General features: G+C 38.8%; 1 protein-coding gene across 3 annotated transcripts; it reads left to right on the top strand.

Moving 5' to 3' along the window:
- The first annotated feature begins 4,029 nt into the window (after nucleotides 1-4,029).
- INTS7 (Integrator complex subunit 7) lies at nucleotides 4,030-44,376 on the top strand. Of its 3 annotated transcripts, XM_065232257.1 has the most exons (14): nucleotides 4,030-4,221; nucleotides 4,282-4,411; nucleotides 6,722-6,868; nucleotides 6,935-7,072; nucleotides 7,131-7,703; nucleotides 7,760-7,968; nucleotides 20,041-20,377; nucleotides 20,459-20,714; nucleotides 20,773-21,071; nucleotides 22,583-22,959; nucleotides 23,024-23,130; nucleotides 23,199-23,398; nucleotides 43,788-43,866; nucleotides 44,008-44,376. In XM_065232257.1, exons 1-13 carry the CDS (start codon nucleotides 4,131-4,133, stop codon nucleotides 43,861-43,863), a joined length of 2,940 nt encoding a protein of 979 aa, XP_065088329.1. In that variant the 5' UTR covers nucleotides 4,030-4,130; the 3' UTR covers nucleotides 43,864-43,866; nucleotides 44,008-44,376. The 3 variants fall into 3 exon arrangements, with proteins under 3 accessions (XP_065088329.1, XP_065088328.1, XP_065088330.1); XM_065232256.1 differs by lacking the exon at nucleotides 44,008-44,376 and having other exon boundaries at nucleotides 43,788-43,911; XM_065232258.1 differs by lacking the exons at nucleotides 4,030-4,221; nucleotides 4,282-4,411; nucleotides 6,722-6,868; nucleotides 44,008-44,376 and having other exon boundaries at nucleotides 6,998-7,072; nucleotides 7,145-7,703; nucleotides 43,788-43,909.
- The last annotated feature ends 27,713 nt before the right edge of the window (nucleotides 44,377-72,089 follow it).

Genomic DNA, 72,089 nt, shown 5'->3' on the forward strand with positions numbered 1-72,089 from the left:
ATTTTCCAGGGAAAAATTCCCAAATTTTAGAAAAGTAAAGATTGGATTCACTCAGTCTATTGGTACTACCATAAGGTAACTCGAAGACCACTGGGTCCCGAAGAAAATCATTATTATTTTTGGCTCACTCAGTACCAGAACAACGGTCCCAAGCAGTCCCAAGCTATTTCACTCACCCCTGAGCTCACCCCTGCATGTTCTGCATGAATCCACACACCCCTGATGTTATCTGTCAAACTTTCATAGCGAATCAAAACAAACATAGTGTAGTAATAGAATTTCAACTAGAATAGGGTACGTTAATCGTTTGCTTGGGACCAATAGGCTACTAAAGTGGTGAGCCAATTTAAAATCGTTAGTTTCGTATTGATTGTTGGTACTACTCCGAGACTGAATAAAATTTTCGTCAATTTCCTCATTTTCTGGCAGATTTTTTAGGTTTTCCACAGGAAACCATGAGACAAATTTACTCATCGCTGAGTTCCTGCACTTTTGGCGATTATGAGTGAACTGAACTCAAATTTGGGTCGTTTTCATTCGCCGTGTACGCATAAGGAAAAGATCCAGTGTCGCTACTTGATAGCAAACTACTCATAATGGGAGGAGCCTTTGTAGCTTTTATACCACTTTGTTGCACATCATTCTGCTTTAACCTGAAAAGATATAAAAGAGCGCTGCTGTATGACCTTAGCTAATTTTCGCTTCGGACGACGTGGTGAACAGCAAGGTGGTGGCAAGTCCACTCCTTCACACCTAACAAGCAACAAGTCGTCTGGCTCGCCGTGGGGGTGTCAAAAGTATCTCCGGCCTGATCTACGAGGTGTGCTGAAGGTGTTCCTGGAAAATGAGGTCCGTGATGCTGTCACCTACACTTAACACGCCAAGCGTAAGTGGCCATGGATGTCCTCTTCAATAAAACGGCCCTTTTCAGGGCCATCAAGCTTATAGTACGTTCAGACTACAGAGTTATAACATGTTATAGCGCTATCTTGATGGTGGTTTCTGTGTTGTAATTATTTGACAACCGTTATAACATGTTATAACTCTCCAGTCTGGACAGCGTTTTACATCAGTAAATAGTTGGAATAGAATTTATCTGTGCATGTTTGTCCATATTCAGAACCACAAGCCCTTAACCTCGCCCTTAACGACCACACAAAATGCTGTCCAGAGTTGTAATCTTGTAACCAAACTTGGAAGCAGGGGTGCAAGTGATTTTAATCAACTTTCTCTTTGAAAAAAAAATACTACAAATTTGGTACACCTACAATTTAAAAACGGAAAGAGTTGAGATAATAGATAATTGATCAATTAAAAGAACTAAATGCTCTTCACATTTATTCCGTCCACTAGCGGTCCTACGTCAAGCTTCCGTTCGTGCCCCTAGGCACAGACCCTTCTACTTTTTGTCATTGTTTGCAAAAGCTGTTACGCCCTTATTCCAGCTCTATCCACGCTAACTTGAAAGTACCCATTAATGGTTGAAAAAGACCCATTTTGAAGAAAAGTGGCTTAACTCAGTAAATTTTTTACCCATTAATGAGTATCTGTTACCCATTAATGAGTAATTGTTAATCATTAATGGGTAACAGATACTCATTAATGGGTAAAATTGTTTAATCATTAATGAGTTAAGCCACTTTTCTTCAAAATGGGCCTTTTTTTACTCATTAATGAGTACTTTCAAGTTAGCGTGTCTAGAACTATAGATACTACACGCTAACTTGAAAGTACCCATTAAATGAGTATCTTCTACTCACTTTTTGAATTCAGTCTGAACTGTGTACTTTTTCCTCATTTTTGAAAATATCTTCGGAAAATTAAAATGGTTAAAAATATTCATTAATAATTCAATGCAAAACGTGACGCCATGTTTGAGCTGCATCGAAGTCTCGATCGAAGTAAACAGTGCTAATTTCGGATAACTAAAGTATGGAACAAATCTTTTCGGTGTGGTATTGTGAAAATAGATGATCCAAGATACTTCAAAAGGATTCGAAAAACTGGAAGGTAAGGATTTTTTCCCGTTCCACGAAAGACTTCATGCAGCTTATTTTATTTACCGATTGAACGCTCACATCTTATAATTTATTACCCCCAGAAACCTGTCCTGGATAATGCCCCTTTACCAGCTGTCGCATCAATGAACGTAAAGCAGGTGTAGGAGGTGGATACGGCTGAGGAGTTGAAAATTCCTTTATGGGAGCATGTTGACAAAAGAAGACCTCATGCAAACTTGAATCAGCTGCCTCGAAGTTGGGATGTGATTTGGCTATGATCGGTTTTTATTTAATTGCTGAATAAACAAAACTTAGTGTTTTAGGATTTTATTTGAAAAACTCCAATCAATGATTTTAAAATGAACTTAGAAATATCTTTGATGACAAGGAGCCCCATGAAACAAAATTTTCGATAAAATGGGTTCTTTTTACTCATGTACAGAAAAAATGAAGGGGTAAAAATACCCATTTTTGAAGTATTCGGCGAATACTCATTAATGAGTAAAGTCAGTTTTATGCGCTGTGTAGACTAAGCAGTTATAACATGTTATAACGGTTGTCAAATAATTGCAACACAGAAACCACCATCAAGATAGCGCTGTACGCTGAACGTACTATTACTCATTTCATGAGTTAAGCCACTTTTCCTCAAAATGGGTAAAATTTTACTCATTAATGGGTACTTTCAAGTTAGCGTGTATACACGGTAACCGCAAAATACTCAATAATGACTACAAAGTAAGCATTTTCAAGGGAAACTCGGACTGCCCATTAAATGAGTAAAATTTTACCCATTTAAAGTAATTACAACTACAAAAACAAGTAGTGAGTATTCATTTTTGAATAACAAATACTCATAAATGGGTAATATTTTTACTCATTTAATGGCTAGTCCCAGTCTCCCTCAAAAATTCTTACTTAAGTAGTCATTATTGGGTATTTTGCGAGATTCGTGTAGCATGGTTCACTGCTTAAAAGTGGTTAAGAAATATTCATTAATGCAAAGACGCGTTTTTCCGTGAAGATGAAGACAATATAAATTAGGTTCTGCAGCGTGACGTCACAAATGAACTCAGTGTTAAACGGCTGAACCTTTTTGACAGTTCAGTGGTACTGTTTACAAGCACATAGTCGTTTTTTCGAGAAATTTTTTTGCTAAAGTTTCTGAATTTTAACTTGAAAATTGTCGAGGAACAGCGCGTTGCAAGGATGTTGCTCGTGAACATTGCAGAAATGCTGTTTACATCTCACTGCAGTCTAAAAAATTATCGAGAAAATCCACCCAAGAAAAAATCGACTAAGTCCACGTAAACAGTACCACTGAACTGTCATCAGATTGAGGTTAACCCCGACGGTGCAAAACCTAATTCAGTGTCAACATTTCAAAAGGGCGTAATTGCTTTTGTAAACAATGACTTTAGTCGTCAATTTCTCGCGAATGATATCTTACCTCTCCAAAATTACAATGCTAGCTGGTAGAGGAAACATTCATCTACCTGGTGGTGTTATTATTTTTCATGAGTGAGCTTTTATTTACGAGAAATCTATGGCTAAAGCCATTGTTTACAAATGCAATTACGCCCCTTTGAAATGTTGGCACTGAATTGACCAATGCACCGAATGAACTCACGAAAAAATTTGACTTTTGAGCGGTGCCGTGTTTACTAAAAATGAACACATGATGTAATGCTCGCGTATCTTTAGAAAAGGTTCTATCAACTTTTATAAAAAAAACTTGTTAGGCCCTTTTCTCACGAGCTGAAGAACACCCACAAAAACCAAACCACTATCGGAAAGGGGAGAATTCACCCTATCCGATGGTGTTGTTGGTTTGCATGGGCGTACTTCGGTTCGCGTGAAAAATGTCTAACAAGTTTTGTGTACATAATTTGATAGGACATTTTTAAATGTTACGCGAGTATTATTCATGTGTTCATTTTTAGTACACAGGGCACCGCTCAAACGTCAAATTTATTCATGAAGGTCATTCCGTGCATTGGTCAATATTTATGTATTTATCAAGTGCCAAGCGTGCCGAGTAGTCGTTCAGTTCAAGTGAAATTATTGTTAATTTTAACGATTTTCACCAGTTTTTGTGAAATATAGTTGGAAATATTCAATTCAGTCATTATGATGGGCATGCGTACCAATATATTCAACGAAAACTTTCTGAATGAAACTGACCAGGATGCAAACTCGGTGTTGATAGAGCTGGACAAAGGTAAGCAGGACGTTATCCCGAAAAATTACCTAGATACCTATCTATTGAAATGTTTTTCAGGTCTGAGATCTACAAAAACAGGAGAACAATGCGAGGCGATCATAAGATTCCCGAAGCTGTTTGAAAAGTATCCGTTTCCAATTCTGATCAATTCCTCCTTCCTCAAACTGGCGGAATTTTTTCGTATTGGGTAAGTTTCTAGGCGAACATAATAGCAATCAAAAGAAGGCAGAATTTCATTCGAGATAGTGACTTTTGGGAAGCGACATTAGGAGAATGTAGCCCCTAACCATTTTTTAGAGATGTTAGACCCATCTTCCCCTGAGTAGACTGTTTAATTGGTAAGGAAAGTGGAGCAAGATGGTCACATTAACGAAACTCTTATAAAATTCCACAATTTTGACCAGAAAATAATTCTTTCTATAACCCTACAGAAGCTTCATAATCCTACATGCACATCATCGTTTCGACAAACTTTAAAAAAAAATTAATTCATCAGGCACAATTTTCTACCATAGAAACAGTTTTATGGGTCCAAAAGAGCACCAGATCATAGGCATAAATAGCTTTTTTTTTGTCTAAAATTAGATAACTACACAGCACGAAAAAAAAATTAATATCGTGTGTAATATATTGAAATATGTAAACTTAATTCAAGCTATTGTATGAAATATTGATGCTATAGCAAAAAGCAGATGCAATATTACATCCGTGGATGTAAAAGCGATTTCTGTCTACATGCACGTGTGCATGATTTACACAAAGTAAATCAAATTAGGTGGTAATTTATCAATTCGTTTCTATGTGCTATTTTAACGTTTTTCATTAGGAAAATCGCAGCGGCAAATGCTTAGACGACAAAATCTATTTTTTTTTTATAGATTTTTTACGGAATAAATCCTGGATGGAATAGTCATTTTGTAGGCATGCGTTGAAAAGCGTAAGTTGATCGATATTCTTTTAACAAATTTCCTCCTATTCCGTAGAAAATTGTAGGTATGCACTGATATTGGTTTTGCACAGATAAAAAATATGTTACATAAAACGAAAACGTAACGAAACGTTGCATAAACGAAAATAATGTTGCATAACACGAAAGGATTTTGTATCCGCCAGACTATAAACATAGTGATTATAAGCAGCGCTTGCTTCCTCTTCACTGTTCTTCTCGGCGTCCGGGGACGTCACATCGACCATCACCACCTCTTCTTCCAGGACCTCAAACGCTTCCTCGTTTGGCGAAGCACCTCCAGTCACTACCTCAGCGTACACGCAGAAAAAATGGATTTTTGTTTCAGGGCTTATTGTAATTTGTTATTGATTCAAACATATTGTATCACTATTTCAACAAAACATATTTTTGAATCAACAAAATGGTTTTTGAAGTCAACAAACAGAATATTGACTCTACAACCGGTTGGTGATTCAAACATATGTTTCTGTACGTAATGGCCTCTTCTTGTTCCGCTCGTTGTTGTACTGGCTGCTTCCGATCCTTCCGCTTGGGGCAGGTATTCATCCGATGCCCCTCCGTCTTACAAAGGAAACACACAATTATGCTCCCTTGAAGAATATGTTCCCCTTTCGATTGAGGAAATGGGGATATCCTTTTTTACATCCATATATATACCCCGCACACCTATACGCATATCGAGGTGCAAGACGGCTGGAAATTTCTCCCGAACTACACGCTTTACATCACCGTATTTCCCTAGCTCCAATGCTAGATCGCTATTCGCTTCTGGAGGGAGGTTGTACACTCTTACGTATAGAACGGTGCCCCAGCAGGCGACATGCGTACCTTGACTAACTATCCATCGGAATAGTGAAAAATTAATTGTCCACATGAACTCGTTCATGATATTTCCTCCGTTATGCGATATGTAGCGATTATCTGAGTGGGATCCGCGTCGATTTACCTAAATTCGCAATTTCTTCCATAGATGGTTTCGCACATGTGTGGTAAATCTAATCGTCTGATTTATTTCCACCGACATCTACACTAGTTGTTTGCTTGACGGGACAACGGCAAAAGCGAACGAACTTCCAAACAATGAGCAAGCACCGCAACAATGAGTTGCTATCGAAAAACAGACTATCGCCTGACTCGTACCGAAAAAAACACCGCTGCTTGTGTCGACAGCTAAGAGCGAACTGGTCGTAGTATTGTTGTTTATGGAATGAATTTTAGGCATTTTTACCATTGTTACCATTATAAATTGATGGTGCTCATCTTGCCCCATTTAATATTGGATGTTTGTGTCTTCATAATATAATTTATTAACAGGAAATTTGAACATGGTATCTACACAAAACATTGAACAAGGCATTGTGCTATTGTATAGGTAAGCAATGTTCGAATCACTTTCCCTATGGTCCCAAGACCGTCACCGATCGTCGCCTACACTGGGGTTTTCAATTAAGTTTTTCATTCACGTAGACGGAACACTTGTAGATAAACAATTATCTTTAATGATAAACATATTAATTGTTGTTTCAGTTCCAACTTGTCCCGACTATGGGTGCTACGAGTGTGCCAACAAAGCGAAAAACACTTGGAAAAAATTTTGAACGTCGATGAATTTGTTAAGCGCATTTTCATGGTTATTCATTCCAACGACCCCGTGGCCCGAGCTCTCACATTGAGGTATGTTTGCTCAATATCGTTATTACGAACTGGAGTGTAAACTATCTTAACATGAATGTCTTTTAGAACCTTAGGTGCTGTGGCATGCGTCATTCCTGAGAAGCAGCAGGTTCATCACGCGATTCGTAACGCTTTAGACAGCCATGATACAGTGGAAGTTGAAGCAGCAATTTATGCAAGCGTCCAATTCGCTGCACAATCGAAGTGAGTGTCTTCTTATTATTATCTTTTAAACAAGCTTATTTTCTGATTTTGGTATAAGATCCTTCGCTATAGGGATGTGCTCGAAGGTGGCATCTATGATTGAATCCTTGCAAACACCTGTTAGTATGAAAATATTACTCATCCCGGTGCTGCGCCATATGTATCATGATGCCAATACTGCTGCTCTAGTGCGAACACTATGTCTCAATTTACTACCAAAATATCCTTCGGAACAGTTTGTTATAGCTATCATACAATCCTTATCACATCTCTCATACGTTACATCCGTGGACATACCGGATCAAGTGGATTTGCTGCTTGTGTATTTGAAGGATCCCCGAAAAAAGGTTCAACTAGCTGTGTTACAATCATTAAACAAGCTGGCTGGAAAAGGTGCTTATTTGTGGCCCAAAAGTGCAATCAATAAACTCCTCACGTTAACTATGCAATGCAGCTACACTAACATGGCATTAGATGTGGTGATTACACTTACCGGTTGCCCTACAACGTGCCATACCATGCTAAATGAGGAGAGGAATCAGATATTGGATATGTGTAAAAGTTGTCTGTTGCTGGAACACAATGTCGGAGGAAAAGCCCTAACTATTCTTACTAAATTGGTTTCCTATTGGTAAGTTATCGATATTGCTAGCCATGACCAAGTTCTTCAGCTTCCTGTACTTCCAGTTGTACCGAAAACATCGCTCCACCGACGTGTTTTGTAGAGCACCTGAACATGAACCTAGAATATTTAATCCACTCTGCATTGCATAATAAAGCACCGTTGAAGGATTTTCGAATTTACCTGAGATGCGGTATTCAGCTGTCCCGAGTGAATCAGGTTTTCGGAGAGAATTTTGCTGAAACAGTAGCGGAACTGTTGGTAGAAGACTCAGGTAAGATTGTTGCTGGAAATAATTTACCAACATAAGGTATGGTTGAAGACGAGGTTCGGTAGCTCTGTGGTTGTAACCGTTTCTGCTTACTGAGCAAATGTCTGGAGTTCAATCCTAGGTCCGTCCCTTTCCTCACATTTGTCACTATGCCTTATTCTACACAATACATTTAAAAACGAAAAATAAAAATCTACTTTAACCGATCGCATCCACTTACCACAGTGAATCTTAATCTAAAAATAATCCATACACGGCGAATGAGAACAACCCAAATTTGAGTTTAGTTCACTCATAATCGCCAAAAGTGCAGGAACTCAGAACTCCTGTGGAAAACCTAAAAAATCTGCCGGAAAATGAGGAAATTGACGAAAATTTAATTCAGTCTCGGAGTAGTACCAATAGACTGAGTGAATCCAATCTTTTTTTTCTCAAATTTGGGAATTTTTCCCTGGAAAATCCTGGAAAAACCTGGGAAAACATGAGGCAAATTAACTCATCGCTGAGTTCCTGCACTTTTGGCGATTATGAGTGAACTAAACTCAAATTTGAGTCGTTCTCATTCGCCGTGTACCTCGCTAACACACGGCTAACACAGAAGGCCGAATCACAAAAGGTCGAAGCACAAAAGGCCGAAACACAAAAGGTCGAAAATATTCTAAGGTATCACAAAAGGCCGAAAACCAAGAAGTCCGAAAACCAGAAAGGCCGAAAACCAGAAAGGCCGAAAACCAAAAAGTCCGAAAATTTATCAAAAACTGAATTTGTTGAAAGCCGCATCCAAACAATCTGTTAGCCTTTCTGCTCGCACAACTGACTCGGTTAGTTAAATGGTTTGCATTCACAAAAAAAAAATAAGCCAAGATGAAATTATATATAGAGGTGTTCTCACTTGCTGACTTTTTGGGAAAAACCAGTAAGTGGTAAGCTGCGGATAAGAGAAGGGTAAGGAAATTAGAGATGCGATAGAGGTGAACGGTTTATTTACGCATCAACAACATTCTGATTGGGTAGCGAGTTCCGCAGGCAGTTTAATGTGTGAACTTGAACGTTCAGCAAAACGGACCAAGAGCAATATCGCTGCTAATGACTATTTTCGATTTGAGATTACTTCCCATATTGAATTTCATCTTGAACGTCGAATTATCGTCATTGAATACTATCACTTTCTCTCTCATTCAGCATCGGAAGTATTTCTGCTCTTACAACTGAGTCACCTCGTTGAATGGTCCGCATTCACAAAAACGAAGCCATCTTGTCATTAAATCGCCGTTAAACACTCAAACAAACACAAAAATAAAGCTACACAAATTTTAAGTTTTTTTTTTTTCATTACGGAAATCGAATGGCGAATGCAGAATAATAATTATTGTAACTGTACTTTAATAATGAAATTTAATTTATTAAAAACAAATTAACAAATGCCCGAGTCGGGAATGCGACAAAATGGACCACTTTGTCGCTTTCCCGAGCTTTTTCGGTCTTTTGTGTTTTCGGTCTTTCGTGATTCGGCCTTTTGTGTTTTGGCCTTTCGTAGTACATAAAATACAACAACTATCCTTCCCGTGACAGTCGAGGACATGCAGAGTACAGAGCCTGAATTTATAAAGAGACGAACGACATGTCAAAATTGGAACAATGGATTATCTGTCAAAGTCATAAGAAAAGTTATTTAATATGGACCAACAGGTCTGTGTCATAAAAAGGGAGGAAAAATAAGAAAAGGAAAGTTATTCCAATCGAGCAGAAAACCTGTCAAATGGATAAGATGTCGCCTCTTTACCAAATTCAGTCTCTTTAATGCAGAGGTGTATACTTCGGTCTCTACACGGAGAACCAAAACTATCCAACGGTTTCGCCACGAGCTGTCTTCGGGCGCGGACGCATTTGCATTTTGGTCCGCAAGTAATTTGTATATAGGGTTAACTACCCCATTTCCGGCCTATTAAGCACAACCCGCACTTAGTCTTTCTTAATCTAGCGCAGTTTAGCACCAACCGGAATGTTATTATTACTGATAGCTTTCAAATTTATTTACCTTTCCGTACATACTGTAAGATTTGATAAAGAGAAACCAATCGTTGAGATATTGTCAAACGTCTAACATTGTTTCTTGACGCCAAACTCGGCCTACGGATTCTAAACTCGGCCTAACGCATTGAAACTCCATTGAAACGCCAATTAATTCACTTCGGCCTATCGGATGAAGAGAAAAATTGATTCGGTCGGAGTGCTTCTTTTGTTTTTGGGAATTATGGGTGCAAACCTTCATATCACGCGTTTTCATTGACTTCGTTCGGTAGCTTATTAACTAAAGTATCGTACCAAAATCATAATTGACTTGTTAACTCTAAAATCATGGTTTTATTTGAAGTTTTCTGCTCGATAGGCCCAAAATGGGCGATTAGGCCGAAGTAGTTCTTTACCCTATATAAATATTTTTTTTACACTTCGACAACGACGCGTGTGGGTCTCGCTGGCCATTTGTCCCTTATAGTATCTCGTCGAATATTTACAACATAAGCAGTTATGCCGTGCGGTGTAATATCATGCAGCATCAACGACGACCGCTTTCATGGTGCCAATGTGTGCTGACTGCCAGCACATTTTACTGAAGGAAGCCGACGTGAGGAAGCTGCTTCATCAACAGGAGCAACTTGTGGAAGCAATCCACTCTCAAACGGACGCGAATCACCGCATTGCTGCTGACCTAAAAAAAACTCTGCTTAGTATCAGAATTATTCGACAGCATTGAGCACCTGCTCAATGACGTAAAAGAAACGTTGGCAGTAATAAATAAAAATAATAATAACATGTGCAGCGCGGTCGGCCAGCATATGAAAACGTGTGATTCACAAGCGCACGCGACAATAACCGGCATCAACGAATCAAATTCGTTGATGTCACAAAAAATTACAAAATTACTTGACGAACGGCTATCAAGCTTATCAAATGACATGGCACTTTCAATAAAAGGGGCCGAATCATCACCTCATCATCATCATCCAGAGCCAAAACTTCTGGAAATTCTTGAGGAAGTGAAATTTGTATCTGGGGCTGTTTCTAGTCTTCAGATAAATGCTGCAGAACCTCATCAGAAGACCTTGGAGGAAGAATTAGCTGAAAGTCCTCCAGTACACAAAAATACAATATCTCCAAAAACTGACCATTCATCTCCTGGATGGCGGTTTTTAGGCAACAACTGGCACTGGAAGCAGGACTGGTCTAAATTTGACGCAAAACAACACACTTGCAGGTTGCAGGAAAAAGCTGCAGAAAACGACGAAAACAACAACAAATCCACACCAGCAGTACCAAAAACATCATCCAAGGAAATGAATACAGCCGCTACAACAACACCACCTCCGACAACAACACATCAACAATAACAACAACACCAATAACAACACCAATAACAACAACAAAAGCAACAACGACAACAACAACAACAACAACAACAACAACAACAACAACAACAACAACAACAACAACAACAACAACAACAACAACATCAGCAACAACGGAAATGGAAATATCACATGGACATCATTACCCCTGGACAAAGAATTATTAGCCGCAGCACGCATACAATTTTCTGGACCACCAAGTAAAGACAGTACACCGAAATTTATAAATTTTCAAAAAGGGGAAACTACCGCATAGAAAAACCTGACCCACCACTCCTAGACCCTATGCGCCCGCCTGTCGTAAGGCTTACGGAACAATCTGCAGCCGGCGACAGACGCTTTTTGAAGGCACGCCTGCGGTACCCTAAAATCATGGATACTGTGCGAACCTATCTGGCTTTCCTGCATAACCAACCGCCTTCAGTATGTGTCCGCGGAATAACGAAAACAAGTTCAACTTTAATGCTAGCAGCTGAAGGATTACCAACGGACACACAACTTTTGCGCGAAATTTTCCTGGACGTCCACGAAGAATCCCACACATTGACGCCCTGGCAGACCTGGAATCACACCGTGCGTTCTTACCTAGTGAACGCACACAACGACTGCAGCACACACGGGAAGCCGCATATAAATTCTACAGCACCCAAAATTTTCATCGACATTGACGCACACTTCGGAAGAAACCTTTTCATCAAACGACAACACTCTTCGGACACTTTCTGAAGAAAATGGAAATGTAAGTGTAAATAATAATAATAATGAAAATATTTTATCAACCGACGTACTTCCAACAATTTCTTCACATAAACAGAATGCGACTGAAATTTTGATTTACTGTCAAAATTTCAATCGCATGAAAAGCCCAGCTAAAATGAAGGAAATCTATCAAAATTTATTATGCTCATCCTTCTCGGTCATTCTGGCAACTGAAACAAGCTGGGAAGAAAGCGTGAAAAGTGAAGAAATCTTTGGAAATGCCTTTAATGTATTCAGAGACGACAAATTTTCATGCAACTCAGAAGAAGTCAAGCGGTGGAGTCCTTATAGCTCTTTCGATCAATTTTAACTCAGAACTCATCATTACACCAAAATTTACAGAATTTGAGCATATTTGGGTGAAATCACACATAGCCGGTGAAACGCACGTGTCCGCCTCAGTGTATTTTCCACCAGACCATGCTCATAAAAGCACTTATGAAGCCTTCTTCCAAAGTGCTGAACAAATTCTATCTGAGCTTCCTCCTGAGGTTTAAGTTCACATCTATGGAGACTTTAATCAACCCATGCTGACTTCATTCTGGACTCTGAAAATGAATGTATCTTACTCGCAGTCGTTGGGGATAATGAAACATTGCAGTTCATTTTTGACAAAAATGCTAATTTAGGACTGAACCAAATTAACCACATCAAAAGCCAACAAAATTGCTATTTGATCTTTTTACTAACGAATATTTATGAAGATTTCTGTGTGACCGAATCATAAAAGCCACTGTGGAAAAATGAAGCGTTTCATACAGCAATTGAATATTCTTTATTTGTGCATGAAAACCAAAGACCCAACGACTGCGAATACGAAAAAGTATTTGAATACAAATGAGCAGAATACGAAAAAATAAAATTTAAATTAAACAGTGTCAATTGGCAATTGATTTTAAGGAATGTAGGAAATGCCGAAATTGGTATAGACGTGTTCTACAAAATTTTAACAGAAATAATTTCGGAAGAAACTCCTTTGAAGAAAAAAAGACGAAACAGAAACACACAAAATCCAGTCTGGTATAACAGACAAATAAAAAACTTGAAAAATCGAAAGCAAAAAGCACATAAAATTTATAAAAATCACAATAGTAGTAATAATTTATTAATTTATTTGGATATATGCGATCAACTGAATTTCCCTAATAAAAATGTAATGGTTAATTTGCTTAACGACGTGTTCTGGGTATCATCCAAACCATTTGTGGAATAGTTCAATCATTTGGGTTATCGTTCGTTTATGGTAATTTTTTATTAGGGTTAGCTATCAGTATTGCATTTGAAGAATATAATGCAAAAACAGAACATGAAATAAAGTCCTGTCCAACGAACTTTTTTAATTACGTAAAAACCAAATTAAAATCTGACAATTTTCCTTCAATAATGCAACTCGACGAAAATGTCGGTGATAGCTCGGAAAAAAAAACTGCAATCTATTTGCAAAAAATTTTCAAGAAATCGATACGACATTTTCTGAAGAAGATCGCGACCGCGATTATTTTGCATTTTTTCCAGAATTGTCAAGGGACATTGGCCTCAATCAACTTCAAGTGCAGGATATTTTGCAGGCTTTAAAAAAATTAGATGCCTCAAAAGGTCCTGAACCTGACGGAATTCCTCCAGTATTTATTAAATGTCTAGCAATGGAACTCACTACTCCATTGTTCTGGATTTTTAATATGTCCCTGGAATCTGGAACCTTTCCAAAAACTTGGAAAAGCTCATTCCTATTGCCTATCTTTAAATCTGGCCGAAAATCTGACGTACGTAATTATCGTGGCATTGCCATCATCTCTTGCATTCCTAAACTTTTCGAGGCAATTGTCAACGAAAAATTATTTCTCCAAATCAAAAATAGAATTACTGACATGCAACACGGCTTTTTCAAGGGTCGCTCGACCTCGACAAATTTACTTGAATTTATAGACTATTCATTGAATGCAATGGATAATGGAAACCACGTAGAAGCTCTCTATACAGACTTTAGCAAGGCATTTGACCGCATAGACATACCAATGCTACTTTTTAAATTGCAAAAAATTGGAATTGAGTCAGGGCTCCTAAAATGGCTTGAATCATATTTAACTAACCGCCAGCAAATAATTAAATTCAACGGAAAGAAATCGAGTCCAATTCAAGTCACTTCAAGCGTCCCCCAAGGCTCTCATTTGGGACCTCTCCTTTTTATTCTATACGTAAACGACGTTTCTTTCATTCTCAAAAAACTTAAATTGCTTATTTATGCCGACGACATGAAGCTCTTTTTGGAAATAAGAAATGAAGAAGACATCAATATATTCCGGAATGAAATACACATATTCTACATATGGTGCAAAAAAAGTCTACTACAATTGAATGTAAAAAAATGTAACTTAATATCATTTAGCAGGAAAAGAACAACTTCAAATATTTCAATTACACTAGGAAATCAAAATGTAGAAAAATGTGAAAGAGTTAGGGATTTAGGAATTATCTTAGACTCTAAACTAACTTTTATAGACCATTACAACACAATTATTCACAGGGCAAATAACATGCTAGGCTTTATCAAGCGCTTTTGCTATAACTTTCAGGACCCATACACAATTAAAACACTATATATCGCCTATGTGAGGTCAATACTGGAATATTGCAGCATTGTATGGTCTCCTTTTTCAATCACGCACGAAGAAAGATTAGAATCCGTACAAAAACAATTTCTATTATACGCTCTTCGTAAATTAGGTTGGACATCATTTCCTCTTCCATCATATGAAGCACGCTGCATGCTTATAAACATACAAACATTAAAAGAGCGTCGTGAATATGCAATGGTTTCATTTGTAAACGATATCGTTTCGCAACGCATTGACTCCACAGAACTTTTATCAAAATTAAATTTCCATGCACCTACTCGGCAACTCCGAAATCGAAATTTATTTGCCATAAAACATCATCGCACGAATTATGCAAAATATGGGCCATTAAACCGCATGATGGCCTCTTACAATCAATACTGCGAAACCATTGACTTTACAATGTCTCGGCATAAACTAAAACAATATTTTTACTCCATAAGGCATTATAACTCATAGAAAATAGGAAAGCTGACACTGCTTAATTTTTATTAAAGAAAAAATTATACTTTTAACCTTATGTCCAAAGTTGACGAACTAAATAAATAAATTTAAGAAAACAAAACTGTATTCTAATATGTACTAGTTTACGTTGGTTGACGAAATAAATAAATAAATAAAATAAATAAAAAATACTTCTGAGTTGCTGTCTCTCACTTGCTCTTTTGTTGTTGTCAAAAACTAAAAGAGCACAACAACCCAAAATTGAGTTCTATTCACCCAACTCGACAGTTCCGTGCGCCATGTTGATGATGATGGTCCCACCTCTTACCCCTACAAAGGTTTGAGCTGGACGATTTATCTTTAAGATAATTGAATATGACATTTTAACCAGGTTGGCAAACAAAATCGAACTGGTTTCAGTTACAGATATAGATTCCCTCTAAAGTTTACAGTTGCTTCACAGCGATATAAATGTGGAAAAGCTCAGGCGTCCACCTCTTAGTTCGCCTTTTTGTCCACCTAAAATATTCATAAGTATTACAAGCAATCAAGAGTTAATGAACAATCAACAAAGCATCCTATTACACTAGTAACCCCGCAATCTGATGCTATCATAATTTTCAGCAATGTCAGGAATGCTCACGAACCCCTAACATTTGCCAGAAAACTTACTACTAACTCAAGGTATCTTTCAAATAAGCTTCAAAATTGCATTTTTTTTTTATCAAATGTTAAATTCAGTCCTCTATATCCGTAATACGCGTGCGAGGCTCAAACCTTTGTAGACTACTTTTTTTTTTAATTAATCTACTATAAAATCAAATATTAAAAATCCATCATCACCCTCGTGTCGAACAGAAATAGTTTTTGCAGTGCTACAATAATTATTAAAAAGTCGTTATGACAGCTATCCATATAAAATAATCCGTTAGAGATAACTTCGTCAAGATACATAATTTGTCAATTCATAAAAAATCACTGGATAACTGTTCAAAAGACAGTTTTAACGTGTGAAATGCAGTGTCTTTTAAATTCTGTAAGTGTTGCTAAACGTTTGATATGTCTAGGCATCGAATTGAAAACATTTATTCCTTTATAATATAATGAATTTTGTGAAGCACAAGTCAAGAAATGTGGTGTTCTTATTTCAACCGCGTTTCTAGTATTATATCTATGAAAGTCACTTCCTCTTTCAATTCGATCACACAAATATCGAGGCAGCAAACCGTTAACTACTTTAAAAATGAACACCATAGTCAAATATACAATTCTTTGCTTCACTGACAACCATTGTAAGGCGTCTAACATCAAAGTTGAGGAAGTGAATCTATTACATCTCAAAATCAAACGCATTATTTTATTCTGCAAGCGCTGTAATCTCGATATTTGTGTTGCATTGGCCAGAAATAAAATGGAAGGGCAAAAGTCAAGATGAGGAGAGATGATTGATTTGTATAGCTGTATTTTACTGGCAATAGTTAAATCGTTTTTCAGTCGACATAGAATTCCATACTTCTTGGCAATTTTCTTGATGACATTGTCAATGTGAGAGTTGAACTTAAGTGTGTCATCAATAATCACGCCAAGATATTTAATCTCCCGAACGCGATCAATAGTCTCATCATCAATTACAACAGAGACGTTCTCATTTACTCGATTCCGCGAAATTACCATAAATTTAGTTTTACTTGTATTCAATTTTAACTGCTTATACTTCAACCATCTACTTAGAGAACGCAAATCTTCATTCAAGTGTAAAACGGCATCATCTAAATCCTTAGCTGCAATGAATAACACAGTATCATCTGCAAAAAGATTAATGTCGCAAAATCGTAAAACACGTCGCAAGTCATTAATATACATAATAAATAACAGGGGCCCTAATACACTTCCCTGGGGCACTCCAAGGTTATTCCCCACGGGACTGGAAACAGAATCATTAAAAACATTCCGTTGAGTTTTGTCAGACAAATAGCTTTCAAACCATTTATATGCAGTACTCGTAATTCCAAAGCGCTTGATTGATCTTAACAATAAGGGTCTAGAAATTGTTTCAAAAGCGCGTTTAAGATCCAAAAAAAACAGCAACAATCGTATCTTTACACTCCAAGTTATTTTTCCACTTCGCTAATACCAAATTCAACGCGGTTTCACAAGAATGACCTTCCCGATATCCCGATTGTTCTGGTATCAACAAACTATTACTATTTAAATACTCCAACAGCTGACCTTTAACAACAAGTTCTAAAATTTTCTCTAATGTGTGCAACATGTTGATGGGACGAAACTCTTCGGCTTTAATCGTTCCAGCAACTTTTTGAATAGGGACCACTAAGGATTCCTTCCAAATTTGTGGCACATGTCCAGTTTGTAATGATTCATTAATAAGGTCCAGCAAGATGTGGCCAATGACATGAAAGCAATCTTGAATAACTCTAGCATTAACATTATCTACTCCAGCCGATTTTCCTAATGAAAAACAAATAACTCTAAGTTCATCTAATGTGATTGGGTGAAAAACTTCAAATCTACAACTACTATTAACTGGCTGTTTTATTTCGTCAGGTTCATCGACCAATTCAATGGATTGATTAATCAATGAAACGCTATCTACGAAATAATCATTAAACTTAGCTGCAATTACTTGTTCTGACTGTTCTAATGTGCCATTAAAAGTTATGGACCGCGGTTTGCAATTACTAGGTTTTAATAAAGATTTCAAAATTTTCCATAACTCTTTGCTGTTGTTTTGATGCTGATCAATCTTCCTTTGAACATATTCACAACGAGTTTTCTTTATCGATTGTGAATACTTATTACGCGCGATTGTGTACCTAGTCCAATGATTGTCATTATTAGATCTACAAAACTTTTTGTACAATTTGTCCCTTTTCCGTTTAAGACGCAAAAGATCCAAATTGTACCAGCTGTTCGAGTTTTTCAAAGAAACAAACTTTTGCTCAACTAGTTGATTGGTCAGGATGATGAGTTCTCGACGTCCGTTATTACTACACGGAAATAAAAAAGTACCTAATTTTGAGTTCTTTTCACTAAGGATGGCAGTTCCGTGCGCCAACTCAATTTTGAGTTGTTGTCATTCACTCGCATGTATACAGGATTACTTACTTTTAAGTTGTTTTCGCTCAACGTCAAGTTCAAACTATTCAAAATTGAGTTTTACATAACTTACTAATTAGGTTCTGCAGCGTGACGTCACGAATGAACTCAGTGTTAATCGGCTGAACCTTTTTGACAGTTCAGTGGTACTGTTTACAAGCACTTAGTCGTTTTTTCGAAAAAAAAAAATTCTAAAATTTCCGAATTTTAACTTGAAAATTGTCGAGGAACAGCGCATTGCAAGGATGTTGCTCGTGAACATTGCAGAAATGTGGTTTACATCTCACTGCAGCCTGAAAAATTATCGAGAAAATCCACCCAAGAAAAAATCGGCTAAGTCCACGTAAACAGTACCACTGAACTGTCATCAGATTGAGGTTAACCCCGACGGTGCAAAACCTAATGGCAGGCATAAATCATTTTTATACTAAGTCTGTATTCTCTCCCTTTATACCGACCTTTGCGTCGGCACGGAGAGTTGCGATTTAGCGTAACTTTTATACTATTTAGCTTCCAATATTTTTTGAGTGTATATGTAGTCACCTTGATCCTCCGTAAAATTCTGCACGGTGAATGAGAACGACGCAAATTTGAGTAACTAAACTCATAAATCGCATAAACGCAGGAACTTAGCGACGAGCGATGAGTAAATTTGCCTCATGTTCATTCATGGATTGGTTGGCATAGAAAGCTCTCAATTAGAAACTGTTGAAATGCGTCAAAAGTGGACACGATTACTTTTATTGACAATAATCGTATTGTCAATACATTCTATATTGACGTCAATATATCGAGATTGACAATATTTCTGAATTCACATCATTAATATTATTGTCAATAATTCCCCTTCGCGTCAATATATTGATGCGTGTGGGGTTTGAGCACCAAGTTGAGGGCAGACACAAGCTCGTATAAGAGCGTCAAAAGCCAGCAAGGAGAGACATATTGTAAGCGGCTTTGGGATCGATGTCGGTTTGATAACATCCAACAAATCTGCTTGCTAGCAGCGATCATCTGTATTTGAGAGGCGAGAAATCCGACACTGGGTAAACATTTTGTAGGCTGCGTAAGAATCACATTCTAATTTGTCATCCTTTTTGTATATTGGGTATTCTATTACTCCATCTTTCCACTCCTCGGGTAGCTCAGATCCTGACTATCAGTCGGTGCAGACAAGGAGCCATCACGTTCGGGCTCATTTTCCTTGTTATTATTTAGTACTGTCTTGGTTCTCCGCCATTCAAGTGTTCATCGTAATGCTGCTTCCATTTTTCGATCACCTCACGTTCATCCGTTAAGATACCTCCATCCTTATCCCGACACATTCCGGCTCGCGGCAGGGTGCGTTGAGTTTCTTGTAGAACTTAAGCGTCCCTTAAGAACGATGCAGCTGCTCTATTTATTCGCACTCTAACTTTTCCAGGCGGTGCTTCTTTTCACTGAAAAGTTGTTGTCGTCATTTCTGTTTTTATTGCTCCACATTCTGACGGATCTTTAGCTGCGTCCGCGCTGCATTCTTCTCGGCTAAAATTGTACAACCAAACGTTTCGTCGTTTTCTCCACGAACTCATTTGCAACTTTTTGACATATGGCCTTATTTTCTACCACCAAACTCATTTTGACTACCCTCCCCTTCTCCTACCCCTATTTATAAAACTGGCTACGTTTTTGGTGGGTTGCCAGAATTTTATTGATTCCAACACATTTTGTTTTGTTTTTCTTATCTTCCCTAGCTCACTCGGCTCCGCATATTAAGCTTATTTGTGAAGCATTGGGTGCAATTTGCTCTAGTTTTACTACGAATTACGAAGCTAATCAGACCCAAAACGCACACGAATCGAAGCATCCTTTTCAAGCAATATTGCTACCTATTTTGAAAAAGTTGGAATCGTACACTGAGCTTCCGACACTTGACCGTAGCGAAACAACTGTCGTCGAATTGCTAGCATCGATTTGTCTTCAAGCGGTACTTGGATCGTTTATGCCTCACAGATTAATGAAAGCATTCAACAATTTGTTGGCAATATGCAACTATTGGACACAGTACCGGATTGCTCGTTCTGCGTCAAGGTATGGCATCGACGCCTCGATGTTCAGGGTTTTAGCACTTGCGATTTATATTTATTTATTTATTTATTTTTTTATTTACAGATACGGACAACACTTCCTCGCCGCTATAATCTATCAGAAATTATCCAAGCATGTGTCACACGAAAAACTTCATTTTTATCTAATCGCAATGAGCCAAATTTCCAAGGCCGAATGTGTTTTGAATTATGGCTTGACGTATGAGCAATTGATGCAAACTTTCCCCGATTCTGTTCAATTCGATGCTCCTCAACTTTCGTTGTTAGACCGTTTGGACAGGGCAATTAATTTATACTGCATGGCTTTGTCAACACTCAAGGTGATTAGATTGCTCGAAACTGCTGATCAGATACTTATTAATCATTTTATTCGCACAGGCTACTTCCTCTCCTCAGCATCCGATGACATTCCAGTCGGAAGTCGTTAATCTACGGTGTCAGTTTCTGCAAATGTTACACAGTATTGTGGTGTCAAGGAACACTTTATGCATTACCCCACCATCGGCTATATCTAACACTTTGGCGCAGAATCTACGGGATCCCCTACAAAAATTTGGACATGTGACGAACCATTTGCGAAAGGATATCAAGATTCTTAAGTCGTGCGAAGAAGCCTACGCTAAGCTATATAAAAGTTCCTTTGACGCCGATCCGTGTACTCTGGAATATTTGAATACGTAAGTTAAAGATCAGCTTAAATTTTTAATAAAGGGTGATACGGTCAAAATTTGGTCAAGGGAAAACGCGTGTAAATCGGTGAAATCGTTTATTTAAAAAATCAAATTAAATTTCTTTTGCAAGTTCAATTAGTATAAAATTCAGGAAAAATATTCAGTTAGGCTTCCGCTTTTCCAAATCCGAATTGCCGGGCCTTACGCTTGACCCCTGCCATCAGATTTTGTACAGCCACCTTGTCCACCTTCTTCGCCGCAGAAAGCCAGTTTGCCTTGAACTGCTGCTCGCCCTTAGCAGTTTTTTTGGTCTTCTTTAGGTTCCGCTTGACAATAGCCCAGTATTTCTCAATTGGGCGGAGCTCTGGCATGTTGGGAGGGTTCTTGTCCTTGGGAACCACCTGCACGTTGTTGGCGGCGTACCACTCCATGGCCTTTTTACCGTAATGGCAAGATGCCAAATCCGGCCAAAACAGTACGGAACAACCGTGTTTCTTCAGGAAAGGCAGCAGACGTTTATTCAAACACTCTTTCACGTAAATTTCTTGGTTGACAGTCCCGGAAGCTATGAAAATGCTGCTTTTCAAGCCACAGGTACAGATGGCTTGCCAAACCAGATATTTCTTTGCGAACTTTGACAGTTTCATGTGCTTGAAAACATCTGCTACCTTTCCCCTTCCTTTTACCGTATAAAACTCCTGTCCCGGAAGCTGCTTGTAGTCGGCTTTGACGTAGGTTTCGTCGTCCATTACCACGCAGTCAAACTTCGTCAGCATCGTCGTGTACAGCCTCCGGGATCGCGCTTTGGCCGTCGTATTTTGTTTATCATCGCGATTTGGAGTCACTACCTTCTTGTAAGTCGATAGTCCGGCTCGTTTTTTGGCTCGATGCACGGTTGTAGACGATACACCCAGCTTATTTGCGGCATCTCGGAGAGAGAGGTTAGGGTTTCGCTTGAAACTACCGGCAACTCTCTTTGTCGTCTCAGCGGCTTCCGGTTTTCGATTTCCCCCCGATCCAGACTTCCTGGCTGTCGACAAACGTTCCCCAAACACTTTAATTACATTTGTAACGGTTGATTTGGCAACTTTTAGCGATTTTGCCAACTTTGCGTGCGAGTAGCTCGGATTTTCGCGATGCGCGAGCAAAATTTTGATACGCTGCTCTTCTTGCTTGGACGGCATTTTGACAACTGAAGAGTGAATTCCAAAATCAAAATAGGAGCAACATTCTACACACACACACCTTCAAAATGAGGGGTGTTCAGGTTTTTTAAATGCAAAATTGAAAGAAATACGTCAAGTTGATATTGACCAAATTTTGAGCGTATCACCCTTTACCCTGACTATATCATACTTTGCGCGGTTCCTAATAATTTCTCATATGTGTTTTGGCGCGATTCTCCAACAAGCTTGTTATTTATTTTATTACTCTACTGTCCGTCCGACACGGTATTGATACTTTCAGTGGGAATATTTTTTGTTATTATCAATCGTAACATGAATATCTCTTTTCAGCGTTCAGTATTTATGCTCCATTCTACAATCATCTATCGAAATTATATCCTTCACAACCCCTACCGAAACATTCAAGCATGCTCCAAACTGCACCTACCCGGAAACGAAGTATTTGCTCTACATTTGTCAAACAGTTTCCAAGCAGCTGCAAACACTGCCAAACGAAATTGGTTCCACGAAATCAATCACGAACAAGCACATGGACGTTTTGCTCAAGCAGGTTGAAATTGTGGTTAAATCGTCATTATGCGTGCCAAGATTCTTTTTCCAAGTTCTGCAAAACACTTCTGTGAAACTTGCATTGACGCCTCAGCCTCGAATTTCTGGGGAGCCCATATTTGTTCAACCCAACAGCAATTTAGTTGTCAAAGTGGAAGGTAATAATAATTCATAATGTGTTAACATAATTATCGTGAAAACTGCTTTCTTATTTTTATCCAGGTGTAATTCAACACTACGGGAAGAAACCATCACTGTTTCGGTCGATTGAATCCATCCAATTGACATTGTCATCACAGCTTATGACCGCTAGATTGAACGACATAAAGGTACCCCTAATGCTGACATCACAAAATATCTCCGACTAATAACTGTTCTCTCCATCTTACTGCTACAGGTCAGTTCAGATAACGTAGTTTTGACCCAAGTAGTGAAGCCGCATCGCGATTTTCTTAGCGGAAATTTTCTGCTATCGCTTCAAAACACCATCCAACCCTATCCAGGCTCATCTGTATCGGTCGGTGGTCAATGGCAAGTTACGCTAGAGGCTTGTGTCATCGATCAAAATGGTATTATTTGGGCTACAGGACCTAAGAGGTAAGAAGATCGTATATTGACAAACTTTTCTATAAAATAACCCCGAAAACCATTCCTTAGAATGCACTATTCCCCAGAAAATAATTTCCTAGAATGCATTCCCCAGAAAATTTGATGAAATTATTAATTAATTACATATTTTTCGGTTCTATTACATTTGCCTGAATGTCACTCATACCCGAAAGACATTCGCCCGAATTTTACAAACGCCCAAATGTCATATAACATAAGGTCGCCATTCACCGCTCACTGTATACGTTTTATTATTAAACTGTGCAACAACAATTTCTAGCACTGAGAAAATTGACCATATTTGACTTTCTTGTTGTCCCCTGAGTAAAAATCTAGAACATACTTATACCCTAACACGTCTTAATTTTTTGGTACCTCCCTCTTTATTAATATGGTATGTTCTCCCGATGATGGTCGCATGCTGCCTAACTTGAGCTTGTTACGATATTGCTGTCCAAAAGTTTTTTTGCAGGAAGCGATTAGAGGAACATTTTTCTATAATATTTGAAAACGATATCTCGCCGTCTTACCCCTCTTTGGGTGATTTTTCAAATTGGGCACCCCCTTCAAACATCTGAAATTCGTATAAACTCACAGTATAACCAAACCATTACACATACATACTATTATTCCTATTTTTTTTTTTTTTTTTCTTATAAAGTTCTCACTCGAAGCTCTAAAGTTTGTAACCAACGGGTTCCAATCGGTACGTGATGAGCTCAAAAATAATAATAAACCCTGATTTTTTTTGTTGTCTCCATCATTTTTTTTTTCAAATAGGGTAGAGCACTACTTCTATAGATCAGAAAAGATCAATAATATCAATGATTTCACCGTGCACAAATCAATAATAGGTTTGTTTCGATGCGTTAGTTCCTTAGCTACAACATAAATCCTGTTAGAGCGCATTGTATGAATATTTACGCTCATTGTTCTCAAAACAAAAGAAGCGCTCCTACCGAATCCCCTTTTTCTACGGGACCCGCACAGAAGGCCGAAGCACAAAAGGCCGAAACACAAAAGGCCGAAAATATTATGAGGTACCACAAAAGGTCGAAAACCAAAAAGGCCGAAAACCAAAAAAGCCGAAAACCAAAAAGGCCGAAAATTTATCACGAACCGAATTTGTTAAAAACCGCATCCAAACAATCTGTTAGCCTTTCTGCTACAGAGGTGTTCTCACTTGCTGACTTTTTTGGAAAAACCAGTAAGTGGTAAGCTGCGGGTAAGAGAACGGTAAGAAAATGAGAGATGCGATAGAGGTAAACGGTTTATTTACGCAACATTCTGATTGGGTAGCGAGTTGCGCAAGCAGTTGAATGTGTGTAACTAGAACGTTCAGCAAAACGGACCAAGAGAACTATCGCTGCTAATGACGATTTTCGATTTGAGAATTCCTCCCATATTGAATTTCATCTTGAACGAAGCCATAAAACTAAAGCTACCCAAATTTTAAGTTTTTTTTTCATTACGGAAATCGAATGGCCATTAAGTAGCTTCTATTACATTTTATTTTGAAGATGCAGAATAATAAAATAATTATTGTAACTTTACTTTAATAATGTAATTTAATTTATTAAAAACAAATTAACAAAAGTCCGAATCGGGAAAACGACAAAGTGGTCCGCCTTTGTGTCCACTTTGTCGGTTTCCCGAGCTTCTTCGGCCTTTTGTGATTCGGTCTTCTGTGATTCGGCCTTTTATGTATTTCGGCCTTTTGTTATTGGACCTTCTGTGATTCGGCCTTTTGTGATTCGGCCTATCGTAGTTTATCCGTAGGACGAAGAAAATCTAATGTGTTTTTTTTTAAAGCTTTATTAAAGAGATTTTTAGCCTTAGGCTAGTTCATCTCTAAGAAAATCTAATGGCGTTTCAATGCGTTTGGACGGAACTGAAACTCGTAGAACGAATTTAGAATCAAGAAGCAGTATCAGATTTTAAACAATATCTCAACAATTTGTAACACTCTTTATCAAATCCAACAGTACGTATGGAAAAGTGAATAAATTTACAAGTCATTTTTGACAGAAATATTCCATTTTTTGTTTAAGCTCGTTCAGAAAAGAGAGGTAAAGCGCGGGTTGGCTTAGTAGGACGGAAATTAGATCAAAAACCCTACATGGATACCCATGGTCGTTTACCTAACATAGTGGACAGAGTGGAAACGTGAGAGCGTAATTGGAACATTTACCCTATACGATATACAATTTAAAATTAGCTTGGAAAATAACTTCAAAGTGAAGCATTTAGTCACTTGAAGGTGTCACCTGGGACGAACAAAGATATAATTAATATATGCTAAAGCCAGAAGTACTTGAAACACGTTAAATTTTAGTTTAAAAGCATGGGTTATGATTGTGTAGGTAGATTAGAGATTTCAGTTATTTATTAGATAAGACTAAATAATCATCAAATGAACTTCAATTAGAGAATTCAGAAAGTTAATTAATATAAGAGATAGGACGAGGGGGGTCCGCTTAGGGAGGCAACTAGCCTTTAGAGTTGTATAATAAATCATTCTATTTAGTATATTTGTTAATTACAGGCAATGTCAATAGCACTCATATCTTCAATCAGGCGCTTACGAATAAGTGAAGTTTTACGAAAGGTGTGTTAAAAAAATATAAAACGTGTTGAGTTTTGGTGGAATTGTTTACGTACAGCTATGTAAAAGAGATTGAGCAAGAGTAATTTTCAGCCCTATGAATCGTCAGCCAGCTTAACCACACAAGCCTGGAGCTCACCGAGGTGCGCAGAGAAGGGAGAGTACGCTGGAAGTCAGTGCGAGTCTGAAGGGCCAGACAATGACCAGGCTGAGATTCGACCAAAAAACTATCCTTCTTCAGAGGTCAATACAAAGTTGCAGAACATAAAACACTTGAAACATAAACTGATTTTCACAATATTACAAGCTTGTAAACAAACAAGATGCATAAAAATCAATGTAGGTAACCACATCCGCTTTAAGTAACTGTATATAAAACTGTAAATAGGCATGTAATTATCGATTAATCACTTCACTGGATGCGTTCAACCTAAGGGCCTCTTAGCCTAGTCAGTAAAGGCACGGTATTACCAAGCCGGAGGCGGCGGGTTCGATTCCCGGTCCAGTCGAGGGAATCTTTCGGTTTGGAAATTTTCTCGATTTCCCTGGGCATAAAGTATCATTGTGCTTGCCACACAATATGCAAATTCATGCATTGGTATTGGCATCGAAAGCTCTCAATTAATAACTGTGGAAGTGCATTTAGAACACTAAGTTGAGAGCACGCAATAAGCTAATATGCGCTAAGCAATAAGCTTGAAATGCGGAAAAGAAGAAGAAGGAGAAGGATGCGTTCAACATTAAAATTACTTTTCATAACAAGCACTGTGAATTTATTGAGTAAGTAGTTATCCTTCGGTTTGTTTTGATTCGGTTGAACCGGTTGATAATTTAGCACCAATTACTCACTTTTCTGCAAAATTCATCTTCGCTTAGACTGTCCCAACAGCCAATCTGATTGGATTAACTATTTTCTTCGCATTAAGCCATCAGTAACACTGCAAATTTCATAAAATTTTTGGAATTTTTCTTTCACTGCAGCACAAAACACATTTTTCTCATTTTTTTTCTGGTCAGTTCATCGCTCAGCATCTGACAGTAAGAAACAGGGTGGCCAGATCATTTTTTTCATTATCGATAGCTTCTCAAAACTAAGTACACTCAAAAATATTACAAAACGAATATATTTAATATTATACATTTTATGATTTTTATAATTAAATAATTAAATTAAATTTTATACATTTTATGATTTGTCAAAATTTATACATTGGTTCGATTAAAATTTTCGTCAAAATTATACTAAGTCCGAATAACGGAGTGGAATTCGATCAGTGTTTACTAAAATGACAGGAAAAAGAACATCTGGATTCCCTTCGGAGCTTCTTGCTGGTGAATTGATTTCGCTTTGCTTTGTCCCGGCGGATTTCTACTGCGCCTGTGATCTGCTGGGCAACATCGAAATTGTAAGTATTTTTTAAAATGATATTCATAAAAAATAAACTAATTAAAAAAGCTTCCTGAGACAATTTTGATTTTTATTTGAAAACAATAATATTTACCATAAATAAAATAAAGAAGCGAAAAATACATTCTCTCGAATAAACCGTATCTAATCTATGTATTGAAAGTATATTTCGATTTTATACTATGGCACCATTTTTATTCTAAGTTTGCATTCTCTCCCTTTATACCTACCTTTGCGTCGGTACGGAGAGTTGCGATTTAGCGTAACTTTTATACTATTTAGATTTCAATATTTTTTTAGTGTAGGCCGTCTTAAGAAGGCTTCCCGAAACTTAAAACCTTTGTGAACGGGGAAAGGATGAAAACAAATCACGCGCAACTTTGAACTTTCGCACCGAGCCATCAGTCCTTCAACCTCACACATTGGTTAGTCTAATCTAGAATCTCTGTATAATGAGTCACGCCAAGAGTGAAGCTAAGTCTACCTATTAAACTGTCAAACCAGCTACCTATCGTGCAAAGTAAAACAAACATTACGATGCTATGAAAGGTTCACGAAAGGTATTGCAATAAAATATAAAATATAATCGACGAAATGATCATAAACACGCAGTGAGCATTCAATTGTCATGGAATACGTTTGATAATGATTAGTAATGAAAATTTCTACTATTTTTTTTAAAGATAATTTGACAAAATCACTGATATAATGGTTTACTACAGCCGCTATTTTTTTTCTCGCTAGACGTTATTTGAAGTTGATGTAGAAGTCCTCTGTTGCCAAGTGAAAAGAAAGGGAATCTTTCGAAAACCGTGATGCGCGTTCAACTGTTTTTCTCTTGGCGTGACTCATTATACACCGACTCTAGTCTAATCATAACAAGTAAGTGTGAGTAGGACGAACGGAATACGAAACCAATAAAGGGATGTATGTATGTAAGGTAGCCACCATCCCTTCGAAGATCTTGTCTTGTATGCAGCTCCACTTAATAGCAAGATCAATTTGAGCTACCGATCTGAATTCACAATATCGCTGTATGAAGGGCCAAAAACGGTGGGGTGGACCCGTAAGCAGAGGCACTTACGCGAAATCCACGGGAATTTAAGAATCTCCTTCCAACGATACGATCCAACAAATCGAATAACGCAATTCGCAATACTTAATAAGCTTCCTACAGGATGGTTTGTTAAGAAGGGCGCGTCAATCTCCATGAAACTGTTGGAGTAGAATTCACACCATCACAATCGAATCGGTAGGATAAAGAAAATGATAGTGTTTATTCCCTCCTAGACTCCGGTTGTCATACCACTTCAATCGTCCAGTTCCAGGTCAAATGATACCCTGATGCTCCCTTCCAACCCAGTATTTATTTATATATATATATATAGTAAACATATGTAATGGAGAAATGAAATATATCAGAACATTAAAATACGTAATAATGAAAATACATTTATATGGATAAAAAAAACTGGTATTCCGCAATGAAAATAATAATTATTTTACATACAATATGATGCAGCTCTATGTCTCCTCAGCTCCCAATAAGGAAGATGTAACCCTGAAATTTCCAGGTTATATTATGCAAATAAATATTTTTAGCTAGAATGATACATGATATGTTTGTGTTGTGTTATGTTGTGGGAGAGCTTGGGATTAAACCCATGATATTCTGCTCATTAAGCAAAACCGACCCCTCTAAGGTTATCGAGCATCTCAAAACCAAAACACTCCACGGCAAAACATGATTAAGCCCTCATCTGGTAATAAACAACAGAAATACGCGATAATTCATATAGTTTCAGCATATGATGCAATATCACAACTGTTGATAAAAGGAACGGATCCCATCTTATCTGAAATGTGTGTAACCGGGTTAATACTTATTTAAATGTAATGTAATATTGAAAATGCGTTATAATGCCATGTAACAAGATACAATAAACACAAGATTTTTACAAAACAGATAATGAACGATTCAGATTTCTTCTCAAGCTGGCACTATGCTTCCCTGGAGCCGCTCATAATAGCTAACATTAAGAATTAAGTATAATAAAATGTAATTTACAATAATATTAAATGATGTAAAGTTAATAATGAAAGATATGTAGTACTATAAACACTATACATATACGATAACCAATAGCTAGCTTAGCTTAGATTGACTGCACATATCAATGGTTGCTACTCCGTGATTGATCAGAATCAGTGAAATTGTACAATGAATCAACTGAATGGGGCTGGGAGTGACCGTCCATTCTCATTGTACAAGTTTCAGTGACTCTATATGTTGTAGATCAATAACGGCGCCGGCCACGTCCTTGCAATCAGGTGGGAGTAGGGAAGGAATATTAGAGTGACCTTTGTTGTTTGTGGGCCGTGTTTACCTCTGCACTCCAACAAAAGACACAGAAAAGGAGATTTTGTTAGTAAGTTGGGTTCGTTGGATCAGGATTCACCTTGATAAGTGATGCGACCATGGTTTTAAATGAATCAGTGCATTATACTTGGATTTGCCCGAAGCCAAAACAAAATGGTGTATCCTTGGGCCTTATTTCGGGTGTCACTACACGGTGATAAGCAAGTGATACTCAGAATAAGAGCCGTGATTGCCGTACAAATCAAATGGGAATCACTTCACCGTGACGACAAGTGACAACTTTTCACCGTGATGTGACACCCTTAATAAGCCCCATTATAATATAAATCTGAAGACGTTCCATCATCGAAATGCTGAAAATAAACTTAGAGCATAGCATGAGCAAAATTGATCGCCCGCGACTGCCAACACCAAAGAGCTGAAAACCAATTCAAACAAATCAAATCAACAGACAAAACTAGGGTGAAAGCTGTAAGAGTGAATCATTACAGTATAAATCTAATGATGTTCCGTCATCAAAGAGCTGGAAGAAAACTCAAATAATTTAAATCAATAGATCCAGTCTGAATGAAGGCTGCAAAAAGAGAATAATTATACAGCAATGACCCCATTTTGTCAGCTAGCAAAGTATGTGTATCTTAAACATTCATCTTGAAGGAGGAAGGTATGAAATTACAATTATGTGGAATTATTGAAAAATAACAGTCTGATGCGCGGAGAGGTTGACAGGATCGGGTCATAACTGTAATGTGAATATTAGAAAGATTTATCATCATCAAACTATTCTTGAATTGACCTGGAAGAATGCTTGTGAATAATTGTTATACAGATAAATTAAATTGATAAACTAAATGGTTCAAACAACAACTCCAACCTGTAAAAAAGCTGAAAATAGGGAATCTTTACAATGTGGATCCCCCAAGGTCTTCTACTCAGTAAGCAAAAGCGGCAGCCACCAGACTAGTCGAGCTGCTCAATTTAAATATTGAAACTTTATTTTGTGAAGTTCTTAAGAATACCGATTGAAACACAATGTAAACAAATAAAAGTTAAGAGTCTCATCCGAATCAAATGATTCCAAACGATACGCATTCATAGAAATTCAGTTTAAATAGACAAAAGTAGAAAAAAGGAACAATCTCACCAATTCAGTCCAACTGAATCCCTTGCAAGCAGCTATGTCACGCTTGGTGTAGTAGCTCCGATCATAGACCCGCCCTACGGGGATCAATCCTCTGGTCGAATGTAGTCGATTGTTCCATGACGCGAACACGAAGCGACCGCTTACAAAATCATACATCGCGTAAACAAACTGAAATCAAAAACTATCACTCGCGACGCAACAAATTTCTGTACCGGGAGCACAAGCGAAGAAAAAAACAACCAACGCAGATTGCGACATCTCTTCTGATGCCTGCAAACATGATGCATCACGTTTTCTTTTTCGATTCCAAAACTTCTCGGAAAGCGAGAAAACCACCAATCACACACGTATAACCGTCCGGGAGGCAGAGTGCCAGCGCTAATCTGGCAAAATCAGCGAACGCACGCACAAAACAGAAACAAACTTATACACAACCGTATCCGAAGAGGTTCGAAGCTGAACTGATTTTCTTTTATTTTTCATCATCCCTTTTGTCAATAGTTTAAAAGGGATGATGAAACCAATAAAGGGATAAACAGAAAATAGCATCTCCGCTATGAGACAGACAGAGAAAGTCGATTAAACGTAAAAAAAACTCATGCGTTTGGATTGAAGTTGCAAAACGTACCGCGTTTGATCAAATTGACTGACTACATGGAAACCAAAATATAGGTATTGAAAATTTTTCAAGATTACTTAAAATCTGTGATTCTCGGTAAAAAAAAGTGAAAAATTGGTAGTTTTGAACCTTTCGTCTGTGAATCGGTAGGCATCCCGAAAATTGGTAGGACTACCGATAAATCGGTAGGTATGGCCACCCTGGTAAGAAACTTAAAATTCAACTTATCGTTGGGTACGTTTGTAGCATAGAGGTAACTCTAAGACCAGAAGGTCCCGAAAAAACGTGCTCAATTTTTTGGCTCAGCTCTGGTACGCTCTTCGGTCCCAGGCTAATCGATACACCCCTCGAAACATAGAAAAATCCACGAACTCCTCATTTTATCTGTCAAACTTTCATAGCGAATCAAAACAAACATAGTGTAGTACTAGAATTTCGACTAGAATGGGCTACATTAATCGTTTGCTTGGGCCCAATAGGCTAGTCAAGTAGTGAGCCAATTTAAAATTGTTATTTGTAGTGCGCGTTCACCATTCGTATCGTGTGTTCACAGTAGAGTGCGTTCATTAGGGATACCATTTAAGGTTCTTTATTTTAGGAACTGGATAGTACCAAATAATGTTGGTCATTGAATTATGATTTTCGGTAGTAATTTATTCGGAAAAGCTCCGGATGGTACAAGCATTAGGATTTAGTTTTTTTTTTGTTGGGACAATTCTCGAGTATACCTCAAAATAGAGGAAATAGCGATGCATAGGCACGCAGGTTTATGTTCTGGTAGATCTAGAACGGGTCCAATTAAGACTTAAGTAGGACAAACAGGAGTGTTTGGTATTTGTATTTTTGATCTCAATGGTATCCAAAAATAATGAATGCTTTATATTTAATCGTATACGTACGTTCTTTACGTTGCACGTAAATAAATTTCATACAATAAATAAAATATATATAATAATTCTAGAATAGTCAAAATGTTAAGAATTTTAAGTAATTTCAAGTATTAATGCAGCAAAAAGTTGAAAAGCAATTTCAGTAACTATTTTGGTTTGTTGAAAGCAATTAGCAATTCAACTAACAATAATAGAACTATATATACAGCAATTTCATAGAAAAAAGTTATAGTGGGTCTCAGAATTTCATGAAAATTGGTATAGTTCTTCCTTATCAAAAAATATTAGACTCGTATTTTTTTATTGCGCCATTAGGGTGACCATTTCCGTGTTAGGGTGGTCCAAAAATCATTTTTTTTCAAAAATGTCTTTTTCAAAATTTATAACTTCTGAACCTCTTGACCGATTTTTACGATTGACCCTTCAAATGAAAGATGTTTTAATTTAGTTTTAAGAAAAATTATGAAACACTCAGAGATATTTGATTTTGTAGGAAAAAAAATATGTTACAAATGCTTTTTCTTGATTTTCACTGCGAGGGTCTTCAACAACTTCTTATTTTAGTATTTTTAATTGAAAGATCATTTAATTTTACTTAACATTTAAAAAATTAGCGATGTCGGAGAAGCAGTTTTGGAGATACAATTTTTTTAAAATAAAAAATTATTGTTCCGCAATATATGCACCACACGTGCATGGGAAACGATGAAGACGCAAGGTAGTTCACAATGCGTCTCCATCGAGTCACAGCAGCTGTGACTAATGAAATCTATGAGTAACTTACAAGCTGGGTGCAACATTCAGTTCAACCTGCGGGCCGTCCATAAACCACGTAGACCAATTTTTAAACATTGCAGATCCTACCTCCCCCCTCGTATACTTTACTAAAATTTTAAAATATTTTTACCGAGCGTATACTGTGGCTGGACTCCCCTCCCACATTGAAGTCTTCGTGGCTTTAAAACAGGCCCCAGTTTGACATTATTAATTTTGGTATCAAAATTCTGGGAGAAGTACTTAAATGCTACAAATAATGACGAGGTCGAAGAAAAATAAGTAAAACATGAAGCATTCATTTTCTTTAATTACAATTTCACACATTTTTCTTCCGTTGAAAATGAATACCGTTTGACAATAATATACTTTTCGTTTTGAGGCTTAAAACTACGGAATGACTGTGTCCCCGAAATTTGGTTCACATGTATATAACGGTTTTTCAATTTTCTTTCCATTTTATTGTAATCGGATTCCGAAAAAAAACTGATAGTGTATTTTTGAATCTGGCTTAGAAATAGCCCATGAGTAAAGTTCTTGGGCCGTTGTTATATGGTGGCCTTGCAAACTCGCTTTCGCAGCGTTTCGTTTTAATACTCCTGCCAAAGCATCACAAGGGCCCTTTCCATGACAAGTTGCGAAAAAATTCCACTCGGCAGCAATGCCAAAATCTTTTTGCATGTTGCATAAATTAAAAGCGGTCATCTTATTTTTATATTGGCTTCCTGATCCATCTGAGAAAAAGTAAATCTGTTGTAAGCTTGGCCATTTACATTTTATGAACGCTAGACAATGCGTAAGAAATAAACGAACTGCGACATGATTATGTTTAGTGAAACTTAAGGATAAATATAAAGAAACAAGAGACAGCAATGAGCGATACAGGATTTTAACCACACTTCCCAAAAGTTGGTCTACATATAGAATTATGAAGGAGTTCAATGTTTCCCAACATATGGCCAACCAAGCAAAAGCAAAAAATGTAAATTGCCAAGCTTACAACAGATTTACTTTTTCTCAGATGGATCAGGAAGCCAATATAAAAATAAGATGACCGCTTTTAATTTATGCAACATGCAAAAAGATTTTGGCATTGCTGCCGAGTGGAATTTTTTCGCAACTTGTCATGGAAAGGGCCCTTGTGATGCTTTGGCAGGACCAGGAGTATTAAAACGAAACGCTGCGAAAGCGAGTTTGCAAGGCCACCATATAACAACGGCCCAAGAACTTTACTCATGGGCTATTTCTAAGCCAGATTCAAAAATACACTATCAGTTTTTTTTCAGAATCCGATTACAATAAAATGGAAAGAAAATTGAAAAACCGTTATATACATGTGAACCAAATTTTCGGGGACACAGTCATTCCCATAGTTTTAAGCCTCAAAACGAAAAGTATATTATTGTCAAACGGTATTCATTTTCAACGGAAGAAAAATGTGTGAAATTGTAATTAAAGAAAATAAATGCTTCATGTTTTACTTATTTTTCTTCGACCTCGTCATTATTTGTAGCATTTAAGTACTTCTCCCAGAATTTTGATACCAAAATTAATAATGTCAAACTGGGGCCTGTTTTAAAGCCACGAAGACTTCAATGTGGGAGGGGAGTCCAGCCACAGTATACGCTCGTAAAAATATTTTAATAATTTAGTAAAGTATACAGGAGGGGGAGGTAGGATCTGCAATGTTTAAAATTGGTGTACGTGGTTTATGGACGGCCCCCGCAGGTTGAACTGAATGTTGCACCCAGCTTGTAAGTTACTCATAGATTTCATTAGTCACAGCTGCTGTGACTCGATGGAGACGCATTGTGAACTACCTTGCGTCTTCATCGTTTCCATGCACGTGTGGTGCACACTTAAATTTTTCCACCGAGCTCAGCTGTGCAAATCTCGGCAAAATAAGTTTCACTGAGATCTCAGCAAAAGTGACATTTGATTGCTGAGTCTCGGATAATGCTTAGCTGAATCTCAGAAAACAAATGAAATGTTTGCTGAGATCTCAGTAAAACTTTTTTTGCCGAGATTTGCACAGCCGAGCTCGGTAGAAAAAAATAAGTGTGTGCATATATTGCGGAACAATAATTTTTTATTTTAAAAAAATTGTATCTCCAAAACTGTTTCTCCGACATCGCTATTTTTTTTAAATGTTAAGTAAAATTAAATGATCTTTCAATTAAAAATACTAAAATAAGAAGTTGTTGAAGACCCTCGCAGTGAAAATCAAGAAAAAGCATTTGTAACATATTTTTTTTCCTACAAAATCAAATATCTCTGAGTGTTTCATAATTTTTCTTAAAACTAAATTAAAACATCTTTCATTTAAAGGGTCAATCTTAAAAATCGGTCAAAAGGTTCAGAAGTTATAAATTTTTGAAAAAAGACATTTTCGAAAAAAAATGATTTTTTGGACCACCCTAACACGGAAATGGTCACCCTAATGGCGCAATAAAAAAAATACGAGTCTAATATTTTTTGATAAGGAAGAACTATACCAATTTTCATGAAATTCTGAGACCCACTATAACTTTTTTCTATGGAATTGCTGTATATATATAACTTACTGGTTTATTTTTCTGAAAAAAATCAGAAAACTTCATTTATTTTTTTACCGTTAGTAGGGGATAATGTAACGATGTATCAATTACACAAACAATGAAAAAATCAACAAGGAATAAAAATAATGAATCGCATGTAATACTTTCTCCGTGTAGCAAGCTCGCGTTCCGCGTCTCGATCCCTTCTTGTTGCGATTCCACAGTAGAGGCTTAATTGAGATCTTTTAATTTGTGCGTTTGAAAACGGAAACACACGAAAAACGACGAAGATTAACGATCTCGGGAATCGTCTGAATATTCGGGGTAAAGGCCCATGAGTTTGCAATATCTCAAGCCCAATTTTTTTACTAGCTATATGACTGAAACAATTCTCATTTTTTATTGACCTCGAATGATTATTGGGTAAGGCTTATCCAATGAGTATTATCCCTTCTTATTATCACATGCTGTTTTTTTTCACTGAATGCTGCATGTCGTGTAAGTAATCAGAATTTGAAATTCATCGAAAATAGAATCAAATTCAAAATGATAGGATGGGAGTAGGTGCTGATAAAACGCTTTTAATTTTATCTGATATTATTAGTAATAATTACGTAAAAATATAACTCAATGAAATTACCACACATGGCCCATACCCCGAGTTTAAACTTTCCTATTTTTTTGTTGATTATAAAGATTATCGTCATATTAAATATTCCAAGAAGGGATTATTCCGCTCAGTTATAAAATAATAATTTCTTTCCATATTATGTATTCAAAGAAGGGTTCCTTCTTTATTGTATGTTCACAGTAACAAATATTCATTTCTTTATTAACTATTCGTAGAAAGACCTGGACCTGGGCCTGGTAGACCTCATAATTTCTTACAATCTCTCTTTATCCATTCAGAATTAATCTTTTTGTGTTATGAGTAAATGAAAGAAGAAACATATTTTCTCTATGAATTAATGAAGCAATGAAATTGGGTTGTTAGCGGAATGCTTAAGTAAAACAGCAAAAAAAGGTTATCTTCCATTTAATTCCACTTAATTATTTATTCTATATTTTTTTAGAACACGTGCAGTTCCTTCCATGTGTATGTACACAGTGCTGTGGGTATTAGCCCTTATAATATTACATGCTGTACATGCTGTTCTTTCGAATTCCGTTAATTCAACTGGATCTGTAAATTGTATGCATGGTTGACCTAACGCTACCAGAAATGTCTTAGAAACTATTAGTCACACTGAGGCATGGAAAATCATTTGCATTCATTTCGTGCATTCATTTACATTAACTTGCTTCTAACTTTTTTCTTCAACAGCATTCCGCAAAGTGATGTATAAAACTTTTATTCGTTTTGTTATTAACTACAACTTTTGTTAACAAGTCAAATCCGTATCTCTTATGCATGACGAAGCAGAGCGGACAGAAGCCACTACTGTTTTTCAGTGAATGTATTTTACATTCACTGAAAAACAGTAACAAGTTCTGCCCGCTCTAGTTCGTGATGCATAAGAGATACAGGTTTGAGTTATGAGCAAGCTTGTAGCTAATAACAAAACCTACATAGGTATAATCCATACATCGTTTTGCGGAATTCTGTTGATGAAAAAAGTTAGGGGCAAATGAATGTAAATGAATGTATGAAATGAATGCAAATGATTTTCCATGCCTGGTCACGCTTCACCCTTCAGGTTAAATAGCTTAGTGAACACGCACAGAAATTTTGCAAAGTTGGATCTACAAAATTATTTGTTGAATTCAACCCCTCTGGTTTGTTAAATCAACAATCCCATTTTACCGTTTCAACAAACGTATTTTGTATAACCGACAATGATGTTATAAATTATTTTGTTGATAGTGAGTATGTTTTTCGAAGCGTGTACAAAAAATGTAGAGTGTAAATATTGGCACCATTTTGTCGCAAAATGAACGAAAATTCAGAAATTGAAGAAGCGGATGCGGAATCGCTCGTCGAGGAATTCCTTGAGGAATTACAGTTTGATCAACTGGACCCTGAAGAGCTGGAGGTGGTTAAGCTGTTGAAGCAATTCGACTTGTGTTTGGAGGTTATTATCGCATTCATCAGTAAGTATCACCCAAAAAAAAAATCCACAAAAAAACAAAAACAAATTAAAAAATGGGCGACGCTTTTTTTTATCAGCAAATAAATACTTTTTGCCTACGCTCCGGATTATAGAGAGGAAGGAGGTGAAGAGCTAATCCATGCGCCGTTCCTAGCTGAAAGTGCTAAGGTTATCCACGGACTGAACCAGTGGCGATATAATCAGGTATGTGTTAACAGATAACTTAAGACTTTTAACCACTTATAACCTCGCTTATAACGTAGCATAAAGTGGATGGAATAAACATGTATTGCCAAACATGTACTCCAACTCGTCAATTTAAATCCATTGTTTACATCGCTTGAAAACTGTTATTGCAATTCCCCCTCAATTCCTATTCACCGTAGTAACAGGTATATTTTTTCATGTTTCAGGGTCTTCCAACCCTGTCACACATGTCAGCTCCTGTCGCACACGTTGAGAAAACCTCAGTATCTCGAGAAGAGTGTACGGCAACCTATCTACTCACTCATTCTGCAAAATGAAGATCGATCATCGAAAAGTACGACCTCAAGCTTCTGTCACGTAAGGACAAGGCAGCAAAGTAATTTGAATGTAAATATAGAATAACAATAAAAAATCAATAAAAAACAAAACATGAACTTTTCTTTGTGAGCAAAAAAGTCCTTACCGAACATTATTAAGTTAACAAAATGTTTGTTAATTCAACTAATCTACCATTGTCAGTTCAACTAAACAATATAATTGATTTAACAAACATGATTGTGGACCCAATCAAAAAAGATTGTTGTAACGACAATCATATCTAGTGGTGGTGATAACTATCACGATTGTAGAATCAATAAACATACCGGGTTGAAATCAACAAAATTGTTTGTTAGCCCTCAGATAACAAACATGTTTGTTGATTTTGACCCAATATTTTGTTGAACGTGCAATCCATTTCTCTGCGTGTAAGAGTGTTTTTTTTTTTTTTTTATTCCTTTTATTTATTTTTAAGGCTCAACTGTCGAAATCAACTCTACGGAGCCAATAGTCTAGGGAATAAGTTTACAATTCATTAGAATTAAAAGTTATTCGGATTCAGGGCCGGAGCGTGGAGAGTTGGGGCGTAAAGTTTTTCTCGGTGGTGAATTTTCACTGGCGTGCTTCTATAGTTTTTGTTGTTCTTTGATCAGTTTGGTGTGTATTTTCACGTGCTCTGTCCAATTTCCAACTGTTTGTTTGTGTCGCTGCTGGTAGTGTAGGACCGTCTGTTTCTGCTGATTATTCTGCTGCCCTCTGTTATCCACTTCTAAGTCCATGGTCGTAGTTGGAGCTACAACTGCATCCTTTTCTTCTTCTGCTTCTTTTTCTTCTTCTAGCATCTCTATTTCGAGTTTTACTGTCTGCTTGTCCGAAGTACTCGTGCCTGCTAGAACGGCAGCAAATGTGTTGTTTTTTTGCCCAGCACCTTCTTCTGTTTCTCCTGTCGATTTGTTCTTCCTCTTTCCGCATGCATTTTTTTGGTGCCCCTCCTGTCCACAAGCGAAACATTTAAGTTTGTTTCCATTATAAAAAATTCTCCCCCGTCTATTGTGGAAGTACAACACCGATGGGATTTCATTTTCTACATCCATGTAGATTCCACGGACACCAGTAAATAAATCAAGCTGATATTCTGGGGGATACTTCTCTCGAACACAGCGTTTGATTTTTCCGTACTTGATTAGTGCCAGCGACAGATCGTGATCGGATACCTCCGGCGGTAGGTCAAACACTCGTACATATTGAATGTTACTACCGGCTACTGACATGTAGACATCCACTTTTTTTCCATTAGAATAATGGAACGGCAGCTTCTTTTCATTGAGCGCAAGGGCTTCTCTCATGCCCTCCTCAGAGTTGTATTTTATATAAACCATTCTCTCCTCTGCATTTTTGTAGGCTCTATCCATCGTTCCCTGGTTACCGCAAGTCCTTTTACAAAGCGGACCATCTCAGCCAGTTTTGGCTGCGCAGCATTGTCCGGAAAAAGGAAACCAAGGGTGTTTGTAACCGAAATACCACTCGACATTTTTCTTTTTCTGTGCACGAATTATTACCACTAGCGCGAAACAACAGCACAGCAAGCAAACAAAGCGTCTTTCTACTAGAAAATCAGATCGTCAACTGGAGTGAAGAGTGTTATTTTTGTTCTATTCGGACACTTGCCCGATGAATTTCTCTAATCTTGTCCGAAAAGAAAATGCTCATCAAACCAACAACATGAACAATCGTCAGAATTGTGTGGTCATGGACTTCAGTGCCATGTCGGCAAAACCCAAGTATTGTTGAATTTGGTCTAAAAATGCTACAACTGGACTGGTCGCGGGTGAAAGGTCTACAGCTCAACAACATCATGCCGTACGTATTTGTGAAGATGGACTCACTGAAATACAGCATGGAGTACACTACGTGATAAACTAGCGTACGGCTAAAAATCACGATAATAAAAGGAAAAACACATGGAGTACAAAGGGAAAGTATACAAAATTCCTTTTTTCGTTGTTAATGGTGCCGTCGATGTAAAACTACATGATTTGCCGTTCGATACGCCAAAACTTACTATTGCCGAATAAATGACCCAGTACGGTGAAGCGTTATCCATCAAGCATAATAACTGGAAAACTCTCTTCAAAGTTTTTCCAAATGGTGTGAGAATTCTCCGAATACGTATTGTTAAGTCGAATCCTTCATATCTTATGGTGGCTGGTGAAATGATTTTGGTAACTTACAGAAACCAAATACTCACATGCCGACACCTGAGGACGCCGTGTGCACTATACAATGAAGTGCTTGGAGTACGCAAAATCACTACTAGGAAATGCGCAAACACAGTCGAGCCCCTACACGGAACAAAACAATACATCGAATCAACAAAGGGAGAGGACTGACAACACTAGACTGGTCCAAATTGGCTACATATAGGTGTTCTAATGTGTCAAATTCATGATTCAGCCATGTTGGATTTTTGTATAGCGAATCCCACACGGTAAGAAATATTGTCAATACTTACAAGTATTGACAATAATATTGATGATGTGAATACAGAAATATTGTCAATACCGATGTATTGACGTCAATATAAAATGTATTGACAATACGATTATTGTCAATAAAAGCAATCGTGTACGGTCCACATATGGGACAGCGACCGAGTTTGTTTACAATTTGCTCTAAAACCGCACTTTTCCCCCCCGCGACCTCCTCGCCTATATAGTGACAAAGCTGTATCACCATTTATATACCCACCATGGTCTGGTCTATCCAGTCTCCTCCTCCGCTGCCCACGCCGGCGATACTGATACTGTAACTGCCACTGCTGCAAACGTTCGGATGTGCACTACAACATATGCAATCGAGTCACCATCGCCGTCCTACCCAGCACCTCCTCAGCCTGCCCTGTAACGGACGACAAACTAAAATGTTAAAAAAAACCGAATGTCTTACAAACTATGAGCAGTATCTTAGTATCAAGGCTCTCGCTACCCAAGTTGACAAAATGTCTTTTAGCATAATGACCATCTGGCGTAACTGGGGAAAAACCTTTTCTTATATCGATAAATACATATTTTGCCATTTAGGATGTACAACGGAATGTGCCCTGTCTAAGGATGAGGGGCTTGTTAATGATTTGTCAAGTGCTGCTATGATTTTTTTTGCTATTTGTTAAAATTGTAGTTTTTCTCCGGTTCAATGATTTGAAAGGTTCAAGCGAGTTAATTTCATGGAGCCGTAAATTGTAGTTTTACCATAATTTTAATATTAGCATAAAATAAAATAGTAATTTTAAATTCGCTTTTGTAAAGCTAAGGTAAATAGTTTGCTTTGAGTGTAAAGTTAATTTATAAGAAAGTTCTAACAGTTTTTTTGCACTTCGAAACTTGACGGGTCATACCTCTAACATAGTAGTAGTGACAGTGTAGCATGTCCTAACAACAACTGCCTGCGACTAGTGTTCGAGGGGCCGACAGGGCTGAATACGGGTCAATACTAACAAACTTTCCTAATAACCCATCTATCACAGACAAACAGACATAACACTCGCAGGTTGTTCATCGAACACGCATTTGACGGTCAATTTGAGTGTTTTTGGTTGGTGGCGCGCACGGTCGGTTCCCTTGCGTTTGACGTCTGCACACTAGCGCCATCTGTTCAGCGTACTATCCATCACATGATACTGAACAGATGGCGGTAGTGTTTTAGTGACTATGTTTTGTGGAGATAAATATTAAATGTGTTATTTCTGTTTGTCTGTGCATCTATGGTTCTTTTTCGTTGTGTGTGTGGGGGGGGGGTGTTAATGTTAATACCTTTCTATCTGTTCTTTTATTCGTTTTCTATATTCCTTAACCATCACCCAATATCGAGAGAGAGATGAGTTACTTGCATGGTGCACGCCCAAGTCGTACTACAGGGTAATATGCCGAGAGTGGTTATATCACAAAAACCACGCAGAAACGAAAATCGATGGAGCTCAGGAATAATGATGTAAATTCTACACAGTATTTATTTTAAATACAGTAATGACCCGATTTTGTCAGCCCCTCCGCGCTTCAGACTTTTTTCTTTCAATAATTTCTCATAATCATAAATCTAAATTTTTGTCATTCATCGTTAAGAGGGATATTTAAAATATACTTTGGTGCAATAGGTTCAACAAGATTACTGAAAAAGGGCATGGGTTTTGTAGAACATTGGAAAACATTTTCAAAAGAGGGGGCTGTCAAAATCGGGACATTACTGTATTCCATTTACATTTACATGATTTATCACATATTTATAGTCGTAATCTAATACACACATTTGATCACAATGCGAGCCTAAATGCTGCAGTGACCTAGTGAGCACCATAGCTTGAGTCGTCTGTTAGTATTGTGTATCGCATGGAGAACCCAACCGAGATGCTAGCCTATTAAGACTACAGTTAGTCAACTCTCGAGAAAAAAAATAGGATGTACAACGGAATGTGAACAGCTGATGATCAAAAGAAGGAATAAATATTATTCAATGGGTATATTCCCTTTTTTTGACCATTAGCTATTTTTCATATTTTTCGAAGAACACATCTTAATAAAAAACCAGCCACAAAAAATCATTTTCCAGATTATGCTAAACGGCAATTATGCCAAATGGGCCAGAGTAATAAAAAAGGGAAATACCTAGCGTTCAATCTATATTGTTTAATTAAACGGATTTACATCTATTGTGAGATCAGTTTACTCACTGAAACCCATAGAAAGTACTACTCGAAATACAACCATTTTGTATTTCAAGGTTACTGCTTGTCATTGCTATAGACAATTGTTAGACTAACTTATGAAAATTTCAAAATCAACAACTGAAAAGGGCCTATCAGCATTTGTAAACAAAACCCTGTAAGCCCCTTCCCCGCAAACCAAAAGCCACCCACGCTAATCAACGGTATCATTGTGCATGGTGGCCCTTAAGTCATTCGGCATAAAAAATATATTTTTTTAACACTATTTCTTGACGTTTCATGCATTTTAAGACATTTGGCATAACAAATCAATTTCCGAAAGGGGCGACTCCGGCGTAGTGGTAGCATCCATATCTCTCACGCCAAAGTCACGAGTTCAAATCTCACCCCCGGACAAGTCACGAATGACCCAAGAGTGACTATAATAAAAAAGAAAAAAAAAAACAATTTCCGAAATTTCGTCTATACAACAGTATTAAGTCTTTAGATACTACCCCTAAATCATGTCGGATTGACGCAACGTTAAATGACCGATTATCATACAATCTATATTACGGTATACTTTTCTGGTGCATTCTGGGGAACGGTTAACACAATGGGAATGGGAATGGTTTTCTGGGTTATATGGTTATATGATCTAACAAACCCTTCTTTTATTAAATGTGGTTGTTTAAATGTTTCTTTTCAGTATGCTCCATGTACGTATTCCGGAGGATAATCTCAAACAAAGTATCAACATACAATCGTCTACACGTCGTTTCTAAACGGTAAGTGAAGAGAATTTTCTACATTGAAATATATATTTTTCTTATTCCAACGTATTCTAAAATTCCCTTCGAAATCCTTCATATAAAATTAGTGAATATAAGATTTTCTTAATTAACATTATCTTTTACAAATTAAAAAAGGATGATCTGAAGAAAACTGTTGGGCGCAACACCAGTGGGCTTACCGGTTGCCCCTGGAGAAAAGTGCGATCGAGAGAGTGACGGACCGATTTGACTCATACAGATAGGGAAAAATAAAAATTTGGACTGTCAGTGATCGAGATCAAGTTCATCATCAAATTGCGGTCAGTTCAATTCGAAGGTTTAATTAAAATTATCACAGTTATTTGAAATTCCTAGTTCTAAATTTGTTATTCTAGTGAAAATGTAAGTAGGGGTAAGAGGGGCATAGTGAACAGGTGGGGCATAATGAGCATCCCGCCATATAGTCATAAACCTCTAATTATTCGAAACAAATTAATTTGTAGTAGTTGGTTCAATATCACCATTGCAATGATTCATGACCAATTCATTTGTTTCAAACCACAATAAATCCAATGTTAAAGCACAGGAAGCTCACTATGCCCCATCTGTTCACTATGCCCCTCCTTGCACTACGGTCTTTGAAAATGAATTAATTAAAACTTAAATAAACTTAAGTTAAAATTGGGGGCGACCCCGGCGTAGTGGTTAACATCCATACCTCTCACGCCAAAGTCACGAGTTCAAATTTCACCCCCGGACAAGTCGCGAATGACCCAAGAGTGTTAAAGTGACTATAATAATAAAAAAAAAAAAAAAATAAGTTAAAATTCGACGGCTACAGAGGTTAAAATTACACATAAAAACTATTTTTCCAACAATGCCTGCTTTTAGGCATCAATAATAATGAATAATTGAAACATTAATAATAAAGAATAGGTAAATATTTTCTTTAATTAGTCAAAAATCACCTCCTTAAAAATGAACTTCACACGGGACAAGAGTGCTACCTCTTCATTTATAAATAAAATAATACAAAAATGTAAAAAAAATTGCTTCGTTGAACATTTAAGTCTTCGGAAAGCTTGTTTTCACCAAATTTGGCAAAGCCAGCTACAAAAATATCAGTAACAATAGTTTTTGTTTGATTTCATTGGTAAACATGGTTTGCTTGTTATGTATTGCTTAATATTGCAAAATTCAATAGTTAAATAGAGTAAACAATAACAGTACTGGTGGTACTCTAAAGGGTGATACGGTCAAAATTTGGTCAAGGGAAAACGCGTGTAAATCGGTGAAATCGTTTATTTAAAAAATCAAATTAAATTTCTTTTTCAAGTTCAATTAGTATAAAATTCAGGAAAAATATTCAGTTAGGCTTCCGCTTTTCCAAATCCGAATTGCCGGGCCTTACGCTTGACCCCTGCCATCAGATTTTGTACAGCCACCTTGTCCACCTTCTTCGCCGCAGAAAGCCAGTTTGCCTTGAACTGCTGCTCGCCCTTAGCAGTTTTTTTTGGTCTTCTTTAGGTTCCGCTTGACAATAGCCCAGTATTTCTCAATTGGGCGGAGCTCTGGCGTGTTGGGAGGGTTCTTGTCCTTGGGAACCACCTGCACGTTGTTGGCGGCGTACCACTCCATGGCCTTTTTACCGTAATGGCAAGATGCCAAATCCGGCCAAAACAGTACGGAACAACCGTGTTTCTTCAGGAAAGGCAGCAGACGTTTATTCAAACACTCTTTCACGTAAATTTCTTGATTGACAGTCCCGGAAGCTATGAAAATGCTGCTTTTCAAGCCACATGTACAGATGGCTTGCCAAACCAGATATTTCTTTGCGAACTTTGACAGTTTCATGTGCTTGAAAACATCTGCTACCTTTCCCCTTCCTTTTGCCGTATAAAACTCCTGTCCCGGAAGCTGCTTGTAGTCGGCTTTGACGTAGGTTTCGTCGTCCATTACCACGCAGTCAAACTTCGTCAGCATCGTCGTGTACGGCCTCCGGGATCGCGCTTTGGCCGTCGTATTTTGTTTATCGTCGCGATTTGGAGTCACTACCTTCTTGTAAGTCGATAGTCCGGCTCGTTTTTTGGCTCGATGCACGGTTGTAGACGATACACCCAGCTTAGTAGGCATCTCGGAGAGAGAGGTTAGGGTTTCGCTTGAAACTACCGGCAACTCTCTTTGTCGTCTCAGCGGCTTCCGGTTTTCGATTTCCCCCCGATCCAGACTTCCTGGCTGTCGACAAACGTTCCCCAAACACTTTAATTACATTTGTAAAGGTTGATTTGGCAACTTTTAGCGATTTTGCCAACTTTGCGTGCGAGTAGCTCGGATTTTCGCGATGCGCGAGCAAAATTTTGATACGCTGCTCTTCTTGCTTGGATGGCATTTTGACAACTGAAGAGTAAATTCCAAAAGCAAAATAGGAGCAACATTCTACACACACACACCTTCAAAATGAGGGGTGTTCAGGTTTTTAAATGCAAAATTGAAAGAAATACGTCAAGTTGATATTGACCAAATTTTGACCGTATCACCCTTTAGCCCCACGGCAGTTTGAAAAAAAAGGTTTGAGATGACCTCGTAAAAAAACCTTTGACGAGATTTAATTTTAAGATAAGATTAAGATTGAAGGCAATGTTATGAACTTGAAATAAGATGTACAAACTCCTATAAATACAGTCCACATCGTGTTCTCTTGCCGTGCGGATCTATTTGCTTTTTGCTGAAGGAAGTGTTACTGCCAGGCATGGAAAATCATTTGCATTCATTTCGTGCATTTATTTACATTCATTTGCCCCTAACTTTTTCCATCAACAGAATTCTGCAAAATTCTGGCACGTTTGGAAGCTTGACGTAGGACCGCTAGTGGACGGAATAAATGTGAAGAGCATTTAGTTCTTTTAATTGATCAATTATCTATTATTTCAGCTCTTTCCGTTTTTGAATTGTAGGCGTACCAAATTTGTAGTAATTTTTTTCAAAGAGAAAGTTGATTAAGAGAATCAATCAAAATCACTTGTACCCCTGCTTCCAAGTTTGGTTACAAGATTACAACTCTGGAGAGCATTTTGTGTGGTCGTTAGGGGCTTGTGGTTCTGAATATGGACAAACAAGCACAGATAAATTCTATTCCAACTCTTTACTGATGTAAGCTTGATGGCCCTGAAAAGGGCCGTTTTATTGAAGAGGACATCCATGGCCACATACGCTTGGCGTGTTCAGTGTAGGTGACAGCATCACGGACCTCATTTTCCAGGAACACCTTCAGCACACCTCAGACCGGAGATACGTTTGACACCACTACGGCGAGCCAGACGACCGATAGCGGTTATCTCGAAGAACTTTGCGATGACGCTTGGCGCCTCTTTAACCAAGACCTTTTCCTCCTTTGCCACGACCAGTCAATTGTTGCTTGTTCCTACTGCTACTATTGCTGTTCACTACGCCGTCCGAAGTGAAAATGAGTGAACTAAACTCAAATTTGGGTCGATCTCATTCGTCGTGATATCACCTTGAAAGATATCGGCGCCGGTGGTTATCGTGATTAAAGGGTTACAGCAAACAGGGAAAACCGGGAATACCGGGAAATATCCGGGAATTTGAAAAGTAACCGGGAAAACCGGGAAAAACCCGGGAATTCGGTGAGAGAACTGGGAAAAATAAATTAACCATACCATAGGAACAAATTTCAGAATAAACCATTAAAACAGAGTAATCCTTTACCAAATGAATTTCTTGCTCTATTTGCTGCATAATTTTCTTCAGTTTCCCGTCTTATTGTTTTTAGAATTTAATCACTCAGCAATATTGCAAATTGATTTTTGTCGTTTCAATTACAGATGTAAAGTGCTTGGTCCTTAAAAGAAAATATTGGATATGGTGGATTTTGGAAACAAAAATTTGTAAAAACCGAAATTGAATTATTCTTTTGCAGGGTTTTAATTTTTCGTTGTTCTAAATTCTCAGGATATGAATTCCAGAATTAACTTGGAACTCTGCCCTGAATTATCTTGAAATTGTTCTGAAATAAGCCAGAAAACACCCCGCGTAATCATAAACAGTGAATTCTTTTTAGAATTTCCTTGCAACCCCTTCTAATAATTTAATTGGAATCCTTCTTAAAATACGCCCTTTTAATAGAAACTAAACGATCGATTCAACCTCTGGTGGTAAATAGGAGAACGTCAAAAAGAGTGTTGTGAACAGAAATGTTTGTCGTGAGACATAGGAAGCGGAATACTTTTTTACTTTTCCTGATAAATTGATTCATCTGAGATGCTCCAAAACTTTATTTACAGTTGAAAAATTTAATTCTGTATCGTTTTTGCAAGGATCCTGCAAAGTTTCCAGGAATATTTTTGGTCAGAAAAATGGAAAATTATAAAAGTGCCTTAGTTCTATATTCTGGATTTCTTGTATTTGAATAGTTCATTGCAAATCAGTTCAGATCTGTGAAAAATCGTAAAATATGGCAATTACTGATGGAAATTGGAGATGTTGAATGAAAAATGCTCTAATTTGCGTTGTGAAAAATCCTCATTCTGATGTAAACAAATGGTTTGGCTGACGTTTCCTCTCGAATTCGCTTGGCGCACTCTACATTGGTAGTGCATTAAAAAGGTCTATTCTCTTGAGCCTATCTGGAGATTTCGATTCATTTGAATTTTTTTTAACTTTATTCAAAACAACAGAAATCTTTTTAAATTTTATTTAGAAACCCTTGGGAGTATTTTAAAGAATTTCTTTCTAATTATCAGCAAATTTTTTGCAATCAATTTTGTTGGAGTTCTGTGATGAATCTTTCGCACAAGGGTTGAAATTAGTGCCAGAACACTCTTAGAACTCTGTTTCTTGTTGAATTCTGATCATAATTCTCTTGGAATACTTCTTAAAATTCATCTGTTTTCCTCACGAACTCCATACAAATCTCCTCACGTAAGAAAGTTCCGCAAAGTTTTGTTTTTCACAACTCCTTTTGAAATCTTCTAAAATTACCTAACAATTTAATTTAGAACATGCATTCTTCTCCACAGAAATCCCTCCAAATACATCTTAACAGAATAATTCTGGTATTCTGCTCAGAACTTCTCATTCGAAAGCTGTGTGGGAATCCTTCTCATGTTTGAAATCAACACCTTGAATTCTTTCAAAGCTTACTAAAAACTCCAGGGTTTGTCCACTAGATTCTATAGATTGTTCTGTAATTTGTTATAACCCTTAAAACGCCCCTTCAAATCTGTGATCTTGAATTTTTTTTAAATCTCACATTTTAATTATTTTTCTCCAAATCTTGCATAACGAAGGTGGCAGATTTTGAAAAAAAAGTTCTAGTTCCAGACTCTACACAAATTTAAAAGCCCCACAATCTTGGGAATCTTCTTAAATCACATTTATCCCTTCAGTAAATTCCTTTCAGCACGTTCTTAAAAATGCGTTCAATTTCGTTTTTTTTTTTGAATTTTTTAAGATTTAAACCGGGAAAACCGGGAAAAAACCGGGAATTTCAAAATGAAAATTCACTGGCCACCCTGCGATTACCTATCATCCCAGCAGGCCTGGGTTCAATCTCAGTCGCACCGGCATGTTCTGAGGCATAACATATCTGATCCCACCTTCCTCCGGGAAGTAAAGCCGTTGATCCCCTGTTTATGAGTTGATGGGTCGATATGTAGGGTCCAGGTGTGGGAGCTGCCTCCCTGGCGTCGGTAGCATTAGAGCCAGAAAAGCCAGTACTCAGTACGGAAAACAAATCTCGCGTCACTTTTCAATAGGTTCTATCTACATTGATCGATTCTCTTCATCGACACTCTCTTTCGGAAATAACTCGGCTTCACAAATGTTTCCTGCCGTCTTCGTCGAATTAGATGCTGGATTGTTGCTTCTTCCATCGAAAATATCCGGTCGTGGCGATTCAAAGTTGATCAAGGTTGATCAAAATAATTTGTACCCCTGCTTCCAGTTTGATTACATGAGCGTGGTCGTTGGTTCTGAATATGGACAAACAGGCAGATGAATTCTATTCCTACTCTTTACTGTAATAAGCTTGGTGGCCCTGAAAAGTGCCGTTTTGTTGCCAAAGTTGGTGATGATTTAACCTCCGAAACCAAACAGAGTGCGTCTCTGTCACTTCAAAACGTAGATGACATCCATGGCCACTTACGCTTGGCGTAATACATAGGATCGGAGGCGAATGCCACTTCGACTTGTTTCGTCTACTTACTACTCTCTGATGACTGTGCTGGGGAAGCAGCATATGCATGTAGGTAATTGGTGGATTTGTTAGTTAATTCGCCGCATTTGGACAATGCTGGACGTTTACGAGTTTTTCAATAGTTTTATGTTGAAAATCAACATTCGAAATCGTTATCGATCGTTAATTGTTATCGATGCGTAGCCATATTTCTGATCGATTGGTGATAAAATTAATGAAAAAGAACCAGGGGCAGCTGAGTTATTAACGTTCAAAATCTTTCTTAATTTGTTACATGTTCCATTTTCGGTTTTCACAAAGGTTTTTTTCACATACATATTTTACGTCAAAAGGTTTTTTCACATACATATTTTAACCGCTTTACCATCCCTTTACTACCCCAGAGAGCCAAAACATTCAAATTAAAAAGAGAAAATTCACTCTCACGATCTCAATATCTCAACATTCCATGTATTTTGATGACACTCTGTAGCATTTGGTGGGGGAGGGAGGATTAACATTTGAAGTCCCTCCCATTTTGTATATTCTGCATAAAAAATACATAAAAATTCCCTCCCTTTTAATAAGAAAGCCTGCAAGAAAATACTATTTATCAAAAATTTCCATGCATCCAAAGCGTTCCATCCACTTTTCCAAATTTCTAACTTACTATCAATGGATCAGTGCCATCATTGAGAAATTGAATCTTGACTTAATGGTGAAAACTATTTTTGTAGTTCTTTAAAAATTCTACTCTAACTCTTTTCTTAAATGAACTTGGTGGCCCTGAAAAGGGCCGTCTTGTTACTAGGTTGTTGGTTATAATGATGCGTAGATGACATCCATGGCCAGAACTGTCTACTCTTGGCATGTTCAGTGACGGCATCACGGATCACATTTTCTCGGCACACCTTCAGCACACCTCGGGGTTCCTCGTACATTTGCCTCGGGTTTCCTCGTTGTTTACCGTTGAACGGGTGCATCGCAACTAATGCAGCTAACTGCGCCTTCGCATTAGTTGCAATTCACCCGTTTAACGGTAAACATCGGTGTCGGTGTCATCGTGTGATAACATCCACAGTGTGGTAACATCCACACGAAACGAAAATCAATTATTTTATTCATGTGTTTCATTTATACATTTTTGCCAAAACATCAGCCTTATACATTACGTAAGACAAACCACATAGGTCCTATAAGAATGCATCAAAGGTATGTGTGACCGCTTATACATTTCATTTGACACATGATCTTCATTAACTTTTTGCAAGGCGTTTGCTTATTAGTTGACTTATACATTTTATGAATAATCAGCAATAGAAATTTGCCAAAAGGTATATGGAGATTTCTATCCGTGCAGGGCCTGCCATTCGTCGTCTGGCTCGACGTGGTGGTGTCGAGCTCATCTCCGCTCCGGTACGAGGAAACCCGAGGTGTGCTGAATCGTCGATTTTTCTCATAGGGTAGAGAACTACTTCGGCCATTTTGGGCCTATCGAGCAGAAAAGTTCAAATAAATCCATGATTTCAGAATTAACCAATCAATTATGCGTTTAGTACGATACTTTAGTTAATAAGCTACCGAATGAAAGTTTGCACCCATTATTACCAAAAACAAAAGAAGCGCTCCGATCGCATCAATTTTTATCTTCATCCGATAGGCCGAAGTGAATTCTAAACACTCAGGATCAGGGTTGTTGAAACGATTCAGATAGGAAGGAAAAAGACATAAAGATCATAGAGAAGTGGAGAACGACGACAACGAAGCCAAGTGTTGTAACGATTTTACAAATACAAATACAATGATAAGATATATCAAGCAACATATTCATTACATTTTGCAAAATAATTACACACCTGCGGGAGAAACACTTGATTAAATATAACACAATTTGCTGATACCAACTTTTTTGCCTTTAGCCGGCGGTTAGACCGGTGGTGTATTGGTAAGCGTGACTGCTTTCTCACCCCAATGGGTCTGGGTTCAATCCCAGCCGAGGTCGGTGGGATTTTTCTAAGGCATAAAAATCTCTGGTCACGTCTTCCTTCGGAAGGGAAGTAAAGCCGTTGGTCCCGTCCCGGCCCATGTGTGTTGATGAATGGGTGCGATATCCTACGCAGGTGTGGAAGCTGCCTTCCTGCACATTCAATTGCCGTCAATGGATGGCAATCGATGTCCGTCGCTGATTGGCACTAGATTGCGGAACAGAGACCGACGTTAAATAAAAGAAAGGAAAAAAAAACATCTTTGCCTTTCTCGTACACCAAGGTGTACCGAAAAGCTATGATATCACTTGAAACACATAATTTCGTTCAAAGACCCGGAGAGACAAATGGCATATCTCAACGAGATCGGAAAATGTTTCTGTATGTGTGTATTTATGTATGTATGCAAGTTCGTATGAGTGTAGCTCACTCCATTTTCGAAGAGATACCTGGACCAATTTGAGTGAAACAAGTTCCAGAAGATGTGATTAAGATCCTCATAGATTGCTATTGATTTTTTTTCCCGATCAGAATTATGGTTCCGAAAATATGAACAAAAATGTGAGTTCCAGATTCCACTGGGGAATTCGCAAAATATTGATATATCAAAAACTCATCATGCGACACTTCAAATCACATTAGAATTTTACTAGAAGATCAATGGTGGACATTAGACTGCCAATGAATGTATGGGAAAAATTTGACCATCAAATTTTGCTAACAAACCATATACAAAATGTTTACTGCCTCGAAAAATGACCCTATGCATAGGCGGGAGGTAGCTCATCGATTCTTCCGGTTCGCCTCCTAGCATCGTGCTATAAGGTACCAGGCGATAACCAGGGTAGTTGATCGATAGCTCGATGACGTCGTTTCGTTGGCGTCTGCAATGGGAAATTCTCATAGCAGGCGTTGACGATGGGACGTTGTCGAGTTGTTGAATAGCAACTATCGTGGTAACTCACCGATTACCTGTCGATCTGCCAAATTTGGAAAGACGTCTGCATTGAATTGTCTCATATAATAATATTCCGCCCACTATATCACAAGAAATTGCGAGTAGCTGAGTGGAATGGAGATAAGTTAAGCATTGGGTACAGGACCAAGTCTCTCCTGGGTGGTGCCAGAAGATGAGCGGAATAGAATCATCAAGTTGCCATAAGGCACGGAATGAGACTATTGCATGGCTGGGTAGTCAAAGTCTTCCATTCGTTAGTCATTTCAGGTTGGCCAGATTTGGATAGGATATAGGATAATCCTAAATAGGACCTAGATTATTTAATACACTAGTAACCTGAACTTCTGTCACAATGTTTCATTGTGACTAATCAACACGCAATGGGTAAAATATCAAATTTGCGGTAAATTTGAAAAAAGGGAACTTGGAGTGTAGAGCGCACTGCCGACTGGACGATTCTGAAGCCTGACCGGGTTACGGGGTTATTTATACGTACGTCATTTCCAAGTTATATATAGATACATTCATACCATAGGCATTTTGTATTTGAGATAAGACAGAGACAGGATGCGGAGGGCCCGCTTAGGGGGAGCGTAACCCATGTTATGGCTTCCATTTATTAAATAGTTCAGATAGGCTGGAAATGATAGGTTCATGGTGAGAAAATGTACCATATGGTGCCCGTTCACTGATCAAAATTAGATTCATATTGTCAGGCCCTGCTCTGGAATAAAGGGATTGACGATGATTTGTCAAGTTTCATTTTGCATTTGCATATAATTGTAAGTTTAGGTTTGCTTTTGTAATTGTGAGATAGATAGTTTGCCTCAATTGAAACAATGAGTTGTATAAACTTGACGAATCATACCTCTAAAATAGTAGTAGTTACAGTGCCGCATTATCTAACAACCACTTCCTGCAGCTAATGTTGGAGGGGTCGGCAGGGCTGATTACGGATCAAAACTAACATAACTCTAACACTGAAATGATCCCGAAACTAATGCTCATTCATTGCACTTTGAGTCATAAAGTAGTTGTTGAATACGAACTTAACCGTGATTCCACACGGCTACCTCACCTCAGTGAGTAGGACGATCTCACTTACCTCAGTCAGAAACCGTAATCCATACAGTCACTAACCGTCTCGCCAAGGAATATCAATCAGCAGTCGTGTCCCACACGACCACCAATGTACCCACGCACTAGCGACTCACACTCGTAGAGCCACCGGTTGGGATCTCTCGAAGAACGGCAGCGGTCGTATCCCTACGACCACCAACACACTCACACTGAGTCACTGCCGGAGGAAATCCAAACACGCACTGTCGTGTCTCACACGACCACCAAACACACCGGAATTATCGGTCGCCTCGTTGACCGACGGAACTTGCAGCACCGACCGGCCCGTCAGTCGATGCATACACAGCCGCACAATTTACGGAATGGCCGACTCGTTGGCCGCAAGAGAATCGGAATTATCGGTCGCCTCGTTGACCGACGGAACTTGCAGCACCGACCGGCCCGTCAGTCGATGCATACACAGCCGCACAATTTACGGAATGGCCGACTCGTTGGCCGCAAGAGAATCGGAATTATCGGTCGCCTCGTTGACCGACGGAACTTGCAGCACCGACCGGCTCGTCAGTCGATGCATACACAGCCGCACAATTTACGGAATGGCCGACTCGTTGGCCGCAAGAGAATCGGAATTATCGGTCGCCTCGTTGACCGACGGAACTTGCAGCACCGACCGGCTCGTCAGTCGATGCATACACAGCCGCACAATTTACGGAATGGCCGACTCGTTGGCCGCAAGAGAATCGGAATTATCGGTCGCCTCGTTGACCGACGGAACTTGCAGCACCGACCGGCTCGTCAGTCGATGCATACACAGCCGCACAATTTACGGAATGGCCGACTCGTTGGCCGCAAGAGAGAATCACCGATCGGCTCGTCAATCGGTAGATTGCAACAATTCGACTGGTCGCCTCGTTGACCAGTCGGAACAGAAAACTCTAATTTAGCTTATTTAGTCCTGAAAGGGACTGTTGTTCGATGTACTGCTCGTCTTAATAAAAGGGTTTCAGCTCCACTTTATTTTAGAGATGTTGACGATACAAAGGTTGATGTAATAATAAATAAAAAAATAATATGCCCGCTCTATTTATACCCTCTCCCGTTCGCTCTCTTCCCTGCCATTCGTCGATGGCACCGACCAATTGATGCGTACTACTTCCCTCACATTCCCCTTGCCCGCATAGCTTTCCCACTCCTTCCACTCCCCTTTCTCATTGATGCCGTGTGTTATTGTTCGTCACGAACATCCTCCCACCGGTTGGAATAGCATTCCAACTACTCGTCATGGTTAAGAATCGGCAGAGGTGCCAGTTTGCTAACTGCGCGTCGAAAAATGCCAGTCGTTGTCTTCACGTCAGCTACCCGGATGCGACCGTCCTTTCCTGGATGAACTTGAACAATTCTTCCCAGCTTCCAGGATTGCACGGGTTGATTGTCTTCCATCAAAAGAACAACGGTGTCGAGTTTCACGTTTGGTTGTTGCTGTGTCCACTTGGCCCTTGATTGAAGCGTAGAAAGGTAGTTTCGAGTCCACTTTTTCCAAAATTGATCTCGAAGGTGGTTGAGATATTGCCATCTCGACAACCGGTTTGTTGGGACGTCATTTAGAGATGGCTTCAAGATTGGCTCCAAAGGTCGCCCAAGCATCAAGTGAGCCGGAGTTATCGGCAGCGGCTCGTTTGGATCTTCTGACAATGCATAGAGGGGTCTGGAATTAAGAATAGCTTCGATGTGAGTTAAAACGGTTGAAAATTCTTCAAATGTCAAGACTGAATTCCCTAAAGCCCTTGTCAAATGTGACTTAACGACCTTAACACCCGCTTCCCACAATCCTCCAAAATTCGGAGACCTTGGAGGAATGAATTCCCACTCAATTTCCCTTTTCAACATAGAATCATTAATCTTCGTTATGGAAACGTCATCACGAAACATGAGAAAAAGTTGATGAAGTTCCTTTGAAGCACCCGCGAAGTTTGTGGCATTATCTGACATAATTTTGCGAATCAAACCACGCCGATTAATAAATCGATCTAGTGCAGTGAGAAATGCCTCTGTAGTCAAATCAGAGACCAACTCAAGATGTATGGCCTTTGTAGTAAGGCACACAAACAATGCGATGTATGCCTTGACATGTTTCGGTTTGTGTTTGCCTTCTTTAACTATCACTGGACCGGCATAATCGACTCCAGTCAGTTCGAAAGCAGTGGCAGCGTTCACGCGGTCCGCTGGAAGATTTCCCATCAATGGTTGTAGTCCTCTTGGTTTGACCTTGAAACACGGAACACAACTCCGCGTCACCTTTCGAATAGCTGAACGAGCATCCGTTATCCAGAACCTTTGACGAACTACTGCGAGCAACCCAGATGGACCGTCGTGGAGCCTTTCTTCATGGTACTGACGAATCAGCATCTCCGTTACTCGATGATTTCGTGGAAGTAATATCTGATGTCTGGCATCGAATGGCAGCTTAGAATTTTGAAGTCGACCTCCGACACGTAAAAAACCTTCTTCATCGATGAATGGCTGAAGAGCTGCCAAGCGTTTTGGCACTTCATTACGTTGTATACACCGAATCTCTTCACGAAGCTCTGTCTGTTGTAAAACACGCACAATGAATCCCATAGCCCCTTGCATGTCCTGCACCGTGATCCTGTGACAAAGACTGCGTTTCTCCTTTGGCGTTCGAACAAGACGGATAAATCTCACAACTTGCGCCAAGACGCGTTGCAACTTGGAAAAGGAACTGAACCGATCTAGCACTGGCTCACTTTCCACTGTTGCCATTGAATTTGATACCATGGTCTCTCTTAACTCTGGAATCAATTCTTCCGGATCATCTGGTGTTGTTTCAAATTGGTAATTCAGCTCACGTAAAAACAGTGGACCATTCCACCACATATCACAACCATTCAAATCCCCTGGAAAACAGCCTCTGGATACAATATCAGCGGGATTCTGCGCAGATCTAACATATTCCCATTGGTAGTCACTCGTAAGCTCGTTTATTTCCAATATTCGATTTCGTACATAGACTTGTAGCTCGTCTACATTTTTCTTCCTCCATGCCAACACAACTTGACTATCCGACCACAGTTTAACATCACGGAACTCCATCTTCAACTCTGGAATCACCTTCGTAACCAATCTTGCCAGCAACAGCGCCCCACATAGTTCAAGTCTTGGAATTGTAGATCCACGAATAGAAGCAACTCTTGACTTGCTACAGAGAAGCCTTACTGAGGTAGTCCCATCCTTTCGAACGCAACGCAGATAAACACAAGCTCCATACGCTGTCAATGACGCATCCGAAAACCCGTGAATTTCCACTAGCTCAACCTCGGCAACTACAACACATCTCGGAATTCGAATCTCGTTCAGCTTCATCAAAGACCCATGGAACACCTTCCATTCAATCAGCAAATCACCTTCCAAGGAATCATCCCACCCCAATGAGCTCACCCACAGTTTCTGCATAATCACTTTGGCTAGTACTATTACTGGTGAAATCAGCCCGAGAGGATCAAATAATTTAGCAATCTGGGACAAAATGTATCTTTTTGTAACCTTAAAGTCTTCTGGTACAGGTTCGAGTTTTTTCGAAAAAAGAAACTGATCACTATTTGGATTCCACAAGAGGCCCAGCGTCTTGATTGTCTCGTTCGCACAACAGTCTTCAATTGGTACTAATTTTTCTCGATGCGCGTCTGGGACACCCTCAAGCACTTCTTCATGATTAGAACACCATTTTCTCATTGGGAACTGACCCTTCAACATCAATTCCTCCACATCTGCTCGCAATTGCTTAGTAGCTGACAAAGTCGATGCACCAGTCAAAATATCGTCCATATAGCAGTCTTCCTGGATCACTATTGCAGCTTCTGGAAAATTGATGCTCTCATCTTTCGCCAACTGGACCATTGATCGAACTGCTTGGAATGGGGCAGCTGAGGTACCGTAGGTGACCGTTGCCAACTCAAATACCTTCAGCCTCTCACCTGGATTGTTGCGCCAATATATCTTCAGGTATCGTCTATGGCTAGGATCCATCCTCACTTGCCTGTACATTTTCGATGCATCGGCCGAAAATACATAAATATGTAAACGAAATCTCAAGACTACGAAGAACACTCCCTTTTGGATTGTTGGGCCGACCATCAAAACTTCGTTCAAGGACAATCCGTTTGCCTTGGCTGTCGCATCGAACACAACACGTAACTTAGTGCTGCTACTTGTAGGTTTCAGCACAGCATGGTGGGGTAGAAAATAGGATTGCAGACCTGATGGATCATCTGTTTCATTCACCTCGTAGCAGTGGCCTAGGGTTCCATACTCATCAATGAAATCTTGATACTGCCTCTTCATTTCGGGATTTTTGGATAGTCGTCTTTCGAGTAGAAAAAATCTCTTCATCGCTAATTGCCTTGAGTCACCTAGCAGATCAATGTTGTCTCGAAATGGCAGCTGAACAACGAATCTTCCGTCTTCCTCTCGACGATATGTACGACAAAAATGGTCTTCCACTTCACGTTCTTCGTTGGTCCAAGAGTTTGTTTCTGGTACCTCCTCTTGATCGAAAAATCTCTGGATACGCTGCTCCAAGCTATCTTCAGAAGTAATGCACATCACAGTAGCTTCTTCGCTTTCATTCCTTTCCAGCACACCAGCAACCACCCATCCGAATTCCGTGTCGTACAATGTTGGAAGATTATTCGCCAGCTTCAACTGAGCCTGTTTCAAAATCGCGAAAAACAGCTCAGCACCGACCAAAATATCCACTTCACAAGGTTTGTTAAAATTCGGATCAGCCAACACAACTCCAGGAGGGAAATTCCAATCGGTCACATCAACAGGAATGCTAGGAATTCTGCCTGTTACCCTGGGCGTTACCAAACAATCCACATTGCTCATGAAATCACTGTAATCGGAGGACATCCGCAATAAAACTCGGTGTTTGATATGAGATTTCACTCCTCCTACCCCGACTACTGGAACATTGGTGGCATACTTCGGAAGTGCCAATGCCTTTACGGCAGCTTCAGATACAAGGTTGACTTGAGATCCGGAATCAAGCAACGCACGAATTTTGTGAACCTTTCCACTCCTCGAAGCTACGTTTACCAAGGCTGTCATTAACAGAACCTGCTTGACTTGCTTATGAATGCTTGAACATGGTGCGGATACAGGGTTCTCTTCAGTGGCAGGAGCATCATTCACAATTACTGGTTGTGTGTCGGACTGAATTGCATTGGAACTGGACGACGGATAATGAAGCATCGTATGATGTTTCTTAGAACACTTCGAACACGATTTGTCAGATGAGCAGATTGCACTTCTGTGTCCCTTACGGAGGCAATTAAAACAAAGATTTGCTTCTCTCACCTTCACAACTCTCTCGTCAACGCTCATGTTCAAAAAAGATGGACACTTGTAATTTAGGTGTTGTCCCGAGCACAAATCACACAAAATATCGGATGGATTCGCTGTAGCTACATGAGCATTCCGCCATGACGGAGTACTCTTCGTAGGGATTGGTTTGGAAGCTCTTTGTATATCAGTCTTGTCTGCTTCACACCTTTCTAGCACTTGACAGCAGTTCTTAAGAAACTTCAATGTTTCCCCAAGGTCTGGCAATTCTCCATGTTCCATAGTCTGCTCCCACTGTTTTCGGGTATCTCCATCGAGGCACATTGTCAGCAACTTCGTCACAATTAAGTTAGCTGTTCCTTCAACGGGATGATCCATATACCGCAATCCTTCCACATGTCTATTGCAGGTATCGAGCAAGTTCCTCAGCTCCTTGAAATTTGATTTAGCGATCGGCTTCATATTTAACAAACCGGTAATATGTGTATCGATAATGACTCGTGGATTTTCGAATCGCTCCTCTAGCAATACCCACGCTCGCTCATAGTTATTGTCGTTAATAACTTGGGCATCCAATATACCGGAAGCTTCTCCCACGAGAGCTTTGTCCAAATAATGGAGTTTTGTTGCATCGGAATCACCACATCTTCCGATAAGGTCGTTGAATAATGCCTTGAATTTTGGCCACTCCTCATACTTCCCACTGAATGTCGGGATTGGTGCTTTTAGTGGCTGTTGTTGAACTATTATCCGTTGAACATCCTTCCTCTCTGGATCATCTCGGAAAAAATCTATTAGCTGATTCAACTTTACCAAAGCATCTGTATGCAAAGCATCGAATTCCTCCATCTTGGTGTCTTGTTCCTCTATCTTTCCAGGTGAACAGATCGACATAACCTCATCGTGCTTCTTCGTATATTCAACATAGTGGATTTCAAGTTTCCTTTCCAAGGCTTTGAGCTGTGCAAGGCTCGTGGTATCGGTATCCTCGATAGCTTGATCCAGCTTCTTCACAATGGCAGAAACTCTTGCTTTCACTTGACCCCGTTGATGAACAATTTGCTTCAGCTGTTCCATATTCTCTGGGTTTGAATTTACCACTCACTTCACAAATCACTCTTCTCACGCCTTATTCAGTTTTGTTATCACCGATATCAATTGTTCAATATTCACGAGACACTAATACGCGAACGCGACGATATTGCAAATCGACAAAACGAGCCGACCCACGCACCGGTGTGGAAAACGCGAAGCGCACTCAAAAACAATTTCTGATATCAGGAAATAGGATTCACTGTTCTTTTTGGTTTCAATTTATGAAATATTGTTCAATGGTTACTCACGGTTTAGATGACTCTTGACACTCTTGGACAACCGGGGACTGTAAGCCGGTTGGATCTCTCACAGATTGTTATCCGGTTCGGGATGGACCAAATGTTGAATACGAACTTAACCGTGATTCCACACGGCTACCTCACCTCAGTGAGTAGGACGATCTCACTTACCTCAGTCAGAAACCGTAATCCATACAGTCACTAACCGTCTCGCCAAGGAATATCAATCAGCAGTCGTGTCCCACACGACCACCAATGTACCCACGCACTAGCGACTCACACTCGTAGAGCCACCGGTTGGGATCTCTCGAAGAACGGCAGCGGTCGTATCCCTACGACCACCAACACACTCACACTGAGTCACTGCCGGAGGAAATCCAAACACGCACTGTCGTGTCTCACACGACCACCAAACACACCGGAATTATCGGTCGCCTCGTTGACCGACGGAACTTGCAGCACCGACCGGCCCGTCAGTCGATGCATACACAGCCGCACAATTTACGGAATGGCCGACTCGTTGGCCGCAAGAGAATCGGAATTATCGGTCGCCTCGTTGACCGACGGAACTTGCAGCACCGACCGGCTCGTCAGTCGATGCATACACAGCCGCACAATTTACGGAATGGCCGACTCGTTGGCCGCAAGAGAATCGGAATTATCGGTCGCCTCGTTGACCGACGGAACTTGCAGCACCGACCGGCTCGTCAGTCGATGCATACACAGCCGCACAATTTACGGAATGGCCGACTCGTTGGCCGCAAGAGAATCGGAATTATCGGTCGCCTCGTTGACCGACGGAACTTGCAGCACCGACCGGCTCGTCAGTCGATGCATACACAGCCGCACAATTTACGGAATGGCCGACTCGTTGGCCGCAAGAGAGAATCACCGATCGGCTCGTCAATCGGTAGATTGCAACAATTCGACTGGTCGCCTCGTTGACCAGTCGGAACAGAAAACTCTAATTTAGCTTATTTAGTCCTGAAAGGGACTGTTGTTCGATGTACTGCTCGTCTTAATAAAAGGGTTTCAGCTCCACTTTATTTTAGAGATGTTGACGATACAAAGGTTGATGTAATAATAAATAAAAAAATAATATGCCCGCTCTATTTATACCCTCTCCCGTTCGCTCTCTTCCCTGCCATTCGTCGATGGCACCGACCAATTGATGCGTACTACTTCCCTCACATTCCCCTTGCCCGCATAGCTTTCCCACTCCTTCCACTCCCCTTTCTCATTGATGCCGTGTGTTATTGTTCGTCACGAACAGTAGTTTTATTTATTTTCCTACTAATCTATCTACACACTTAGTTTTTTCTACCGAGCTCGGTTTTGCGGGTCTCGGCGGGGAGGGTTTCGCTGAGATCTCGGCGGGAGTGACATTTGATTGAGGTCTCGGATAATGCCTTTTCTAATAATCTGCCTACGTCTCTTTTCTTTGTTATCTACTTTATCCCCTTTTTATTTTTCTGCACTTCTTTCCTCTTCTCTTCTTTTGTTTGTTTACATATAACTAATACTAATACCTCCTTGTTTTCTCTCTAATTTGTCTACTATGTCCCACCATGACGATGAGAGATGAGCTACCGTACATGGTACACGCTCATATACACTCCCAAAATAATATGCTGCAAGTAAGTATATCACAGAGGCAACTAAAGATCCAGAAACAAAAACCGATAACGCTGAAGATAATGAGCTGTGGTGATTTACATTACTATATAGTATTATTTATTTATACTAACCTAAACACAACGTGGGGTGACCCAAATCCAAACGATCACTAACCAAAATAATAGACTTATCTTTTTTCAGCAGGTGTAATTTCGTATAGTTCTGTTTCTCTCTTTTCAGCAAAACAATAACAACAAAATCTCTATAACTCTTCTTCATTCTTTTAATCTCCTACTATCCCCTATAAATGTATCGGAAACTAGTGGGACTGTCTGTGCAAACAGAAACAGGCCTGCTAGTGGAAGAAGGTCGTTATGCTATACGGTCTAGCATAGGCCTACGACCAGGTTTCAGTAGGTACACACTCGCTTAACGGCAGATTGGTTTACAGTGGTCGACCAGGGTGTGTGCTGATAAATTACAAAATTACAATTACATCATTTTTTCATACATCAGCGTACGTACTTCAAGTTGATCGATATTACATTTTTTTTTTGCTGTACACTACACCACTGTAGCCAACAAAGTTCAACAATCCATCGTTGCTTATGCCTTTGTTGTCGTTTGGAACCAGTTTTGCGAGGTAGGCGACGATTGTGCGTATTTCTCGCGTAATTTTGAAGAACAATACGTAAAGAGCAAATTGAAACATTGAACGTCGCGTGAAAGTGGAACTTAATGAAGGCCTAAGTACTTTTTCGTAGTTTTTAGTTTTCGGATTTGAAAGATCGTTGGTTACAGTGGCCTGCTTACTGAGCAGAAAAACGCGGTCCCAGGTTCTTACATATCAAAGAGATTTATGGTAAAATCGCTTGTGTATCGTGTATTTTGCGAAACTCGTTGTTGTCGTTGATTCCGGGTTTGAATGGATACAAAAATTTGAGCAACGGTATTATGTGATATGAGGGGCTCGGTGGCCTTAAAGCAACCGTTTTTGCTTACTGAGCAGAACATCATGAGTCTAATCTCAGGCCCATCCACATTCAAGATTCGTCAATCGTTTTATTTGTTAATATGACTACATGGTAATAACAGCAACTCGGTGATTAAAAAGGTGCTCGTCTGTCTAGTGGCAAACGTTTTTGCTTACTGAGCAAAAGACCGTGGGTTTAGTCCCAAGCTCCTTCGCGTTATATGATCGTTAGGACATCAATTCAGCTTATCGTTTACCAAAATGAACCCTGCTGCAAACCCAACCCTCTTATCCAACATCCCAGTGATTCCTCGTGGAAGTGCAGAGGTGTTCTCGGCTTTCATCAAAGCGAGTGTCATGTCAACACAATCCTTCCCATTCCTTTCTTGACCTGTGTTCGGGCGCGGCCGGCGTTGGTATTGCCTAATTTAAGATCACCAGTTTTTACACATTGAGGATGATTGCTAGTCCCAAGCATCGTCTATTGGTTCTCTGTGTAATTACAGCTGATCTGGCAATAACAAAGTAGCAACCGTGGGCGGTCAATCAAGCTCAAGCTCGAAAAATGACCCTATGCAAAATTTGAGCTCAATCGGACATGATTTAGGGGTGGCGCAAACGCGTCAAAGTTTGACTTTTTTCACTCTCGAAAATCTCCCAAGGGGGGGTACATGAAATTTCGGAAATCAAATTTTTTTTTTGATGCCAAATGTCTTAAAAATGCATGAAACCGATATCAAACAAACTCCGCAATGATCCATGAAATGTGTTCCTTTTTTCGACGTCTTTCTTAGCCATTCTAAGTTTGCATTTTAATAAGGCTTTCCAGGTATTGAAAAATAGCAACAGTTTTTTCTTTATGCTTATGTCATTTACCAAATGTGTTAAGTTTTTTTTCTTCCAAGCATCCTTTAATTCTTTTATTGTTAGGAAGGCACTAAGCTTACAACTTTTTTTTCAGCACGCAAATGAAACATATATTTACGAAAAACTTCACTATACGTCGGCAAGTTAACAGAATGGCCGAACGACGGCAGATATTCTCCAAGTAGCCAAATGTCAACCATTTTAAACAAACTGTCGTACTATTCTCTATCAGTTCTCTGCTTTTTGTCTTCTTCAACTGATTGATCATACATCCTCAGATCGCATCCTTTTTTATACTAAAGCTTAGGTAGAAAAGTTTACGTAGAAATAAGTACTTAAGACCGTTGCTTGCCTGTAGGAGAACACTGTTAGTGTGTGTTTTTTTAATTAATACCCAAAAGGAAGCCAGACAAACAATATGCTTTATGCGGGTACTTTTTTGGTACCTCTATAGGGTAGGAATTTAAAAAAAAACACATATAAAGGGTTGTCCCGTATTAGGTGGATATGTTAAAAAGTCATTGTACTTTCGTCAGATTGTACTGTAAACTAAACAGCACTAACGGTTGTCCTGTACAATTTTCGGAATTATTCTACGATTTATGTCTGTCTATGCTTCTATTTTACGTGGTCTCAGATACTAAAAAGTAATATCATCAAATGTTTTGAAGCTTGGATTCTTAAAAATTCCAAAACACAACATGATGATATTTTCAGATACACGCGTTTGGTAAAAAGTAATGGTTTTTACATACCTATTTTGATTTTTGGACCACCCTAATGAAGAATAATTGGACCACCCTAGTGAATTATTTCGTATTAGATCCTAAATGATGGTTTAATTCGATATATAAGCAGGTTGGAGATAATTGTGAACAGTTTTAAAAGCCGACTCATCAATCTTCTATATTCCATATAGAACTCATGAAAAAAATTCTAAGTCCCAGAAAGTCGATTTTTGAAAAAAAAAAATTTTTTTTCGAGATAACACCAAATCTCGACGTTTCATGCATTTTTAAGACATTTGGCATCAAAAAAAACTTTTTGATTTCCGAAATTTCATGTACCCCACCACCCTGGGGAGTGGTTTGAGTTTATTATAGTTTATGAGTATATGTTTTGTTTTGAGTTTATGCGACTGATTAATGGGCGGACTAATTTCGGATTGAGAAAAACGCGTAAAACACAGCACATAATCAGACCGCTTGTATTGATAGCTTTTTCATTCTTTTAATCATGGAGCTGTGTGATATCTTTGAAAAGTTTACGTTTATCGGAAATTTTATACTATATCATGATTTTCGTATGGTTTTGTAGACAAGTAGGGTCGTTTCTTGCACTTTTAATCAGTTAGAGATCTTCAAACTAGCTAGTCGTCATGAAGTCATACGGTTATTTGAATAATCTCTAATTCAGCTGACATAGTGAAGAAATATGTGAGGGATTATCTGATTGAATAGTTGATCAGTAGAAGGTCTTTTGAATAATTAATGAATCTTGTAAAAATATCCAAGGGGCTTTGAAATTCTTTAAAGTTCACTGATCGTCTCTGAATTTGCATTAACTTTGGGAGCACTTTGAAGAAGTACCATGAACCGTGGGGAAATATCTAGAGCTCGCTAATAAAATTGTTATGGTTATTTTGCTTAACGACGTGTTCCGGGTATCTCTTTAGAAGAACTTCAGAGTAGTTCTGACGAGAACTTTACAGTAGTGCTGAGGAGAACTTCAGAGTAGTTTTGAGGAGAACTTCAGAGTAGTTTTGAGGAGAATTTCAGGGAATTTCTGAGAACTCCAGAAAAGCTCCATTGGTCTCAGGAAAATTTCGGGAAATTAACGAAACTCCCCGGGAGCACCCGGAGCATGCCTGGCGTGGACCTCAGATGTTCTAATTTTTGTGTATTTATGTGTCACATGAGGATGTAGGTTCAAGTTTCACTTCTCCGGGCTATCCGGAACATGTCCCGATCTAGCCAACGTGGTCTTCAATACTTAATATGGACAAAAATGGTCATATTGTTGAATTCTCATGTAATTTGGGTGTTGGTTCAAAAAGAATCTAACTACTTCCCCGGGGGTACCCGGAACATGCCCGGATGCGGCCAACGTGGTCTTGAGTACTTAATATGGCCACCAATGATCTTATTTTTCATTTCTGATGGAGTAGAGATGAACTAGCCTAAGGCTAAAAATCTCTTTAATAAAGAAAAAAAAAAAAAAAAAATCTGATGGAGTTTGATGTGTCACATGCGGTATTGGTTCAAAAAGAAACTGACCACTTCTTCGGGGGTACTCAGAACATGTCCGGATGCGGCCAACATTTTTCTGACTAGTTACTTACTACCTTGGATGATTATTTGGTTCACGTCTTGAAGTTTCTGGTTAATTCAAAATTACAAAAAAATACATCTGAAACCATTGAGCACTTCTCAGGTTGCCGCTCAACCGCAACGCGTTTTTTTTTCAAAATGTTCAATGCCGCTTTTGCCGCAACAGAGCGTTGTGGCACAAACGAAGTGACAGACGGAGCGGCTCGAAAACTTTGGTGACTAACCTGCTATTGCAATTTTTCAGTGTACCACATGGCAACACCACTACTACTGGATTGTACCACATGGCAACACTACTACTAGGTTGAACTAGCATTTTAACCAAATGTACTAGAATGTTTTGGTTCTATCTCTTTCACTCTACTCAAAACTGAAATGCATAAAAAATGACAAAATGATACGCACTCTTTGCACACTGTCAAAGAATCATTGTACACAAAATCAACTTTGTTCAAATCAAAACAAAAAAACTAACCCATCTGGTGGATGATGGCACAAGCTTCCAAGAAAATTCTATTACAGTGAACCACATTATTTAAATGGATTTCTTCGCCAGTTAGTCGTCTGTCACTTCGTTTGTGGTTGTGGGTTGTCAAATGGATTTCAGTGTATTGGAAAATATGTGCTTGCCGCTATACCGCTATCATTGTGTTCAGCCCTTTATTCTCAGAACCATTTCGAAACATTATCAGCTTCTACGACACGTGCAACATTCAAATTGTTACTCCACGTTTGCTGCACTGCAGCATACATGAAGTAGCAATTTCAGGTGAAATTGAGCACTGATTTCCGAGATTTGTGTAATTGGATATTTGAAGTGGAAGTGAATGTATAGCCTACGTAGCGGTAAACCGTTCTCCCATAGAACACTATTGAATTCTATCCAGATCGAAATAGTTCAGTAATACTCACTCACTTTTCTCAACGATGGCTGAACTGATTTGAGTGAAATCACTCCCATATGACGCTATTGAATTTAATCCTGATCGCACATTGCGTTCTGCACCAGGGTGGCCAGACCTACCGATATATCGGTAGTCCTACCGATTTTCGGGGTGCCTACCGATTCACAGACAAAAGGTTCAAAACTACAGATTTTTCACTTTTCCTACCGAGAATCACAGATTTTTAGATTATAAATAGAAAAATTTATTTCGACACATTTAAAGCAGAAGATCTGAAGGACAGTCTATTGTTCTGGAGCACAGAGTCACCCCCCCCCGCTCACACAAGTTTCAAGTATCGGGAAAGCCTTCTTAAGTCGACCTACCGATAACTACCGATAAAAGTTTTGAGAAGCTACCGAAAATGAAAAAAATAATCTGGCCACTCTGTTCTGCACATTTGAGTTTTTCAGTGACAGTGACTATAGACAGTCAAGTTATAGACCGGCTAACGTGAGTTGACGTATCCAAACAAACCATCAAATCGTATATGGAAAATGTTCGTTTTGGATACAACATGGCAGCACATTGACAGGTCTATAACTATGACTGTCTATAGAGTTTTTTGACGTTTAATCGGCGCACACTACTGTACCATTTATAACGAACGAGTGCGAGCAAGAGGGAAACAGATTAGTGGGAAAACAAACCGTCCATTCATCCATGTGCGCTAGATAGAGAAGGATGATTAAACGTTCGTGTGGTGAATTTGAAAACGCGTGAATTTCTAATGCGTGTTGCAAAATGGATCGCATGTGTAATTTGACTAAAGATGTAAAACTGTGCAACCAAATAAATTTTAAAATTTTCCGTTGATTACAAAAGTCTGTAAATATCTGTGAAAAAAACTAAAAAGTCTGTAAATGTCTGTAACGAAAAAAATGTCTGTGAAAAAAATTAATGTCTGTAAATTCACAGACATGTCTGTAAATCTGGCATCTGTATGTATGTATGTATGTATGTAAGTAGCCACCATCCTAGCTTGGGTATTGCCCTGCATGCGGCTCCACTCAACAGCAAGATCAAATTCCGTCATCATTCTGAATTCAACATACTGCTGTATGAAGGGCCAAAAAGGGTTGGACGGGCCCGTAAGCAGAGGCACTTACGCGAAACCCGCGGGAATAAGAGAATCTCCTTCCAACAATATGATCCAACAAAATGAATAACGAAATTCGCAATACATGTTAAGCTTTCCACGGGATGGTTTGTTTAAGAAGAGCGCGTCAAATTCATTGCAACTGTTGGAGTGGAATGTAACATATAATGTATATAAAATATGTTGTAAAATGAAAAATATAATAAAAAATAAAGATGTATAACAAAATACAAATAACCTAGATTATTGGGTTCTATACACACACTTTTTGTTTTATGTGCCATGAAATGACATAATGCATCATTGTATGTTTTGAAAATATAATACTAAAGTATTGAATCAATAGACCGAAAATCGAGGTTATTTGGACATGAGACATTATATTTAAAAGGATACTACCAAACCGACCATCAAACGCACTGCCCACAAAAGCAGACACGTCCCCTCGAAAATGCAATCGAGAAATGTACAAGAACAATCCTCAACTGGAACGTACTCACCAAATCAATATATCCGGGAGCGCATTCCCGATGTCGTCGAACGGAAAAAAGGGAACTCATTGAGCAAATTAGTGATACGGAATTTTCACTGAAAACAACCACGAATTTCACCACATCCACCTGCGAAACACGTTCAGAAGCACTTTTGGTACACTTTCGATATCAATTTCTTTTGATTTATTTTTTTATTTTTTGCTAAAATAGTTGCAAGTGTACCAACATCAACACCAATCGTGCCAAGCTTTACACGCACCTTGCAGCGCGTACATAAACTGGAATTAAAATTTTCACTCGCGATGCCACAAATTTCTGGTCCGGGAGAAACAATCAAACCACGCAGCGCCACACCTTCTGATGCTTGATGTCTGTAAATCTGGCATCTATGCATGAAACATATTTAATTATCTACCAACATCATAATGCATTTGGAAAATCAAAAATATCGACATTACACAAACAAACATATTCTGTCCACTATTCGAGGCTACATCGCTCAAAATACGCCGTGTTTCGAAAACAAACGTTACCAAGAGACCGAGGTTGTAATATTTGACAGAAGTTTCAGAGCCACCTAGAACTAACATGGAAACGTACTCTTCTTACTTGCCCTAAGTAAGATAAGTACCGAAAAATAGTACATGTTATTAGTTCGATACCACTCCTCGCGTACCTACATATCAATTTCTGTAGGAGGTGAGCTATCCACTTTGGTTATTTTTACGTTGAACCATTCCCTCGTGATTACTTTATACCAAATTTTTTGTTTCCCTATGTTGGGACATAATACCACCGCGACCATTACTTTGATCTATTGTGGTGTATCCTCTTTTTATTTCTGCCATAACGTAGTAGTAAGCCACTATTGTTTGAGTAACTACCACTACTGTTGTAAGCAATTATCCCAACCAGGTAATACATTCCTTATGAAATTTATTACCTGATTGGGAGCAGCAGCCCAGATATCCCAAGATCTCATCAGACCCTTATCAAGATATCTGCATCGTTTATGAAATAGTGTAACACAGTCACACAATAAATGTTCAGAGCTTTCACTCTTTAAGTTACAAAAGCGACATTTATCTTCATGAAGTTTACCAATGATTTTCAGGTGATATTTACAAGGGCAGTGTCTTGTTATCAAACCAGCGTATGTACTCAAATCTTTTTTAGAAAAATTAAGTAATTTTTGTGTATGCAATGCGTTTTAAATTTAAGGTACTGGTCCAGTTGTACTGTACCTTTGTTTTCTCCCAGTTTTTTAGTTCTATTTTTAAAGCACAAAAAGAAAGTCCAAAAAATGGTTCAGGACCAATGAATTTCGTGGATGGCCCTATTTTGCCAATTGATCAGCTTTTTCGTTCTCTTCGATTCCACAATGACCAGGTACCCAATAAAGTTTAACCGTATTTCTACAGGACATTTGCTGTAATAGTTTAGTACATTCCCACACCAGTTTTAACGTGTAAGTTTTTGATTTCAAAGCATTCAGCGCCGCTTGACTGTCTGAACAAATGCAAATATTCGCATTTTTATAGTTCCTTTTTATGCAAATCGTTGCACATTCTAATACTGTCGGCCATTTTCCCATGGACACCGAGAAGTTAAACCCAGGGCCGGTAATACCAGCCCCGACCATATTATCTTGTTTCGATCCATCTGTATAGAAAATTACTGACCCAGGACTAATATTCAGTCTACCTGCATCCCAGTCAACGCGAGTCACATCAGGAATTTGGAAATTATGGTTGAAATAATGTCGCTTTAGCATACAATCTTCGTTCATCAATATTAATAGACTTATCTGAAACTCTTTTAGAATGCTCAAATGCCCAATAAGATCTCCATCGAAGAAATTCATGGACCGTTTGAGCCTTAGAGCACTTTTCACTGCATCCAGTTGAATAAATTGATGAAGAGGAAGGATATTGAGTAAAGCATCTAAGGCTGTTGAGGGAGTACTACGCATTGCTCCAGTTATGGAAATAGTAGCAAGCCTTTGTAGCTTGTTTAGTTTAACTTGTGCCGTTTGTTGCTTAGTTTTCGGCCACCATATAAGTGAAGCGTAGATAATCCTGGGTTTAACTATGGCCGAGTATATCCAGTGTATCATATTTGGCTTCAGACCCCATTTTTTACCAAACGTTCTTTTGCAGGTCCAAAAAGCATTTGTTGCTTTTCCTATTTGTTGATCAATATGTTTGTTCCAGCAGAGTTTACTATCTAAAGTTACTCCTAAAAACTTTACTTCTAAAGATAGTGACAGCTTTACGTCTCCTAGTTTGAAATCAGTGATAGAGATTTTAAGTCTTTTAGTAAAAGGTACAATAGTTGTTTTTGTAGGATTGACATTCAATCCCTCATATTAGCACCACGATAGTGACTATAATGACAATGTCATCCGCAAACCCAATTATTTCGAATCCTTGATGCTTTAATTTTAAAAGAAGGTCATTAACAACTAGAGATCATTCCTAGTTGAACACTCAGTCGGTTAACAACGTCCCGGTCTCAGTCGCGCGGCATCTAGTTTTTTCGGTGTTTTCTTCCGCCCGAGCGGTTTTTTCACCCCCCCATTGGGTGCCCCAAGTGACCAGTGTACAACAGAGGAAGTGGAATTCCATGGGCCGAGCCCCTTGGAGTTGCCATCCAGCTTTAGTTCACCCCGGTAATCCATCCGGTCGTCAAGCCATTTTTCCATCATCGTGCCGACCCACCAACACCAACCATCACCACCAGCAGCAGCAAACGGACCATCTAGCTGCAACGGCTGATAGGTTGTTTACAACCGGCATAAGTATTAGACAATACATTTTGCAAGTCCATTGCCTCCCTATTGTAGTTTAATTTTGCCTCGTGGCGCGTGACTCTGTCTCTCACCCCTGGTAGGGGAGTATGGGTCATAGTGAGACAACTTTTTGCAAGTAGATATAAGTTTTTTTTTTTTTTTTTTTTTCTTTGTTTCGATTTTTTTTTTTGATTTGTTCGTACGTCGGGCAA

The sequence above is a fragment of the Ochlerotatus camptorhynchus genome, unplaced genomic scaffold (assembly GCF_037179485.1).
Source record: "Ochlerotatus camptorhynchus isolate MF236.1 unplaced genomic scaffold, CSIRO-AGI_Acam_v1.1 ptg000366l, whole genome shotgun sequence".
In the NCBI taxonomy this organism is placed as follows: Eukaryota; Metazoa; Arthropoda; class Insecta; order Diptera; family Culicidae; genus Ochlerotatus; species Ochlerotatus camptorhynchus.

Coding starts and splice junctions, on each gene's coding strand:
- INTS7 (XM_065232257.1), top strand. CDS start 4,131: ATGATGGGCATGCGTACCAATATATTCAACGAAAACTTTCTGAATGAA. Junction 7,704..7,759: donor ACTAAATTGGTTTCCTATTG/GTAAGTTATCGA, acceptor CTGTACTTCCAG/TTGTACCGAAAACATCGCTC. Junction 7,969..20,040: donor ACTGTTGGTAGAAGACTCAG/GTAAGATTGTTG, acceptor TATCTTCCCTAG/CTCACTCGGCTCCGCATATT.